Raw genomic sequence first — 72,089 nt, forward strand, 5'->3', positions numbered from 1 at the left:
TTTGGACTTGTCAACCACATCATCAATGTCACATGTACAGTACCAGTCAATGTCACATGTACAGTACCAGTCAATGTCACATGTACAGAACCAGTCAATGTCACATGTACAGAACCAGTCAATGCAATTCAGGGTCAGAGATTATAGTAAGTACAACCCATATGTATCTTTATTTATTTCCCCTTTTGTACTTTCACTATTTCCACATTGCTACAACACTATATATATAGACATAATGACATTTTAAATGCCTATTATTTTGGAACTTCTATGAGAGTAATGTTTACTGTTAATTTGTATTATGTGTATATATATATAATGTGTATATACTTTTTCTCAGCTGGTACAATTTGTTTGGCTGCTGTCAGATTCCAACTGTAATCCGTTAAATGAAGAGTTGATGCGCAGCATACTTTTTTAATAGCATCATTTTTAATGCTTGGGGAGGGTATCAAGTCATTTCGAGTATCAAGTCATTTCGAGTCAAAAGGCGCAAGTCCAAGTTAAGTCACGAGTCATTGGTGTTAAAGTCAAGGTCGAGTTGCAAGTCATCATATTTGTGACTCAAGTCCACACCTCTGCAACATACACTTAGTGTTACTTTCTTAGCTACAGTATACATATCTCCCTGGCATATTACATAATGAAGTAGCATTCAATACATTTTTGGGCTCACTGTTGTTGTGCTGTGCTCACTTGAACAGGAAGGTGGTGCGGTGGTCGTTCTTGTGGGCAAATTCTGTCATGAAACTTTGACATCTAAGTCTGACATTCTCTGGATTTATGGCGCTTTCAAGACAACTGGGAACAGTGAAAAAAAGATGGTTGAATCATGACGTCAGAGATCTTCAGGTCAGAGTTCTAGACACTGGGCCGACAGGTAGCCTAGTGGTTAGAGTGTTGAACCGAAAGGTTGCAAGATTGAATCCGAGCTGACAAGGTAAAAATCTGTCTTTCTGCCCCTGAACAAGGCAGTTAACCCACTGTTCCTAGGCCCTCATTGAAAATAAGAATTTGTTCTTAACTGACATGACAAGTTAAATAAAAGGAAGAGGTCTGAGTTCCCGAGTTGGATGACCATTCAAAACTTATTTTCCAAATTGGAGCTCGGTTTGCCATTTCCAAATTGCTGTGTATTATTTATGTTGAATGGCCGATGAGTACTGATACCTTTAATCTATAATTTCTCTTCATATGACAAGGACTGAAAAGGATTTCCCAGTAGATTGTCGAATTGATTCATGATGATGACAGCTTGTCTAGCTTGCTAGTCACGCATTAGTATTTTGTGTTTTCTTTATTTTTTTGGTCAGGCCAGGGTGAATTATGTGTGTTTCTTGTCTAGGGGTTTTGTAGATTGATGGGGTTGTGTTTAGTATAGTAGTCTAGGTAAGTCTATGGTTGCCTAGAGTGGTTCTCAATCAGAGGCATTACAGATGTTTAATAATAACCATGCTGCATTTTGGTCCTCCTCTCTTTCGACAGAAGATAACTGTAACAGCTAGCTAAGAATCTTAAAGTATTATGTCAGTCCAATCAAATTGTCACGCCCTGGTCGAAGTATATTGTGTTTGTCTTTATTTATTTGGTCAGGCCAGGGTGTGACATGGGTTTATTGTGGTGTGTTTTGTCTTGGGGTTTTGTTAGGTATTGGGTGTGTGGCTTAGTGGGGATATCTAGCATAGTCTATGGCTGTCTGGAGTGGTTCTCAATCAGAGGCAGGTGTTTATCGTTGTCTCTGATTGGGAACCATATTTAGGCATTCATATTCTTTGAGTATTTCGTGGGTGATTGTTCCTGTCTCTGTGTTTGTTGCACCAGAAAGGCCTGTTTCGGTTTTTCACGGTGTTTTGTATATTGTTTGTATTTTTCATCTTTCATTAAAGATGTTTAATAACCATGCTGCATTTTGGTCCTCCTCTCTTTCGACAGAAGATAACTGTAACAGCTCGCTAAGTATCTTAAAGTATTATGTCAGTCCAATCAAAGCTACTGTAGATATAACGTGATTTGACCTGTGGCCAATGACCTTGAGCCTTCCTGGATGGGCACTTCTAATGTAAATCTATGACAGCACCTAAGGGGGCTTGAACTGCCTAGCTCATAGTTTCCCCATGAGTGACAGTACACTGAGCCAATCACTGCGCAACAAGAGAAGATTACCAATGCCTACACTGTATTTTCCGCTGGCTGCCGCTCCACCACAGAAAGCTAGGCTGAAACACTTGCATTTTGGAGCTGCCTTACTCAAGCTAGAAAAAAAGAGACCATGTTTGTATGCGGCTCAATAAAACATTTTTTTTTACACTGTTTGCAAACTGATATGTGACACGTATTAATACCCCAAAAAGTTGGAAGTTTACATACACCTTACCAAATACATTTAAACTCAACATTCCTGACATTTAATCCTAGTAAAAATTCCCTGTCTTAGGTCAGTTAGGATCACCACTTTTATTTTAAGAATGTGAAATGTCAGAATAATACTAGAGAGAAATATTTCTTTCAGCTTTTATTTCTTTCATCACATTCCCAGTGGGTCAGAAGTTTACATACGCTCAATTAGTATTTGGTAGCATTGCTTTTAAATTGTTTAACTTGGGTCAAACATTTCGGGTCACCTTCCACAAGCTTCCCATAATGGCCAAGTTAAATTTTGGCCCAATTCCTCCTGACAGAGCTGGTGTAACTGAGTCAGGTTTGTAGGCCTCCTTGCTTGTGTAGCCGATGCGAAATTGCTAGCTAGTTAGCGGTGGTGCGCGCTGGTAGCATTTAAATCAGTGATGTCACTCGCTCTGACACCTTGAAGTAGTGGTTCCCCTAACGATGCTTCGAGGGTGACTGTTGACATGTGCAGAGCGTCGCTGGTTCGCGCCCAGGTCGGGGCGAGGGGATCTGCCCACAAATGTTCTATGGGATTGAGGTCAGGGCTTTGTGATGGCCACTCCAGTGACTTTGTTGTCCTTAAGCCATTTTGCCACAACTTTGGAAGTATGCTTGGGGTCATTGTCCATTTGGAAGACCCATTTGCGACCAAGCTTTAACTTCCTGACTGATGTCTTGAGATGTTGCTTCAATATATCCATATCATTTTCCTGCCTCAACTTAGTGTATGTAAACTTCTGACCCACTGGAATTGTGATACAGTGAATTATACGTGAAATAATCTGTCTGTAAACAATTGTTGGAAAAATGACTTGTGTCATGCACAAAGTAGATGTCCTAACCGACTTGCCAAAACAAGAAATTTAACCGACTTTAACCGACTTGTAAACAAGAAATTTGTGGAAAAAGGTTCTTCAGCTGCACCATCGAGAGCATCCTGACCGGTTGCATCACCGCCTGGTATGGCAACTGCTCGGCATTTGACCGTAATGCGCTACAGAGGGTACGGTCAGATGCTGACCAGTTGCCATACCAGGCGGTGATGCAACCGGTCAGGATGCTCTCGATGGTGCAGCTGTAGAACTTTTTGAGGATCTGGAGACCCATGCCAAATCTTTTCAGTCTCCTGAAATTGTCTTATTGGACAAGTTCAGGTGGTCCCTCCACATTTTGGTCAATCTGCTATCATTTCGTTCCTTGTGAATACAACCCTGGTATGATTGAATGCAAGTCAGAGATGCGACACTGAACAGAAGACAACATGTCCATTAGAACAGGGTTCCCCAACTGGCAGCCCATGGGGCGGTGGTGTGAACAGTCCAGTACATCACTGGGGCCAAGCTTCCTGCCATCCAGTACCTATAAAATTGGTGGTGTCAGAGGAAACCACCTAACATTGTCAGAGACTCCAGTCACCCAAGTTATAGACTAACTGCACTGTTAGTTAAGGGCTTGTAAGTAAGCGTTTCACAGTAAAGTCTACACTTGTTGTATTCGGCGCATATGGCAAATAAAGTTTGATTTGATATTTGTTTTCCGTTGCAAATAGTTTTGCTACGGTGTGCATTAAAGAATGCAACCCTGTACTGTTGCTGGGCACACCAAAAAATTCTTCAGGTACTGTTAAGTACTTATATAATACATAATGATGGATAAAAAATATGTATTTGTGCAGTAGTAACATACATTTTCCTCACAATGGGTTTACCGCTTTTGGTTCCTTAAAACTAATTAAAACAGTTTAGATCTTAGATCTTATAAAAAAATTCAGATTCGCCACCCCATCAATTATGCTTTTTATTTGTTTATAGATTGCAGTCATTAAAAACAACAATTCAAATCTTCATCCTGTTTACAAAACCCGAACAGTGTTAAGGTGTGGGATTTGAAAAGGAATTTGTGTGTGAAATATACAAAAAAACATCATACAAAAGATGATTCACATTTTGGGGGGGACAAAGGAGAAACGCTTTCATCTCAAATATCGCATTAATAACAAACAAAGTCAAATATAAAAACGTACAAAAAGTAGCAACAAAAAAGTCTGTTATACAGGGTAAAGTGCGGAGTAGGCATATTCGTGCAGAAAACAGGAAGTTGCTTCATTTTTTCCAACAAATCACTTGATATACACTTCATACAGAGAAGAAATAACACATTTTGTTGAACTGCGAAATAAACAAAACTTTACACATGAACAACTCGAACCCCCATAGTAGCCAAAAGTCTTAAGTTGGAAGAGCCCTGACTCGTCCCAAGCAGGCTGGCATATAAATAGATGAATCATTCTATCTGTATAAAGAGTGCCAACTGCCAATCATGTACGGAAGTAAGAAGGAACTGATACAAGATTTGGCAGGAATTACGGGAGGTGGAGTTTTGTTGTGGACGCCATTCACCTCAAGCTGTCACAGAACAACAACAGATTTCTCAGTCTATATGACAGCAGTAAAACATCATGGAAACTGAAACAGTCATAAAACTGTTGTGGCATTTTCAAAAGTATTATAAACAACCACCAGGTAAACTTGAAACTGATACCAATTCTCTCCCATGAATAATTGACTCTTGTTTTTCAGGTTTACAGTTGCGTTCCATTGCACTGCCTTCATGGAGGCGAGCCCTGGGCAAGATATAAATATAGACATGAATTTTCCACCAGCAGGTGGCGCAAGACAAGAAGAAATGAGTAAGAGGAAGGCCACAAACAAATCCTCTGTGGAAGGAGCAACAGGCTGGCTTTTGGTTATAAGGGTGGTTGTTGTACAGTCTTGCGAAACCCTCTTTCAGAAGGGAAACCTGTTTTACTACATGTTTTCAGAAAAGTGCTGTGTTCAAATTGAATGTTCGCACAACCTTAGTATAGAACCGTGTGTTAAGTTATAGTGATTAGATGGTCTGGTGTTACAATATAGTAATAACAACCACTATGGTAAAATCTACAGTATAGGAAACATGGAATGTTAAACCATGCACCATGTAGTACAGTGTGTACATTGATTAGATTACCTGGTATTACAGTATACCAATGTTCTGTAGTGGTAGAATCTAGAGCATTGTGACACCATGGCAACCCTGTATAGAAACATTGACATATAGGGCAGTTACATATAATTTGTAATCAACCACAGACCTTAAAGGCTGCCATCATCAGTAGATTATGAAGAAACAGTTGCCTCAATCAGAATGACTTGAGTGCCAAAGTGACTGTCATCGGACACTTAACAGGAAACAGTCCATCAAAAGACAGTGATGGTGACAAGCCCCTTATTGATCGGAAGGGACTGTTTCCTTATTGAAGGAAACAGTCCCTTCCAGTGACTGTCAGTTAACAAATAATTTACTAGAAACTGTCACACTGGTCCTGTGGACTGTCACTGTTTACACCTGGACAGAAGGAGAGGGAGTCACTGTTTACACCTGGACAGAGGGAGAGGGAGGGAGGGAGGGAGGGAGGGAGGGAGGGAGGGAGGGAGGGAGGGAGGGAGGGAGGGAGGGAGAAAGAGAGTGAATCATTTACTAAAGACTGGAATGCTGTCACTGTTTAGACCTGGAGAGGGAGGGAGGGAGGGGGAGGGAGGGAGGGAGGGAGGGAGGGAGGGAGGGAGGGAGGGAGGGAGGGAGGGAGGGAGGGAGGGAGGGAGGGAGGGAGGGAGGGAGGGAGGGAGGGAGGGAGGGAGGGAGGGAGGGAAGAGAAAGAGAGTGAATCATTTACTAAAGACTGGAATGCTGTCACTGTTTAGACCTGGAGAGGGGGAGTGAGAGAGAGAAAGAGAGAGAGAAAGAGAAAGAGAGGGAGAAAGAGAGAGAGAAAGAGAGGGAGAGGGAAAGAGAGAAAGAGAGTAAGAGAGAAAGAGAGAGAGAGAGAAAGAGAGAAAGAAAGAAAAATAGAGAGAAAGAGAGAGAGAGAGAGAGAGAGAGAGAGAGAGAGAGAGAGAGAGAGAGAGAGAGAGAGAGAAAAAGAGAGAGAGAGAGAGAGAGAGAGAGAGAGAGAGAGAGAGAGAAAGAGAGAGAAAAAGAGAGAGAGAGAGAAAAAGAGAAAGAGAGAGAGAGAAAAATAGAAAAAAAGAGAGAGAGAGAGAAAGAGAAAGAGAGAAAAAAAGCATAATGTTACACAATAATAGAAAGTAAAAACAGGAGAGACTTTTCACTAATCATTACAAGGAGCACAGGCAGCATGTAAACTACAAGATAACCACAAGGTTAACTACAGGACAATCAATCATTTAAAAAATCATGTCCCCTATGAAGATATGATACTGAATTGAAAGAGAGCTATTATAAATACAGTAGATGTAGATACAATATGTTTCATATAGATATATTCATTATAGATGTACAATAGAGATATAGACATGTTAGATGTAGATACAACATACAGTGAGGATAACTTTTCCTTCTGCCTCATCATCGTGATGCCTGTCTGTTAGGTGGCCACTGTGACCTATAACCAGCAAGGACAGGTCAGAGTGTGGAGGAATGTCATCTAACATTTAAATCTCCAGAGGAACATTGCCTCCTTCAAAGTTCCGTGACATTAAGAGTCGGGCGGAAAAAGAAAAATGTTAGTCAAGATCGCAAATCTTCCCTCACAGTGCAGATAGGCCCATATTTCACCCAGCATTACATACTAGTATGATACATAATCTCCCTTCACCACAGACATGCAGCTAAACTAACAAAATGAGTACAGGGGACTGTGTGTACAGCATATCAGATATTACACAGGGACAGATACCGGGACGGACTGGGACAAGAAACCAGGCCCATTTCTGGACAGATACTGTATGTACAGCATATCAGATATTACACAGGGACAGATACCGGGACAAGAAACCAGGCCCATTTCTGGACAGATACTGTATGTACAGCATATCAGATATTACACAGGGACAGATAACGGGACAAGAAACCAGGCCCATTTCTGGACAGATACTGTATGTACAGCATATCAGATATTACACAGGGACAGATACCGGGACAAGAAACCAGGCCCATTTCTGGACAGATACTGTATGTACAGCATATCAGATATTACACAGGGACAGATAACGGGACAGACTGGGACAAGAAACCAGGCCCATTTTTACCCCTGGAGGTTCCCATACCTGCCCTGTTCTGATAGGACAGATACTGTATGTACAGAATATCAGACATAAGGGCCCAATGTAAACAAAGTATCTCCCTCTGAATCAACACTAAAGAGGAACTTAAAATCAAATGTTTTAATAAATACTGAATATTGAAGGACTGCCTTTGAGCCCCTGTGAAAAAATTACACAAAACCTACTATTACAATAAATCTTAAAACAAACTATACTGAACAAAAATATGAACGCAACATGTAAAGTGTTGGTCCCATGTTTCATGAGCGTGAAAAAAAAGATCCCAGAAATGTTCCATATGCACAAAAAGCTTATTTCTCTCAAATTTTGCGCACAAATTTGTTTGCCTCCCTGTTACTGAGCATTTCTCCTTTGCAAAAATAATCCATCCACCTGACAGGTGTGGCATATCAAGAAGCTGATTAGACAATATCATCAATACACAGGTGCATCTTGTGCTGGGGATAATAAAAGGCCAGTCTAAAATGCGCAGTTTTGTCACACATCACAATGCCATAGACGTCTCTAGTTTTGAGTGAGTGTGCATTTGGCATGTTGACTGCAGGAATTTCCATTAGAGCTGTTTCCAGATAATTTAATGTTCACTTCTCTACCATAACCCGCCTCCAACGTTGTTTTAGAGAATTTGGCAGTACGTCCAACCGGCCTCACAACCGCAGACCACATGTAACCACGCCAGCCCAGGACCTCCACTTCCGGCTTCTTCACCTGCAGGATCATCTGAGACCAACCAACCAGACAGCTGATGAAAGTGAAGAGTATTTCTGTCTGTTATAAACCCCTTTTGTGGGGAAAAACTCATTCTGATAAGCTGGTCCTGGCTCCCAAGTGGGTGGGCCTATGCCCTCCCAGGCTCACCCATTGCTGCACCCCTGCCCAGTCAAGTGAAATCCATAGATTAGGATTTATTTATTTATTTCAGTTGACTGATTTACTTATATGAACTGTAACTCAGTAAAATAGTTGAAATTGTTGCATGTTGCATTTATACTTTTGTACAGTATACATAAAAAAGCTAATAAGTAAACCAAATGCAAATTTGATGAACAATAAATAGCCTACTAGTGCATTTCATGCTTAATCCATTAATATTGACTTGGATTAAGCATCAAATGCACTGTTTTTCATGGTTAATATAAGCCTATACCACACATGGCTGAAAGCCACTGATCATATAGTAAAGATGTTTATCTACCGTACTTGACGACTGGCTGAGCCTGGGGTATTTTCACTAGGTTGTTTGACTACTGGGGTACTTGGCAGTGCGTCTTTAAGGTAAGCATCCCCATTCAGAGCCAAAATGGCTGGCTGCCAACTGCCAAAGCACCCAGTCCCACTGCACAGGTTCATTTAGCACAAACTAGCATGCCAAGCAGAGATCCATGATACTCAATAAAGCTTCATACAATGATATCCGTTCATGAAGGAGTTACTGTCATCGGAATTTCATAATTCCTATCATTAAATTCACTCAGTCTATTTTATAAGAATTTGTAAGATTCCCATTTGCATAAAATAGACAGAGACCAGTCTTATCAAAATTAGATAATAGTATTTATTCTTGGAGCTCGCTGCCATGGAACCACAAACAACAGTTTATATACAAAATATGACATCATAGTTTATAAAATATCCTTCCTCTAATCGACCAAGACCAAACAGCTCACTCACTCCAGACACAAAGCATATCAAGATTAACTTCTGAAATCTTCTGAAATCTCACCACCATCTATCACTATTCAGCAGACAGCTCCAGATAATGAAAAACCTAGGGAGGCACTCACTGCCTTATCTAAACATCCCAGAACTAAATTGAGTCGGTTCAACCATAGGTTAACGACCCTCTTTGCTTACTTAAAAACCCACAATCTATTCCTCCCCAACCCAGCTGGAATGGTGTTTATTATGTTCATGCTACACAATCCCTTCCTTATGAATGAACATTATTCATCAGATACAATGAAACAGGGTAGAGTTTTTTATTTTTTACCTTTATTTTACTAGGCAAGTCAGTTAAGAACAAGTTCTTATTTTCAATGACGGCCTAGGAACAGTGGGTTAACTGCCTGTTCAGGGGCAGAACGACAGATTTGTACCTTGTCAGCTCGGGGATTTGAACTTGCAACCTTTCGGTTACTAATTCAACGCTATAACCACTAGGCTACCCTGCCGCCCCAGTTTAACTAGTTATAGTTCTATTTAAATGTAGATATTGTTTAGTCATTATTCATAAAATTCCTAACAGTTACACACACACACACACACACACACACAGAGAGAGAGATCACACACTTCAGCCAGGCCCACGTAGCACACAGTCTACGAGAGCTGTCATCAGTCTCTACTGTATGAGTATGACAATTCATGTACTTACGTTGGGCGGAGCGCCTCTTAAATATCAGCAGTGCAGCAAGGAGTCCAATGACCAGAGATCCTATGACCCCAACTGGGGCTAGCCACTGGGTGGTGGAATCAGAAGCAAAATCATATTTTGAACCTTCAAATGCGGGGGGGGAAAAGAAACAATTGACAAATTAAATAGGAAATTCACGTGTTTTTGAATTAAATACATGAGGTGCTACTCTATCTGTGACCAGATATAGATGCACAAAGTCCATAATTGAGAACAGATCAAATCAAAATCAAATCAAATGTATTTGTCACATACACATGGTTAGCAGATGTTAATGCGAGTGTAACGAAATGCTTGTGCTTCTCGTTCCGACAATGCAGTAATAACCAACTAGTAATCTAACCTAATAATTCCACAACTACTACCTTATACACACAAGTGTAAAGGGATAAAGAATATGTACATAAAGATATATGAATGAGTGATGGTACAGAACGGCATAGGCAAGATGCAGTAGATGGTATCGAGTACAGTATATACATATGAGATCAGTAATGTAGGGTATGTAAACATTATATTAAGTAGCATTGTTTAAAGTGGCTAGTGATATATTTTACATAAATTTCCATCAATTCCCATTATTAAAGTGGCTGGAGTTGAGTCAGTGTGTTGGCAGCAGCCACTCAATGTTAGTGGTGGCTGTTTAACAGTCTAATGGCCTTGAGATAGAAGCTGAACAAATTAAATCAGATTGATTATTTTTACAAATATATTCCAGTAGACCTGGATTCAGTCAACCAAAATTCTATGTAATTTCTACTAAAAAGACGTTTTAGTAGAGTAAAAGGTTAGCTATGATTGGTCAAAGTCAGTATCAGGTCATTTCACTTGTTCCAACTTAATTTTCAGCGGACTAATTTTTCGGATTATTTTGATGTCTTAAAATAAACACAGACTAGAGCTCTTTTCTAATCTAAATATAATCTTAATTGACTTCCTATTGCTAAGAACAATTTGTTTTCGCATCAGATGGATAATTTTTATTTGGAAATTCCCAGCCAGGCAGGTTAGAAAAAAGCATTCAAAATGGCTGCCACAGGAAAGAAACACAACTGCAGAGACAGAATGGTCTGGTAAGAAGGTACTATGATGACTGCACTGAACCGTGATAAGAGGGAGCCTTAGAGACAGATTGGAGACTATGAGCTCTAATTTGCAACTAGTGCAGGTAGTTACAACTCCACTATCATTATTTCATTATTTTTTTTATTAAAAAAAATAACAATAATTTTGCATTTTCCAATTAAGAACATTCAAAACAAAAGTGAATAGATATTAGACAACGATAGGACAAAGTGACAGTAACAGACGAACGTAACAAATAATAAATTTTCTCCAAAGGGATACAACTATTAACTTCCGAAAGCCAGTGAGGAATCCAATTTCCATTTCAAGGCAATACATTATTGGCAATCGCTAGCAATATTTCTGTTAGCTTTATAGTATGGCTTTGCCTAAGATTGGTGTTAGTAAAGTTACCCAGTAGACAGACCTCCGGGTCTAAAGGGAATGCAACCCCGTGAATTGAGGATATGGTATCGCATACCCCCTGCCAGAAACCGTGTAGTTTTGAACACTGCCAAGTGGAATGGAGGAATGTTCCTTCATCTGAGCCACATCTAAAACATAGGGAGGAGATATCTGGGTTGAACCTGTGCAGTCTAGATGGGGTGATATAGAGCTGATGGAGGAAATTAAACTGGATCAGTCTGTATCTGGAGTTCAATGTGGATGTAACCCCATCCCTGCATAGGTCACTCCATAGATCCTCATCAAGATCAATACCCAGATCTTTCTCCCATCTAAGTCGGGGTTTATCTAGCCCAGGCAGTGTTAGTCCTGACATAAGAGCATTGTAAACACGGGAAATGGTCTTGAACAGTGGTTGGTCTGCGTGGCAGAGTTGTTCAATAGGTGACATCTTAGGTAGGTTCCATTGTCCCTTGAGAGTCACCCTAATAAAGTTTTGTAGTTGTAGGTAGCTAAAGAAGTCCCTGTTAGGCAAGTGGTATTTCTGTTTTTAGCTGATCAAAAGACATAAGAACTCCCTCCTCGTAACAATGTTCCAGAAGAGTGATCCCCTTAACAGACCATGGTCTAAAGTTACTATTCTAGAAAAACATAGGGATCAATCTATTGTTCCATAAAGGGGTTTTAGGGGAAAGGAATCCCCCTCGTCCAAACAGCTCATGCAGTTTGCACCATGCCAGGACAGAATGTATGATTAAAGGGTTGTCTGTGATGGTTTTTATAGATTTTCTGTCCCATTTGTAAAACAAATCTGCCCCAGTGTCATCATTTACCTCAAGCTTTTCAATGTTCAACCATGAGGGAGAGGGACCCTTGTCAAACCTCTGAGCCACAAACCTAGACTGTGCAGCCCAGTAGTACATTCTAAAATTGGGGAGGTTTAAGCCCCCTTGACTGTAATCAAGGGTCAGTTTATCCAGGCCAACCCTAGGGGTTTTGCCGTGCCAGATAAACCGTCTGGTCAGCTTGTCGAGAGAGGAAAAAATGCTGCGGGAACAGGGATAGGGAGAGATTGAAACAGATATAGAAACCTGGGCAGGACATTCATTTTAATTACATTGATTCTACCCAGTAGAGTGAGAGGTAAATCCATCCATTTACAAAGGTCAACCTCCACCTTTTGCAACAAACTGGTCAGATTGAGTTTATAGAGATTGTTCAGATTACCATCCACCATTATGCCCAAATATGTGAAGCCCATAGGCGACCATCTGAAAGGAAACTTGTGCTTGATGGTATGATGGTCAAAGACAGACAATGGTAGGATTTCACTTTTATCAAGATTGACCTTATATCCAGAGAAAGAACTATAACACTGTAGTAGGATCTGCAAGTGAGAGAGGGAGTGTTCTGGGTTTGTTAGAAATAAGACAAGGTCGTCCGCAAAGAGTGATAATTTATGGGTATGGGGGCCCACCTCAAAGCCATGTATGCCAGGGCACGTTCTAATAGCCTCAGCCAACGTTTCGGGTACTTTAGCGGGTTTTTCCCTTTCTTGTGGATTACAGTAATCACTGCTTGAGAGAAGGACTCTGGAAAGCAGTTGTCTTCTCTGGCTTTTTTAAGTACCTCCATAAGGTAGGGGACCAACAGCTCCCTAAATTCTTTAGAACTCTGGAGGGAAGCCATCCTCCCCAGGAGATTTATTAGAAGGTAGGGATTTAATGGCCCCCAACAATTCAGGAACTGAGAAGTGTTCACTCAGGCGCTCGCTGTCTTCCCCTGACAGGCATGAGAGGTTGAGAGAGGAGAGAAAGGAGTCTATCTCTGATAGATCATCGCTTGATTGGGAAGTGTAGAGGTCTTCATAGTATTTCTTAAAAGTATTATTAATTTCAGTAGGGTCGAAGGATATCTCTTTAGTAAGAGTTTCTATGGCATTAATTGTCCTCTTACTTTCCTCTGCTTTCAGTTGCCATGCCAATACTTTGTGAGCTTTCTCTACAAGCTCATAATAACGCTGTTTTGATTTAGTGATGGCCCTCTCAGCTTGATATGTGTTCAGAATATTATATTTAAGTTTTTTATTTACCAAAAGCCCGTATAGATCTTTAGTCGGGCCTCTTTGGTAGGTTTTCTCTAGCTCGGAGATTTCAGATTCAAGGGCAATCAGTTCCGCACCGTGTTTTCTCTTCAGCCCTTTAGTATAGGAAATAATCTGTCCCCTCAGATAGGCCTTCAATGTGTCCCAAAGAATGAAGCTGTCAGGAGCAGAGGGTTTGTTTGTCAAAGTAAAAATATTGATCTGCTCTTTGATGAATGCACAAAATTCAGGTTGCTTTAGAAGTGTAGGATTTAGTCTCCATCTATATGCTCCATTTACCTTGGTAGGAATGGAGATTGATAATACCAGAGGAGAATGGTCACTAAGCAATCTGGGGAGATACTCGACATCTAACACTCTATGAAACAGTTGTGTCGAAAGTAAAAAGTTATCTATGCGTGTGTGTGTCTTGTGTGGGTGTGAATAGAAAGAGTAGTCCCTATCCTGTGGGTGCAACTGTCTCCAGATGTCTAGTAAATTGAGATCTTTCATGAATGACATGGTGAGCTTGCCGGCTTTGGTAAGAAGTGAGGGTTTATCAGAAGACCTATCAAGAACTGTATCTAAGCAAAAATTAAAATCTCCTACAACCAGTAGCCATCCTGGTGGTGCTTGAGCAACCTGAAGGAAGACATTCTGAAGAAGCATATGGTCATCGAAGTTAGGAGCATAAATATTCAATAGGGTCCAAGACTCTGAAAACATATGCCCCTGCACCAAAACAAACCTGCCAGAGGGATCAGAGATGGTGTTGTTGACGCAGAAGGGGATGTGTCTACTTATCAAAATTGCAGTTCCTCTTGCTTTGGAGTTAAAAGAGGATGCAAAAACTTGTCCTACCCATTCCCTCTTCAATTTCTTGTGTTCACTGGCTGTAAGATGTGTTTCTTGTAAAAACACAATGTCAGCCTTTAATTTCTTAAGGTATGTATAGACTCTTTTCCTTTTAATCGGGCTGTTAAGACCTTTTACGTTGAATGTGACATATTTTAGTGGGTTAAGCATAGGTTGGGTTTCAAATATGTAACTGAATAGAAATCTATCATATGCAGATAATTAGGAAATGTTTCAACTTTGGTTTGAGCACAAAAGTGACCTGTGTGTCTCTTTAGGAAGGAAACAATAAACATAGAAAAAAGGAAGAAAAAATAAATAAAAATCCCACCCACCCCGATTGTCAGACTAGAACAACAATCCCAACAATCAAACATGAATACACTTGTAGAGATACGTTGCTGCTCGCTTTCCATCTTGCTCTTACTAGCTAAACCTTGGGCGTAAACTAAAACCTGCGAGCTCTCTAAATTGAAAACAAACGTTGTGAATAGATATTTATGGCTGAATATTTACTGCCCACGGTAAGGGATGCTTGAGTCTCTTTACGAAAGATGAACATAAATGAGGGGGAAAGCAGTGGGCCTAAGCCCACTTATTGCTTCGCCCAGTAGATATGGACTAAACCAAAATATACTCTCCTGTAAATGTAATAGAACTCACCCCGGGAAGATACGGTTAGTTGAAAATGTACAATCAATTAAAGTGACCGGGAGATACCAGCAGTTCAATCCGGATAAGAGAAAACAAACGAACTGCGTTTTATCCCCCAGAGAGACCGTCCTGGCTCAGACGTTGCTCAGTTCTTTGAGAAAAGTGTGCACTTCTCCCAGTGTGTTGAAGAGATGGCTTCGGCCTTTGTACTGAACTCTCATCCGCGCAGGGTGGATGAGGTAGCTGGTGATGTTCTTCTCCTTCAGTGCTTTGGCGGCAGGTCTGAACTGCTTGCGACGTCTGGCGAGATCCGCGCTCATATCTGGGAAAAGGCTGACCCTCTTTCCATCGATGGTGATGTCCCCTTTGGCTCTTGCGAGTTGCAGTATCTTCTCTCTGTCTTGGAAACGGAGGAACCTGATCAGGACGGCTCGTGGGGGCTCATCTGGCCGGGGTTTCGGCGCTGATGTTCTGTGGGCGCGTACGATTTCCAGCGGTTTGGTGAAGTTGATTATGCCTAGGACCTCCGGGATCCATTGAGTGAAGAAACGGACCGGGTCACGGCCCTCGCTGTCCTCATTCAATCCCACCACACGGATATTACTACGTCTACTCTGGTTTTCCATCTGATCTACTTTGTTTTTGAGGTAGGCATTGTCCTTTTGCAGTTGTGTCAAGACCTGGTCATGTCTAGCGATGGTATCTTCAACTGTGCTAATGCGCAACTCTGCCTCAGTCGTTCTCAAAAGGAGATCATTCATGGAGGATTTCAGGTCGTCGATGGAGGAATGGAGTTCAGCCGATTTCTTATCGATTTTCAGAAAAAGACCTCTGTTACCATCCTGAATTTCCCGGAGGAGAGTAGCCAGCATGTCGGCAGGCTCGCAAGAGCTAATCTACAGCTAATCTTGCTAGCTGTAGCGTTATCGTTATCTTGGGAATCAACAACATTTTGGTCTTCCTTCTTGCTTCTCGGTCTGAGGTCCATGGCTCTTTGGGAAGGTAAGTACTTGACAATTTATCAGCTGATGTTAGAATATTGTTTCAACGTTGTTATTTAGGTAAAAATAGAATAACTTTGAAGAGCTCGGTTTGTCAACGTCTGCTCAGCTCCGCGGCATCACGTGCTCCCCCTCATTATTTCATTATTAACCTAGTAATTTCCTATAGGCTCATCAGATGACAAGTAGACTTGGTGAAGCAAACATCGAAGAGCTTCTGGATTCCTGTTGAAACATGCATGGAATGTTTCTTCCCCAAACCAAGACATTCCTTTTCTTTTTTCCAGTTTCAAGGAAGATGTTCAGTCAGATTGAGGAGCATTTTACGGCCTGACCTACTCCACTCCTCAGTGACATGTTGTTCTCTCATTATAAGGCTGACTTTTATTGTGCTCGCACATGATAAAGACGTCATAAAAAGGCCGATACTAATAAATGTAGACTTGATTGAGGCTGAATTGTTTACAAGTATCAGGGTCAGGATGAGGGAATACGAGAGACTGGCATGTTTTGGACTTGACCCTGCTTTTACAAAGGATGACATCACAAACATCGTTCATGTATACCGACCACGATGGCAACACGTACCTGTGGAACATACAAACAGGATCTCAAATAATGCCTTCCCCTCCTGGACTCCATTGGTGTTGTGCACTGTGCATGAGTAGTTTGTGAAACCACCTGTATGTAGCCTTCAGAACTGTCAGTTTACTGGAGAGGCTAAACAGTGTGTCGTCTGTCTTTTTGGTCAGAAGTTCAGCACTGCCTGCGCAGTTTGCGCCATCCTGGTCAAACCACCAGATCAACCCTTTCTGTTGCCTGTAGAGTTGCAGAAAATGGTCACGTCTGTGTTCCTGGAACTGGAACTCATGGTTGGTGACTTGTACATAACTGGAAGAGAGAGAGAGGAAGATAAAGGATATTACATACATGTGGGTGCAGTTCGCAACAACATCAGCAACAGACTGGCTTTTGGTTATAAGAGTGGTTGTTGTACAGTCTTGCGAAACCCTCTTTCAGAAGGGAAACCTGTTTTACTGCATGTTTTCAGAAGTGCTGTGTTCAAATTGAATGTTCACACAACCTTAGTATAGAACCGTGTGTTAAGTTATAGTGATTAGATGGTCTGGTGTTACAGTATAGTAATAACAACCACTATGGTAAAATCTACAGTATAGGAAACGTGGAATGTTAAACCATGCACCATGTAGTACAGTGTGTACATTGATTAGATTACCTGGTATTACAGTATACCAATGTTCTGTAGTGGTAGAATCTAGAGCATTATGACACCATGGCAACCCTGTATAGAAACATTGACATATAGGGCAGTTACATATCATTTGTAATCAACCACAGACCTTAAAGGCTGCCATCATCAGTAGATTATGAAGAAACAGTTGCCTCAATCAGAATGACCTGAGTGCCAAAGTGACTGTCATCGGACACTTAACAGGAAACAGTCCATCAAAAGACAGTGATGGTGACAAGCCCCTTATTGATCATCAAGGAAACAGTCCATTCTCAGTACTGGAACTCATGGTTGGTGATTTGTACATAACTGGAAGCGAGAGAGGAAGATAAATGATATTACGTACAAGTGGGTGCAGTTCGCAACAACGTCAGCGGGTAAACATCGTTAAGACAGACTTTACACCTTTTCAACGTCCATCCGAGGGTTATAACTTGGAATGAGATTACTGGAGGAATGATTTTTAATAAACTGGAAAGACCTTTCTTCTATCTCTAACACACGTTCTAATGTAGTCTGTGTACACTAGGCCTATTGTGTAAACACTGATTGCATGTCGTGGGTAGAATGACATTATGGAGGCTAGTTGTGGACATTCCCACTGGTACTACTCTGTGCTCCTGCTGTGCTGTCCAATCACAAACACACACACACACACACACACACACACACACACACACACACACACACACACACACACACACACACCACACCCACACCCACACCCACACACACACACACACACACACACACACACACACACACACACACATACACACACACACGAAAATAGATCTGAATTCCCCTTGAACACATTCCAGAATGAACATCCTTACCAACCTTGTATCGTAACTGTGTGTGTGCATGCGACAACAACAGAAGTTGAATAGAACTTTATTTCAACATGTGGGCATCATAACAGCCTGGCTGAGACTTAAAATAATGTAATGTTGTATTCTATTCTTCTTCTATTGACCTCCAAGAGAGGATGAATATCTGATCAGTTTTCTCCTTTCATGAACCTGTACTGAAAGGTGCTTATATTTTTATAACCACACTTGGTTGTACTGTAGACAGTATAGGACTCACCTGTGACACTGAGGCTGGTTGTAGCTGTATCATCACCACGGTCTGTGGTCACCATGCATTCATACACCCCCTTGTCGGCCATCTTGGTCTTTGTCAACAACAAGGACACATTCATATTATTCTTGTTCCAGGATGGCTCAGCAAATTGAAATCCAGGGGTTAGGTTAGATGTATCTTTATGGTATTCCGACAAAATAGTATCAGCTTCCACCCTCTTCCAGGTCACGGTCAAGATGGTCACGTTCTCAACAGCTTTGACATTACACTGCAGCAATAACTGCTGACCATAAACCCCATGGTGTTCTTCATTAGACTCCAGTTTGACAAATGCTGTGAGTAAAATATAATTTCAGTGAAAAAGACGACATAAATACAGAAGATAATTACAGTTATTGGAGTCAGTTTTATCATAATGTGACCAATCTTACTGAACTTTTAGTCAAAAATAATATACAGTTCTCCCGAACCACAAAGTTAACAATCTGCTGAAAACAATACATTTATTTTTGTATTTGTATAGAACATTTCCTAACTATTATTATGGCACAACTTCCTCTCAGAGGAATTTCCAGCTCTGATACAGGCAAAATAGATTGCAAAAAAACAGGAAGGTGGTAGCTGAAGTCATCTTTGGATTCCTGAGTAGGAAGAGAGAAATGTACAATGGCAACACTTGTCACAGCAGTATGAGGTAAGTCTGTAGACTGCGTGAGGTTGGTCTATAGACCGCCTATCACTCACAGAGTGGCTCTGGACTGTTGTATGGGAATAAAGTCATAAAACAGTGGCTAACAGAAACAAATACAGGTCAACTAAAGTAAAGTGCTTAATTATACTGAACAAAAATATAAAACGCAATGTGCAACAATTTCTACGATTTTATTGAGTTACATATGACGAAATAAGTCAATTGAAATAAATTCATTAGGACATGATCTATGGATATCACATGACTGGGAATACAGATGCATCTGTTGGTCAAAGACACCTTTCAAAATAAAAGGGCCTCCCAGTAATTCTGTGCATTCAAATTGCCATCGATAAAATGCAATTGTGTTCATTGTCCACAGCTTATGAATGCCCATACCATAACCCCACCGCCACCATTGGAAACTCTGTTCACAACTTTGACTCAGAAAACCGCTTGACCAAACGACGCAATACACTTGTCTGCGGTTGTGAGGCAGGTTGGACTTACTGCCAAATTCCCTAAAAGGACATTGGAGTTGGCTTATGGTATAGAAATATACATTACATTCTCTGACAACAGCTCTGGTGGACTTTCCTGCAGGCAGCATGCCAATTGCACTCCCCCTCAAAACTTGAGACATCTGTGGCATTGTGTGGTGTATAGTGAATGAGGGCCTAACACAGGCCATCAGGCAACTGACCCTTATTAAACTATCTATTTGTCACCTCCCATCTGAATTGTCAACATGCCTGTTTCAACTATTTGTTTGGCAGGCAAATACAATCAAATGTGAACATTATACAAATAGACAAAAGAGCAGAACATTTTACATTTTAGTCAGACATTCTTATTCAAAGCGAATTAAGTGTTCATCTTAAGATACACTATGTATATACCAAAGTATGTGAACACCCCTTCAAATTAGTGGATTCGGCTATTTTAGCCACATCCGTTCATGACTGGTGTATAAAATTGAACACAAATCTATGCAATCTCCATAGACAAACATTGGCAGTAGAATGGCCTTACTGAAGAAGCCAGTGACTTTCATCATGGCACCGTCATAGAATGCCACCTTTCCAACAAGTCAGTTCATCAAATTTCTGCCCTGCTAGAGCTGCCCCGGTCAACTGTGCTGTTATTGTGCTGTTATGTGCTGTGACTGGCGAGTGCTGAAGCGCGTAAAAATCGTCTGTCCTCGGTTGCAACACCCACTACCGAGTTCCAAACTGCCTCTGGAAGCAATGTCAGCGCAAGAACTGTTCGTCGGGAGCTTCATGAAATGGGTTTCCATGGCAGATCAGCCGCACACAAGCCTAAGATCACTATGCGCAATGCCAAGTGTCAGCTGGAGTGGTGTGAAGCTTGCCGCCATTGGACTCTGTGGAAACGCATTCTCTGGGGTGATGAATCACGCTTCACCATCTGTCAGTCTGACGGACTAATATGGGTTTGTCAGATGCCAGGAGAATGCTTCCTGCCTGAATGCATAGAGCACTCTATAAAGTTTGGTGGAGGAGGAATAACGATCTGGGGCTGTTTATCATGGTTCGGACGAGGCCTCTTAGTTCCAGTGAAGGGAAATCTTAATGCCACAGCATACAATGACCTTCTAGACGATTCTATACTTTCAGCATGACAATGCCCCCGTGCACAAAGCGAGGTCCATACAGAAATGGTATGTTGAGATCGGTGTGGAAGAACTTGACTGGCCTGCACAGAGCCCTGACCTCAACCCCATTGAACGCCTTTGGGATGAATTGGAACGCCGACTGCAAGCCAGGCCTAATCGCCCAACATCAGTGCCTGACCTCACTAATGCTCTTCTGGCTGAATGGAAGCAAGTCCTTCCCAGAAGAGTGGATGCTGTTATAGCAGCAAAGTGGGGACCAACTCCATATTAATGTCCATGATTTTGGAACGAGATGTTTGACGAGCAGGTGTCCACAAACGTTTGGTAATTATAGTCTAGATAGATGGATCAACCACATATCACAGTCATTGTGAATACATTTTTCCTCAGTGAAGTAGCAATCAGCAAAGTCAGAGCTAGTAAGGGAGGGAAACGTCAGTTTTCACACTGAAGGAAACACATTTTATTATTAAGGAAACAATGTGTGGGAGATGACAGTACTGTTAAATGCATTCAAATGGCCACCTAAACTGTTGGAATTATTCTCCCCCACAATATCCTCCTTGCTTCTGGAGCCAATGCAGCTGAACAATGCCCAAAGGAAGAAACTGCTGCAATGAGAGAATAAGGGATTTTTTCACTCCCTTGTGAGGGCTACTGGAAGGACATTTTACAGAAAGATGCATGAAATAGGCCTATAGATGCAAAAATGCAGGCAATGATCAAGGGACAAAAGGACGTAGGACCCCGCTAACATGGTTGTGGTTTGAGAGAAAAAAAACATCCAAATAGTATACTTGACATGTGGAGAAATGTTGGATACACAAAATGAAACATTTGCAAGACTCAGAACCTTCACTTTAATGATTGAACATGATTGAACACAGAATCAACCTTGATTGGCTGGGAATAAACAGCTTGCCTTACCTGCTGCTGTGGTCAATTCATTGAATGAGAAGAAGAACAGCAGCAAACACTTCAGCAGTGACATCACCATCACCACAGCTGCCTGTATACTGCTGTCTGTCTCTGTCTGACATCTACTTAGAAAGACAGGAAATAGGATACATCTGACATCACAGTCCCTCATAGTCAACCACACCTTCATGTATTACTGCAATCTAATTTAGAATTCTTAATTTAATCAAATTCTATATATGTTATTATAATTTCAATGGTTTATTGTGTTAGTGTGTTGGACATAAAACATGGTGAGTGGAGAGTTCAGATGGATTGCATTGTTATAAAAACACAACAGATCCATCTGTAAGTTAACTTTGTTGCATTCACATATCTACAGGCATGTTAAAGCATATCAAAGTTACATCATGTTGTGTCCATGTTATTTATTTGTCAGATGTCGATTTTTCTCAATGTTAATCAAACTCAGCTCATATCTCTTCTCACGCTTTGCGTCATCATTTTAATGCGAGGAGAGAAATTCCTCTAGTGGACATGTTGCCTTCTGTTCAGTGTCACATGTCTAACTTCAGTTCAATCAATCCAGGGTTGTATTCACAAGGGACAAAATGAAAGCCTAGAGGGAGAGGGACGACCTGAATATACGATACGTTTCCCGTTGCAAATTGTTTTGCTACATTTTGCTACTGTGTACTAATGTACTGTCGCTGGGCTAAAAAAATACAGTCTTCAGGTTTTGTAACTACTTACAGTGCCATGCGAAAATATTCACCCCCTTGGCATTTTTCCTATTTTGTTGCCTTATAACATGAAATTAAAATATATTTTTTTTTTGGGGGGGGGGGAGAAATACGTTGTTTTTTTTAACTGAAAACTTGAGCGTGCATAACTATTCACCCCCCACAAAGTCAATACTTTGTAGAGCCACCTTTTGCAGCAATTACAGCTGCAAGTCTCTTGGGATATGTCTCTATAAGCTTGGCACATCTGGCCACTGGGATTTTTGCCCATTCTTCAAGGCAAAACTGCTCCAGCTTTTTCAAGTTGGATGGGTTCCTGCTGGTGTACAGCAATCTTTAAGTCATACCACAGATTCTCAATTGGATTGAGGTCTGGGCTTTGATTAGGCCATTCCAAGACATTTAAATGTTTCCCCTTAAACCACTCAAGTGTTGCTTTAGCAGTATGCTAAGGGTCATTGTCCTGCTGGAATGTGAACCTCCATCCCAGTCTCAAATCTCTGGAAGACTGAAACAGGTTTCCATCAAGAATTTCCCTGTAATTTAGCTCCATCCTTCATTCCTTTAATTCTGACCAGTTTCACAGTCACTGCCGATTTTTTTATTTTACCTTTATTTTACTAGGCAAGTCAGTTAAGAACAAATTCTTATTTTCGATAAAAAACATCTCCACAGCATGATGCTGCCACAACCATGCTACACTGTGGGTATGGTGTTCTCGGGGTGATGAGAGGTGTTGGGTTTGTGCCAGACATAGCCTTTCCTTGATGGCCAAAAGCTCAATTTCAGTCTCATCTGACCAGAGTACCTTCTTCCATATGTTTGGGGAGTCTCCCACATGCCTTTCGACAAACACCAAATGTGTTTGCTTATTTTGTTTTCTTTAAGCAATGGCTTTTTTTCTGGCCACTCTTCTTTAAAGCCCAGCTCTGTGGAGTGTATGGCTTAGTGGTCCTATGGACAGATACGCCAATCTCCGCTGTGGAGCTTTGCAGCTCCTTCAGGGTTATCTTTGGTATCTTTGTTGCCTCTCTGATGAATTCCCTACTTGCCTGGTCTGTGGGTTTTGGTGGGGGGCGGCTCTCTCTTGGCAGGTTTGTTGTGGTGCCATAGTCTTTCCATTTTTTAATAATGGATTTAATGGAGCTCTGTGGGATGTTCAAAGTTTGATATTTTTCTATAACCCAACCCTGATCTATACTTCCCCACAACTTTGCCCCTGACCTGTTTGGAGAGCTCCTTGGTCTTCATGATGCCACTTGCTTAGTGGTGTTGCAGACTCTGGGACCTTTCAGAACAGGTGTATATATACTGAGATCATGTGACAGATCATATGATGCTTAGATTGCACACAGGTGGACTTAATTTAATTAATTTAATTAATTATGTGACTTCTGAAGGTAATTGGTTGCACCAGATCATATTTTGGGGCTTCATAGCAAAGGGAGGAATACATGCACGCACTACTTCCCCCCCCAAAAAAAAATCTTTATTTTTTTAAACAAGTTATTTTTTAAATTTCACTTCACCAATTTGGACTATTTTGTGTATGTAAATGACATGAAATCCAAATAAAATCCATTTAAATTATAGGTTGTAATGTAACAAAATAGGAAAAACGCCAAAGGGGGAACATTTTGCAAGGTACTGTATATAAAACATAATTCTGAAGAAGAAAAAAACATTTCCTTTGTGCAGTAATTATATCAATTTTCCTCACAATGTGTTTACTGCTTTTGGTTCCTTAAAACGTATTAAAACAGTTTAGATCTTAGAACATAAAAGAATGCAACTCTCCGAGTTGGGCATCTCCGGCGCGGCCCACGCTTGGATTGCGTCCTACCTGACAGGTCGCTCCTACCAGGTGGCGTGGCAAGAATCTGTCTCCTCGCCACGCGCTCTCACCACTGGTGTCCCCCAGGGCTCTGTTCTAGGCCCTCTCCTATTCTCGCTATACACCAAGTCACTTGGCTCTGTCATAACCTCACATGGTCTCTCCTATCATTGCTATGCAGACGACACACAATTAATCTTCTCCTTTGACCAGGTGGCGAATCGCATCTCTGCATGTCTGGCAGACATATCAGTGTGGATGACGGATCACCACCTCAAGCTGAACCTCGACAAGACGGAGCTGCTGCTCCTTTTCCATGATCTCGCCATCACAGTTGACAACTCCATTGTGTCTTCCTCCCAGAGCGCTAAGAACCTTGGAGTGATCCTGGACAACACCCTGTCGTTCTCAACTAACATCAAGGCGGTGGCCCGTTCCTGTAGGTTCATGCTCTACAACATCCGCAGAGTACGACCCTGCCTCACACAGGAAGCGGCACAGGTCCTAATCCAGGCACTTGTCATCTCCCGTCTGGATTACTGCAACTCGCTGTTGGCTGGGCTCCCTGCCTGTGCCATTAAACCCCTACAACTCATCCAGAACGCCGCAGCCCGTCTGGTGTTCAACCTTCCCAAGTTCTCTCACGTCTCCCCGCTCCTCCGCTCTCTCCACTGGCTTCCAGTTGAAGCTCGCATCCGCTACAAGACCATGGTGCTTGCCTACGGAGCTGTGAGGGGAACGGCACCCCAGTACCTCCAGGCTCTGATCAGGCCCTACACCCAAACAAGGGCACTGCGTTCATCCACCTCTGGCCTGCTCGCCTCCCTACCACTGAGGAAGTACAGTTCCCGCTCAGCCCAGTCAAAACTGTTCGCTGCTCTGGCCCCCCAATGGTGGAACAAACTCCCTCACGACGCCAGGACAGCGGAGTCAATCACCACCTTCCGGAGACACCTGAAACCCCACCTCTTCAAGGAATACCTAGGATAGGATAAAGTAATCCTTCTCACCCCCCCTTAAATGATTTAGATGCACTATTGTAAAGTGGCTGTTCCACTGGATGTCAGAAGGTGAATTCACCAATTTGTAAGTCGCTCTGGATAAGAGCGTCTGCTAAATGACTTAAATGTTAAATGTAAATGTAATGCAGATTAGCCACCCCATCAATTCTGATTTTTTATTTGTTTAAAGATGGTAGTATTTAAAAACAACAAGTGAAAGTATTTACAAAACGTTCAGTGTAACACATTTCTCACTGTCCTATATTTAATGAACAGTATCAAGGTGCAGGATCTGAACAGGAATTTCAGTGCAAAATATACCCAGACATAATATACAACAGATTATTTACATGTTATATCTGGACAAAGTAAAAAAGCTTTAATCTCAATGATTTATTCATAACAAACAAAGTCACATATAAAAACATACCAAATGTAGCAATAACAAAGTCTGTTATATGGGGTTAGATGCAGAGCAGGCCTCAAGCAGGCATATCTACGTGCTGAAAACAGGAAGTTGTCTTTTTTTTAAACGTATTAACAAATCACTTGATAATCACTTCATATATATAGACAGGATTCCTCTCTCATCTTGACCTCTTACACTACAAAATAACATGTCTTATTTTTTGTTTGAATTGGGAAATAATCATAACTTGACGGACAAACATCTCAAGCCACCGTAGTAGATCGGAGCCAAAATCAACAACAAAAAAGATCAAAGTCCGGCCTTCTGTGGAAGAACCCTGACTAGTTCCATGCTGACTGGCATAGAAATACAAGGACAAGTGGAGAAACAAGTTCATGTCAAGCCTGGCATGTTTTCTTCAAAAGTCTCATTGAATGCAGCCCTACATTGAACACCACACATTGGCTGCTACTGTAGGCTGAATGATAGAACAGCTATTTCCGTGTTCAAATGTTATAGGAGGCATTTGTTCCATTGTTTTTGATGGTAGGCCTACATTATGATCAAATAGCCACAGTAGCCAACTTGACCACTATTAAAACTAACTTAAAAGTGGGTACAGCCTCAGTGTTCGGAAGTGGGACAGAATTTTCACAACGTTCAAGTTTGCGCTCAGCGGAACTGAAGTTTGCTCAGTGATGAAAAAAATCGGAGGAAACATTGCTCATGAACCTTCTAGTGTAGTGTGAAATGTTACAAGGATTAGATGGCTTGGTGTTAAGAGTACAGTTTTAACAATCATACTGGTAGAATCTACAGTATACTGACACTATGGCAAACCCATACCGCAGGGATCATCAACTAGATTCAGCTGTGGGCCAATTTGTTTTTCCTGAATCGGGGTGGGGGGGGGGGGGGGGGGGACATAATTACAAAAAATGTGTAGACTGCAAATTAAACGCAAGAAGCCCAAAAATATATCATGTTTGACTAGAACAGAATCATTTCAAACCTGGCTTACATTTCTATATGGTCACGTGTCTCTCTATTCTGCATAGGAATACTTGGGAACAGACTTCTTAAATTAAAATAACTTGGAGCTGATTTCCTAGTGGGGGGGTAAAACCGGGGGGGGGGGGGGGGGTAAAACCAATTTGGCCCGTGGACCGCCAGTTGGGGAACCCTGCTGTACAGAACTAATCATGTTAGGCTTTTAAACATAGACTGTTAAAGTCATCAACCACAGTGTTTAAAGGCTAGCATCTATAAATATAGACCTGAATTTTACACCAGCAGGTGGCGCAAGACAAGAAGAAAGGAGTAAGAGGAAGGCCACAAACAAAATCCTCTGTGGTAGGAGCAACAGGCTGGCTTTTGGTTTTGGTTATAAGAATAGTTGTTGTACAGTCTTGCGAAACCCTCTTTCAGAAGGGAAACCTGTTTTACTGCATGTTTTCAGAAGTGCTGTGTTCAAATTGAATGTTCGCACAACCTTAGTATAGAACCGTGTGTTAAGTTATAGTGATTAGATGGTCTGGTGTTACAGTATAGTAATAACAACCACTATGGTAAAATCTACAGTATAGGAAACGTGGAATGTTAAACCATGCACCATGTAGTACAGTGTGTACATTGATTAGATTACCTGGTATTACAGTATACCAATGTTCTGTAGTGGTGGAATCTAGAGCATTATGACACCATGGCAACCCTGTATAAAAACATTGACATATAGGGCAGTTACATATCATTTGTAATCAACCACAGACCTTAAAGGCTGCCATCAGTAGATTATGAAGAAACAGTTGCCTCAATCAGAATGACCTGAGTGCCAAAGTGACTGTCATCGGACACTTAACAGGAAACAGTCCATCAAAAGACAGTGATGGTGACAAGCCCCTTATTGATCATCAAGGAAACAGTCCCGTCCAGTGACTGCCCGTTAACGAATCATTTTCTAGAGACTGTCACGCTGGTCCTGTGGACTGTCACTGTTCAGACCTGGACAGAGGGAGAGGAAGACAGAGAGAGAGTGAAAAAAAAAGAGAACCGATAGACAGACAGAGAAGGTGAGAGAGCGAGAGAGAGAGAGAGAGCATAATGTTACACAATAGAAAGTAAAAACAGGAGAGACTTTTCACTAATCATTACAAGGAGCACGAGCAGCATGTAAACTACAAGATTAACTACAGGACAATCAATCATTTAAAAAATCATGTCCCCTAAGAAACCATGATGCAGAATAGAAAATACAATATATTTTAGACAGATATATTCATTGTACATGCACAATATAAATATAGATATATTATTTGTAGATTGAACACATGGACACAGTACCTTCTGCCTCAACATCTCCATCATGCCTGGTATCTGGTTGGTGGTCACCTAAAAAAGAAAAAGGCTAAGTCAGAATATGATCTGTGACATGTTGTGGAGGAATGTCATCTAACATTTAAATCTCCAGAGGAACATTGCCTCCTTCAAAGTTCCGTGACATTAAGAGTCGGGCGGAAAAAGAAAAATGTTAGTCAAGATCGCAAATCTTCCCTCACAGTGCAGATAGGCCCATATTACACCCAGCATTACATAATAGTATGACCCAAATACATAATCTCCCTTCACCACAGACATGCAGCTAAACTAACAAAATGAGTACAGGGGACTGTGTGTACAGCATATCAGATATTACACAGGGACAGATACCGGGACGGACCGGGACAAGAAACCAGGCCCATTCCTTCTCTGTTCTGATAGGACAGATACTGTATGTACAGCATATCAGACATAAGGGCCCAATGTAAACAAAGTATCTCTCTCTGAAGCTACACTAAAGAGGAACTGATGGAGGATGTGGTTAGTAAGGAGATTTGGAAGGGTGAGAACAGACAGACATGTGTTCTGGGTGAGTGGCCACAGTTCCCCAGTTTTACTATCCAAGGCTGAGTGGCTAGTTTCACAAACCAAAATCATGTGAATGCTAGCCTGGTCAAGTATCTGTTTGGCCAACTCTATAGCTCATTGTCAAGACAAAAATGTTAGGCATGACAATGAGTGACAAGGATTTGGCATGATAGCCCGAACAGACTGGCACTCAGGCTATGTGAATGCCTTATGGAGTGTTGTTATAATTTATAACAGTTATAAAAGTATTATAAAAAGTTCTAATTTATAACAGTTGTAAAAGTATCAAACAAAAATATAAAACATCATTCCAAATATGATGCTGGTCATTATAAAGTATATGTATTGCTTTTACAGGGAATTCTGTGAACTGTCTAGGAAAGATGGGGAAACCATAAATCTAAAGTGACAAATAAATATAAAATATTCAATATTTCAATAAATACTGAATATCGGAGGACATACTCATTAACGGAAAGGTGGACTGCCTTCGAGCTCCTCTCAAAAATGACACAAAACCTAAATGAAATCAAAAAAGATCATCTTTAAACCAAAAGTAATGTTGATGAACAATAAATAGCCTACTAGTGTAGTTAATGCTTAATCCATTAATAGATAATAGTATTATTATAATATTATACACTGTGTATACAAAACATCAAGGACACCTGCTCTTTCCATGACATAGACTGACCAGGTGAATCCAGGTGAAAGCTATGATCCCTTATTGATGTCACCTGTTAAATCCACTTCAACCAGTGTAGATGAAGGGGAGGACACACGTTTTAAGAAGGGTTTAAGCCTTGATACAATTGAGACATGGACTGTGTATGTGTGCCATTCAGAGGGTGAATGGGCAAGACAAAATATTTAAGTGGCTTTGAACGGGGTATGGTAGTAGGTCCCAGGCGCAATTGTAGAACCGCAACACTACTGGGTTTTTCTACACTCAACAGTTTCCTGTGTGTATCAAGAATGGTTCCCCACCCAAAGGACATCCAGCCAACTTGACACAACTGTGGGAAGCATTGGAGTCTATATGGGCCAGCATCCCTGTATAACGCTATCGACACCTTGTAGAGTTCATCCCCTGACAAATTGAGGATGTTCTGAGGGCAAAGGGGGTTTGCAACTTAATAATAGGAAGGTGTTCCTAATGTCAGGTATACTCAGTGTATATTATAATAGTAATATGGATTGGATTAAGTATTAGCTATACTGCTATTCATGGTTAATAGCATGCCAAAACATGCCACTCATTTGACTACTCTAAATGATTGGCTGAGTTACCAGATAACATTACAGGTTGTGTAATACCCCATGCAAAGAAAAACTAGATGGCTGCCAGAGCATGTAGGCTTGGCAGAGGCAGGACCACTGTACAGGGCCACTGTATTATTGACTATGTTTTATTGATTCCATGTGTAACTCTGTGTTGTTGTATGTGTCTAATTGCTACGCTTTATCTTAGCCAGGTCGCAGTTGTAAATGAGAACTTGTTCTCAACTAGCCTACCTGGTTAAATAAAGGTTCAATAAATCAACAGGTTAATCCAGCACTAAGCTAGCATGAAAAACATATACATGATCAAATACATGATCAAAACTCCATGTAATGATATTTGTTAATGGAGTTATACACAGACAACAAGTCTCTACTGTATGAGTATGACAATCCATGTACTTACGTCGGGCGGAGCGCCTCTTAAATAACAGCAGTGCAGCAAGGAGTCCAATGACCAGAGATCCTATGACTACAACCGGGGCTAGCCAATGGGTGGTGGAATCAGAATCCAAATGTTCAGCGTTTATTTCTGGACATACAAAATGGACATAAATTGGGAGTTACAAAATAAATAGGTAATTCATATGAAGTCAAGAGAAAAAGGTTAGTTTTCCTTGGGTGAAAGTCAGTGTCAGGGCGTTTCACACACACAGACTTGAGCTCTGTTCAAATCTGCATGTGTCTTAATAACCTTTTACTGCAGTGGGCTAAATCAAGGTCACACAGATAGATTGTTAGTCTAAAACAAATCTTGAAGACTGAAATACAACAAAACCTTTTGACATAGAAACCACGGATTTGTTTAAAAAAAAATATATATCTTTATTGGTTTTAAAATTCTGAAAAATATTCATAATTATTTCACCCATGAGGCCAAAGAGGGCACTTTTGGTCATTGACAGCAAGAAAGGGCTACTTTACTTCTCATTGCTTTGAAAAATTACTTTTGGCATTAGATGGATCCTTTGTCCCCAGCCAGGCTAAGAAACAATAGCTGGAAGACCGCAGAGCAGAAAGAATATTCAAAATGGCTGCCAGAGATGAGTAACACAACTGCAGAGACAGAATGTTCTGGTAAGAAGGTATTATGATGACTGCACTGAATCGTGACAAGAGGGAGCATTAGAGACAGATTGGAGACTATGAGCTCTAATTTGCAACTGGCGCAGGTAGTTACAACTCCACTATCATTACTTCCCTCTCTATAGACCTATTGGATCAGATCCACCTAGTCATTTCCTATAGGCTCATCAGACGACAAGTAGACTGGGTTAAGCAAACATCGAAGAGCTTCTGGATTCCTGTTGAAACACGCATGAATAGAGCTTGCCGGCTTGTAATCCTTAAACCCGCAAATGAGTTATTCTTGGTTCGTTCAGCCATTCCTATGGCGAAAATTCATGGGGGAAAAATATGGTTTTGAGATAAACACCATTAATAAGGTCTGAGGTTAACACAGGTTTAGGAGATCTTATACATTTTGTTCTATGAGATAATATCAGTCAGGTTAACATGACCTTTATGAATTATGAAGCCTTTATGGGCTTTATTAAATGACATAAAGGCTTCAAAATTGTTAACTGACGAAGATTTATCTCGTAGAACTAAACGTATAAAATCTCCTAAGCCTACGTTTACCACAGACCTTATTTTTGGCCTTTATCCAAAAACCCCTCCTGTCTCAGCCTTCAGTATTTATGCTGCAGTAGTTTATGTGTCGGGGGGCTGGGGTCAGTTTGTTATATCTGGAGTACTTCTCCTGTCCAATTCGGTGTCCTGTGTGAATCTAAGTGTGCGTTCTCTAATTCTCTCCTTCTCTCTCTCGGAGGACCTGAGCCCTAGGACCATGCCCCAGGACTACCTGACATGATGACTCCTTGCTGTCCCCAGTCCACCTGGCCGTGCTGCTGCTCCAGTTTCAACTGAACCGCGGCCCTAGGACCATGCCCCAGGACTACTTGACATGATGACTCCTTGCTGTCCCCAGTCCACCTGGCCGTGCTGCTGCTCCAGTTTCAACTGTTCTGCCTTATTATTATTCGACCATGCTGGTCATTTATGAACATTTGAACATCTTGGCCATGTTCTGTTATAATCTCTACCCGGCACAGCCAGAAGAGGACTGGCCACCCCACATAGCCTGGTTCCTCTCTAGGTTTCTTCCTAGGTTTTGGCTTTTCTAGGGAGTTTTTCCTAGCCACCGTGCTTCTACACCTGCATTGCTTGCTGTTTGGGGTTTTAGGCTGGGTTTCTGTACAGCACTTTGAGATATCAGCTGATGTACGAAGGGCTATATAAATAAATTTGATTTGATTTGATTTGAAACTCATTTCCCCCATAGGCTTTGGCCAACAAAGCATTGGGGGAGTTAGTGCCTACAAAAATATGCCATTACTATTGCTATCTGTTGTTTCTTACCCAAACCAACACAAGCATTTTCCTTTTTTCCAGTTTCAAGGAAGATGTTCAGTCAGATTGAGGAGCATTTTACGGCCTGACCTACTCCACTCCTCAGTGACATGTTGTTCTCTCATTATACAGCTGACTTTTATTGTGCTCGCACATGATAAAGACGTCATAAAAAGGCCGATACTAATAAATGTAGACTAGATTGAGGCTGAAATGTCCTACAATTATCAGGGTCAGGATGAGGGAATACGAGAGACTGGCATGTTTTGGACTTGACTCTGCTTTTACAAAGGGTGACATCACAAAGATATTCATACCCACAGGTAGCAGCCATGGCAACATGTACCTGAGACTTGCGGCGCTAACTGGATCTCAAATGATGCCACTCCCTCCTCGGCACCATTGCTATTGAGCACTTTGCACGTGTAGTTTGTGAAACTGGATGTAGCCTTCTGCACTGTGAATTTACTGGAGAGGCTAAACAGTCCATCGTCCGTCTCTTTGGCCACCAGTTCAGCACTGCGCGTCCAATTGTAGCCATCCTGGTCAAACCACCAGATCAACCCTCTCTGTTGCCCGCCTGTAGAGTTGCAGAAAATGGTCACATCTGTGTTCTCTTTGATGTTGGTCTCAGGGATGGAGCTCATGGTTGGAGTTATGTACTTAGCTGGAAGAGAGAGAGAAATCTATCATACATGTGGGTGATATTTGCTACACCAGTAGTTATACAACGTCAATGGGTAAACATCATTAAGACAGACTTTGCACCTTTTCAACGTCCATCCGAGGGTTATAACTTGGAATGAGATTACTGGAGGAGTGATTTTTAATAAACTGGAAAGACATTTCTTCTATCTCTAACACACGTTCTAATTTAGTCTGTGTACACTAGGCCTATTGTGTAAACACTGATTGCATGTCGTGGGTAGAATGACATTATGGAGGCTAGTTGTGGACATTCCCACTGGTACTACTCTGTGCCATTTGAGCACTGTCATTCTGAAACAGAAAGTAACTCTGGTACCTGCTGTGCTGTACTGTCCAATTACACACACAAATATAAATCTGAACTCCCCCAGAACATATTCCAGAATAAACATCCTTTCCAAACATCCTTTCCAAACATCAAACTTATCATAACTGTATGTGTGTGTGTGTGTGTGTGTGTGTGTGTGTGTGTGTGTGTGTGTGTGTGTGTGTGTGTGTGTGTGTGTGTGTGTGTGTGTGTGTGACAACAAAAGAAGTTGAATAGAACTTCATTTCAACACATTTCGGCATGTCGGCATCATAACATCCTGATGAAGGCTATGAGCTGAGACACATTTAAAAAGCTGTTGTATTCTATTCTTATATTGACCTCCAAGAGAGGCTGAATATCTGTTCAGTTTTCTCCTTTCATGAACCTGTGTTGAATGGTGCTTATCTTTTTATAATCACACTTGGTTGAACTGTAGACAGTACAGGACTCACCTGTGACACTGAGGCTGGTTGTAGCTGTATCATCACCACGGTCTGTGGTCACCATGCATTCATACATCCCCTTGTCGGCCATCTTGGTCTTTGTCAACAACAAGGACACATTCATATTATTCTTGTTCCAGGATGGCTCAGCAAATGTAAATCCAGGGGTTGGGTGAAATTCATCTTGATTGTATTCCAACAAAAGAGTATCAGCTTCCACCCTCTTCCAGGTCACAATCACGATGGTCACGTTCTCAACAGCTTTGACATTACACTGCAGCAATGACTGCTGACCATAAACCCCATGGTGTTCTTCTTTACACTCCAGTTTGATAAATTCTGTAAGTAAAATATCATGACAGAGAGAAATTGACAATAATACAAGACAGAATTACTGGTATAGTAGTCAGTTTTATCATAATGTGACCAATCTTATCGAACTTTTAGTTAACAATCAGCTGAAAATAATAAATACATTTTTGTATATAACATTTTATAACCATTATTATGGCATTCATGGCACAACTTACTCTCAGAGGAATTTCCAGCTCTGATACAGGCTAAATGGATCGCAAAAAACAGGAAGGTGGTAGCTAAGGTCATCTTTGAATTCCTGAGTAGGAAGAGAGAAATGTACAATGACAACACTTGTCACAGCAGTATGAGGTGTTAGGTTTGAATTATCAGAGTAACTGAACTCGACCCTCTTCATCACTAATCCACGACTCTCCCCCTTTATTAATGTCTGCCACATATGATTGTTTTCTCGACATTCCAAGCTTCATTGCCTCCACCCTATACCTTCCTCCTACAGGTAACCATTCACTTCTGGTGTAGACCCTCTAAACCTAAGCCTCAATATTTCAATAGGATACCTGATAATTAACCCTATCCCAGGTTTAGGAGTTAGTTCCCAGAATCCATCAGAGGTAAGTCTATAGACCGCCTGTCGCTCACAAAGTGCCTCTGGACTGTTCTCCGAAAATAAAAATAAAACAGTGGCTAACAGAAACAAATCCAATTTGACAAAAAGTAAAGTGCTGGATAGGTCTTAACTAAGTACATTGTGAATGAAGGCCTAACATAGGCAACACCGTCAACTGTCCCCTATTTAGCTATCTACTGGTCACCTCCCATCTGGACTGTCACAACTGTCCCCTATTTAGCTATCTACTGGTCACCTCCCATCTGGACTGTCAACATGTCTGTTTCAACTATTTCTTTGACAGAGAAATGCAACAAAATGTGAACATTATACAAATAATAACACTCACTGAAGGAAACACATTCTATTATTAAGGAAACAATTGTGTGGGAGATGACAGTACTGTTAAATTCATTCAAGTGGCCACTAAAGCTGTTGGTGTTATTCTCCCCCATACAATCCTCAGTGTTTCTAGAGCCAATGCAGCTACACAATGCCCAAAGGACTAAACAGCTGCAATGGGAGAATAAGGGCGTTTTTTTGGGCTCCCTAGTGAGGGCTTCTGGAGGGACCTTTAATTGAAAGATGCATGAAATAGGCCTACAGATGCAAAAATGTATGCAATAATCAAGGGACAAATGTGCAATACCCCCCTCTTCAATTTGGTATTTAGCACACTCGTTGTCGTAGAATCCCATTACACTTCACTTTAGGGGGAAGTAAATGAGAAGAAAGTTCCACCAGTACAATTTTGCCCATGAACTTAGCACTTAACTTGGTTGTGGTTTGAAGCCAAAAACAAACAAACACTTCCATATAGTATACATGTAGAGAAAGCTCCAAAATGTTTGATATATAAAATTAAACATAACCTGCTTGGAAATGCAGCACTCAGACCTTTCACTGGGCAAATATACATAGTTTTGCGATGCAAATAGACACCCACTGGCAGTGGGCACACACTGGTTGAAACAACGTTGTTTCCGTGTCATTTAAATGAAATTATGTTGAACCAACATTGACGTTGAATTGACGTCTGTACTATAATGGGCATTCTGTGTCTTTTCGGGGTGCCGGTTCATTTGGCTCTGTTCACTTAAAAGAGAAGGCTCATTGGGTTCCCAAACGGTTCTTCTCTCAAAATGTTTAAAAATGTACATAGAAACATGAAAGAAAATGCTAATCTTCAACGTAAAGCTCAAATGAAGGCTATCATTTTTTCAGATCGTGAAATGCGCGTTCAGAAAAAATGGTACCTGGTCAAATATGAAATATTACGTTTGTTTTAACACACAGCAAACATGAGCATGGACCAGATTCACAATCTCCCCTTTATTTATTGTTTCTGCAGTGAGGATTCACCCTCTTTCGATAATTATTTTATAACCTATCTGCATTAAATTTGAGCTCAAAAATCAATAATAGCAGTATGCAAATCATGGAGCCAATTGGCCGGCTCTTTTTTTAATCGGTAAACGCACACTTGTAAAGCAATATGGTCCACAATTAATCAACTTTAAATAATATAAAGAGAAGCTAGGCTAGAGACACGGAAAACGTTAAAATCTTACCGCACAAATGCTTCAGGTTGTTACAGTGTGGAAGGTGAGAGTGAATCTGATTTAAAGATTACACTGACAGGCTGTCTAAACTTTCGGTTTCGATTTGACGCATTGGTCGTTTTATGGTCATTGCAGTACGCAAGCCTCTCAACAGTGGCACGGTGACCGTTCAGGAGAGGGTTGGTCCTTATACCTTAGTGAATTTATATAAAATATCCAAAATAACAAATGATTAAACATTCAAACAAAGGTCTGTTTTAGACATTTTAATAATTTGTCATATGTACAGGACCACAGCAAGTGCCTTGCTCAAGAGATGTTTCACCTAGTTGGCTCAGGATTTCGAACCAGCAACCTTTCGGTTACTGGCACAACGCGCTAAACCACTTGGCTACCTGCCTAGACCCAGTTCCTTTGCTTTTCTCATGTGAAAATAAATGTCCCCCACATGTTATCGTTTGTTTGTGCATATATGCCTCCGCACATGCAGGACTTCTACTTTTGACACGAAGAAAGCAGAGAGGAGGTAGGTCTATCAGGCAAGGGGATAGCATCGTCACGTCGGGACTAGGGGACCTCATGGACTAGCAGAACTCATGGACGGGGGGGCCTTCAATTATTTAATTGAACAAATGGCGGATGGACAGCATTAAATTAACTTTGTCATCATTGGACCGATGGGTGATTGTGTAGCCCTACAGTTGGAAAATACTGTTCTGGAGCCAATTCATCCAAACACTGGTTGACTTTTGAATTTTCTGTGAAGGTCAGAAATGTAGTGTGTTAACATTGGTGTTTCAAGTGCAGGAGCTGCATGAACTTGGTTATAAAACCCATCCTCCTCATTGGGAAGGAGACCAGGAAGGGTATTGAGCAGCCTTGGGTCCAGATCAAGTGGGCCTACACAAATACGTTTTTTTACGCAAATCATGCTTGTAAAAAAAGTACTATTATTTGTAAAGGACTATAGGTTGATGATTTACTGGTATGTGGATAAGTCATTTAAACTACATTTTATTCAACCATTTTTTTTTATGAAAGTGGTTGCCTTAGTCACTCAGTCATGTATTGTAATTAATGTATCTGTTTCTGTGATGAAATTAACATTTCTTCAACATTGAATATCACTGTCACAGCTTGTCACATGTCTGAGAGAGACTTACATGGTTATCAAAATGTCACGCCAGGGTAAACCTACACGAAACACAGCCCTTATTTTAAGTGTTTCTAAAAATCCACTGTGGGAAAAATGATTTGTGGAAAACGATTGGAACCATTTTCCTTCTTGACCGCTAGGTTTTATGGACACCTCCACTGTTGAGCTCTATGGGGCTGAATGGCACAACAAAAAAACAAAACGCCACGCTCTCCAACGTATCCATCATAGAGCGGGCTCCAGAAGAAACATCAAAGAAGATCGATAATCTGTCATAAACTGTCAATCAACTACACAAAACTGTGAGCGAGAACAAGGAAAAGATAACGTTCCTAGAGAATGAGCTGAAGAAAATGCAATCCAAAAATAATGAGTTGTGTGAGAATCTAGCTGAACTTCAAAGGAACTCTCGCAGGTGGAATCTGAAAATCCAAGGTGTAAAAGGAGTAGAGGGAGAGGGAGAGGATATTAGATAAGTAGTCCTTAATATCCTGGGAAAAGTGGCTCCGTGCATCAAAGACAGGCTAAGAGACGTGATTGATGTGGTACATCGACTTGGGAAACGAAGATCTGATGGACCCCCTCGCAATATCATATTGCGCTTAACTATGCACCATTACAGGGACATCATATGGAAAATGGCCTAGGGGAACACGTTTCTGGACGAGAAGAAGCTCCGCATCAAAGAAGCTCTGATATCGCAGGATCAGGCTGCCAGAGAGAAACTGCTTTACCATGGGAGTCAGGCGCAACCCAAGTTGAATAGAACTCTGCCCGTGAACCAAAGTATCTCGGTGAGCGAAGCCCAAATCTATCCGAACGCCCCCACTCTTTCCGAATACCGGGCTCTGCAAAGACACTTTTGTGAGTCAACACATACTCGTCCGCCAAAACCGCAGCTTCAGCAACATTCTTTACTTTCTGTTCGTTAATATACGTGGCAATACAATCAGGAATTGTGTCCTTAAATTGCTCTGACATAATCAGATCAGAGAAAGGCCCCAAAAAAGGATCAAAAAACTTTACGCAACAAATACTCAGAGGCCTTTATAATAATTTCAAGGGATTTGAACGAAACCCCTGATGCATCTGCTGATCGTTTTCTTCCTAGAACGAGTCAAAACCCTCAAAATAGTAACATTATCATTACATTATGCAGGGATCTCTGTGTTGAGGATGCCTGGCGTTATTTCAATACGGATGCTAAGGGTTATATCTGGACCAACAAAACTATGTCACATAAATATAGAATAGATTTATTCCTAATTTCCCCTTTTTTGTTACAATTTGTTATAGATGTAGATCATCAGTTGACTCGCTTTTCTGATCATCACTTGATTTCCCTGAATTTACAAGCTACTAAAAAATCAAAAGGTACTCGAGGATATTGGAAATGAAACAACACACTTCTTAAAGATACTACTCTCACTGAAAACATCAAATCATTAGCTAAATGTAGTTTTGCAAGAAAAGACTTGGGTCATGGAAGTAGATGGGAATTTTTCAAATATAAAGTCAGAGTGGTGGCCATTAAACGCTCCAACGAGCTGATGCGATTAAAGAACCTTAGAGAAAAGGAGATGATGAGCAATCTTGACAGTTTTCTCAAGAAATATAATCTATCCGAAGAAGAGGAGTCTGTGTTCAGGTCTTTACAAATATAATTAAAACAGACCTTTGTAAGGTCAAGAGCCAAATGGATTGAAGAGGGGGAAAGAAACACTAGTTACTTTTTTTCACTTGAAAAGAGAAACTACAAAAGAAAATCTATAACTGCACTCCAAATTAACGAGGTTGTATGCAAAGATCCCATGACAATATCATCAGGATTAATGCTGAATGTTTCTAAATGTGAAATCTTATGTTTATTTGACTCTGATGATAAAGAAATAGAACACATTCCTGTAAAGGACTGTGCTAAATATTGAGGAATACATCTGTCAAAAAACCACTTAGTCAGACAACATTTGAATTTCTCTCCTAAAATTAAGAGAACTAAAAATATATTTAATAATTGGCTACAAAGAGATCTTTCTATACTTGGGAGAGTACTTCTGTCCAGGGCAGAGGAACTGTAGTTTCGTGTACCCCTCACTATCTTTATGTGTAAATCCAGCTACTTGTAAAGAGATCAATAAGACCTTTCTTGACTTCATCTGGAAAAATAAGTCTCACAAACTAAAAACATATGTCCTTTCTAACAAAAGAGCTGAAGGTGGTCTAGAAGTGTTGGATTCTGTTGACATAAATAACACTTTCAAGATAAACTGGTTGAGAAATGTTTGATCAATACTGATTCAATATGGTATTTCATTCCAAATAATCTGTTTAATAAATTGGGAGGTCTTCAATTTTTACTGAAATGTAATTATATTCCTGAAAGATTACCTGCTAAATTGGCTTGGTTTCCCCAACAAGCTTTAATGGCCTGGAAAAGATGTTTCCTGAACAATTTTTCCCCTCATAAAGCTCTTTTGTGGAATAATTCAGACATGACTGTAAGGAATAAGTCATTGTTCTACCCCAGCTGGCATGAGAGGAATATTGACTTTGTTCTTGATATTTTCGACAACAAGGGTAATATTCTCACATATGAACAATTTATAACATTGAAATAGTTTCCAATACCTTTCAGAGAGTTTATTTCTGTGATCAAAGCCAGTGGTCTAACTACACTAATGAAAACTCATCTTCATTTTGTGAATAATCACAAAGTTTATCCAGAACTCAGATTGGAAGGCGTGGGCTTACTTGAGAAATCTTGTTGTAATAAATATATAAGACAAATTCTTCATTCACAACTCCCAACTTACACCGAGAGGAAAGTTTTTCTGGTACCTGCTTATTCCTGACATTGTCTGGAAAAATGCCTGGTTAAGGCCTGACAAATACTGTACACCAAACAAAGTTAAGGAAGTGCACTTCAACATTTTACATAAGATATATCCATGTAATTCTATGATTTCCAAATTTGTGGCTATTGATGATATCTGTGTTTTCTGTGACAAAGAAGGTGAGAATCTGTCTCACTTGTTCTTTGAATGTAAATTTGTTATTTACCATTATGAACACTGCCTATCTTTTTGACATGAAAGATATATGTTATTATTGCAATGATAACAAAACCACTGAAATTATTGTTAATGTTTTTATTCTTGTTGCCAAATAATTTATACACAAACAAAAAATTCTAAATTCTATACCAAAATGACACATTGTTCTGATTAAATGTAATTATCTTATTAAAACACTAACCCGAGTAAATAACAACAAGAATAACATCTTCATGAATCATTATAATATCATTAATATATCTTTTCAGAGTGAATATATTTGCGCTTAAATTGCATATTTTTTGAATTATTTTATTGATATTTTTGTATGTTTGAGTATTCTTAATACCTGTGTTTGGTTTGTTAGACATGTTTGATGTAGCAATGTAAGTTGATTTTTGCATTATGAATCAAATCAAATAATATATTTTTTAAAATGTTAAAAACATTTAAAGCTTTTGGAGAGGAGAAAATGGTGACTGCTCTTGAATCTGAAAGTGCAGCAAGTGAAGTCAAATCAAATCAAATTGTATTTGTCACATGTGCCGAATACAACCTTACCTTTAAATGCTTACTTACAAGCCCTTAACCAACAATGCAGTTCAAGAAATAGAGTTAATAAAATATTTACTAAATAAACTAAAGTTTAAAAAATCTAATTAATCAAAAGGTAACACAAGAAATGTACATAACAATAACGAGGCTATATAAAGGGTACCGGTACCAAGTCAATGTGTGGGGGTACAGGTTAGTCAAGGTCATTTGTAAAGTGACTATGCATAGATAATAAGCAGCGCGTAGCATTCAATTAGTTGTTCAGCAGTCTTATGGCTTGGGGGAAGAAGCTTTTTGGTCCTTGACTTGGTGCTCTAGTACCGCTTGCTGTGCGGTAGCAGAGAGAACACTCTATGACTGGAGTCTTTGATACTTTTTTGGGCCTTTCTCTGACACTGCCTGGTATAGAAGTACTGGATGGCAGGAAGCTTGGCCCCAGTGATCTCCTGGGCCGTACGCACTACCCTCTGTAGCGCCTTACAGTCAGATGCCAAACAGTTGCCATACCAGGCGGTGATGCAACCGGTCATGATGCTCTGCAACCGGTCAGGATCCTCTCGATGGTGCAGTTGCAGAACTTTTGAGGATTTGGGGACCCATGCCAAATCTTTTCAGTCTCCTGGTGATGTGAACACCAAGGAACTTGAAACTCTCGACCCGCTCCACTTCAGTCCCGTCGATGTTAATATGGGCCTGTTTCGGCCCTCCTTTTCCTATAATTTACAATCAGCTCCTTTGTCTTGCTGACAATGAGAGAGAGGTTGTTGTCCTGGCACCACACTGCCAGGTCTCTGACCTCCTCCCTATAGGCTGTCTCATCGTTATCAGTGATCAGGCAAACCACTTTTGTGTCGTCAGGAAACTTAACGATGGTGTTGGAGTCATACTTGGCCACACAGTCGTGGATGAATAGCGAGTACAGGAGGGGACTAAGCACGCACCCCTGAGATGTGATAATGAATGGAAATGAGTGAAATAAAGACTAGAATAAAACGAGAAAAAGTTTTAGTGGAAGGACTGGTCCAATAATGCCTTTCTTATTGGACTGATCTTTTTGGACAAGGAAATCAATTTGGGAAATCAAGAAGTGTGAAGAAAAACAGTGGGAAAGATGGATTCAGTCAAGGTGACGAGAAGCGGCCTTGTTTTGGTTAATTGTGTTGATGAAGAACAGAAGAAGCGTACACTAGATCTGACTAAATTGTCCACGTCAGAAGGAACCTGTATTGATCGTCGGAGCAGGGCTCCTGCCAAAGGAGTTATAGCTGGGGTCTCGTTGGATATAGATGATGAGTACCACTCTCAGTGCACGTCGCCTTACCTGTATGGTAAATGGAAGGAGAAAAGCCTGTCGATATTGTTGTTTGAGGGGACTCTACCTGAATATGTGAAGCTTGCATATTTGAGGTATGCGGTGAGAGCATTCGTGTCCAAACCATTACACTGCGAGAATTGTACAGGATATGGTCACGTGTCAAATGTTTGCAGACGGGAGAAGTATGATATTGAAGAATCTGTGAATAGAAAACGTTGCAACTGTGATGGGGATCATACTCCGGACTTCCTTGAGTGCCATGTAAAGGTGAAGGAGGTTGAGGTGTCAAGGATCAGAGCTGTGCAGCAGATCTTCTATGTGGAGACGGTGAAGAGGGTCGAAGGGGCAATAGACAACAGTGTTGAAGATATGGCGGTGAAGGCATTGCAACCAGCTGCTAGTAGTGTTTTAAGTCAATCGGGTGATCTGGATACACTCATTGTGAAGGTGTATTTTGTGGCATTTATAGAAACAGTTATTCATTGTACAGCACTAGTGTCTAAGAAGTCCAAGAAGCTGGATCTCATTATATCTGCAGCTGAGAAGTGTTTGGGGCTCCAAGACTTCATGGCATAAGCACTAGAAGGACTATTGTTGTGAGGAAATGTTCCACCAGCACAGAAGGCTTCTGAGCCTGTGTTGGGACCTGATTACAATTTTTAATTTTTTATTACAGAACAGCAGGTTGATTTTGTTTAGTTCATTTCTTTGTTTTGATAGTTTGTATGATATTTTATTTATTTATTAACCAAATATTTTTTTTCCTTATAATCCACCCACACAGTAGGTGGCGGAATGCACATTTAACAGTTTCGAACGGCATGAAACTATAGAAGAAGAACATCCCCATTTAATTAGCTCGAAACTGAGGTTTTGTTTGAAACTGCTAGTGAGTCGGGTGAAGCTAATATGTACAGGAAGTGAGAATGAGTGGGTTACCATGGCGAAGAAAAAGGGAAACAAGATAAGTAAAAAGGAAAACACTAGACTGTTTTTTAGTCAGGAGTGAGAGTTTTGGATCAACACTACTTGGGAAGTCCATTTAACATCACAAGGAAAATCTGGATTGTTTTGAAGGAAAGTGTGGAGGTGGTGAGAGTCACAAGAAGTGGTCTATATTTAGATTTGGTTGTGTGTCTGCGGAGCAGAAGATTTGGTTGTAACATTCCTTTCCAATTACTGTCAGGCTGTGCTTCAAAGTTTTGAACACCAGCCATTCATCTGTGAGTCACATATTGGAGCTTTTGCCAATGACACCAGATGGAGTGAGGGACAACTTAAACCTCATGCCCTTTACCCAGCAGGCCTGTGACTACAGCACTATAGATGCCAGGGGCTTGGATCATGTACATAAAGTGCTTCTGTCAAAGAACTCTTACAAATCTTAAAGAGAGTGTATGAAAACAATGGACTCAGGGAGGGAGGAAGAGGAGGACAGGACTCACAGATGAATGGGGGGTATTCAAAACTTTGATGCACAGCCTGACAGAAATTGGAAAGGAATGTTACAGTGAAATGTCACAGCTTTCACTTGGCCACAGCCAGGGCATTTTGCAGTTAATATGTACAGTAATATTATTGAACTGAATCTAAATGTATTTAGGTAATTGAATGACTACACAGCCAACTGCCCTATTCCCATCAGAAATAATGATATAGCAGTGTATGGTCAAAAGTGACTTTCATGTTCATTTTATTTTCCTCTGTGCTAATATTAATTGAGACTTTTACAGCGATAAACCTGCAAGAATTTGGATGAACAAGTAATGTGGTGATGTAGCCCAGCTTGACCCTTCAACATCTACAGAGCAGCACTTGTGTGAATTCACTAAAGCCATGTGTGCAATTTCATTCAAATTATATTTGAACAAAATTGACCTGTGGGTGTAAATACCTACCTGTACATTGATTGAACCACAGGTTTTCCTGTACAAGGCAGACAGTAAAATAGGCATCAGACCTGTAAGCGAGACCATGACAGAAGTTTGAACTAGAACTCTGGATACTTTGCTTAACGTACCAAATTGTTGGCTCCAACATCGAGAATTAAAAGATTATAGGCAAAGCGAGAATTAGGCAGAGCTGTCATAAGGTCACTTGTCATTCTATCAGATTTAGACCACACACAAACAGGCATACTTTAACCTGTTGCTGAAAACATTTCCCTTTTAAAGAACACCCAGCACTCATAACTGCCATTAAAGTTATAACTTTGACATGTAAAAAGTACAGATACAATTATTATTTAAAAAAAATCAGATTCTCCATTTCATGACATTAGTATGCCCATTCTCCAGGGTTGTAGTCTCGGTCTAGAGACCACACTGAGTGTCGCGGTCTTGTCTCAAGGTGTCAGATACATTTGTACTCGGTCTTGTCTCGGACAGTGAGGACTTGTACCAACTGACTGAGTAAAAAAAAACGAAATGAGCAGTTTCACATGAATACCTGCAGTCTTTATATCTATTCTAGACATGTTTGCACAGTGGTGAACCTATTGGACCAAGGCCTTCAGTGTGTGGCAGGTCCGTACTGCTAAAAGGACAGTGATACCAGCACTGCAGTCGAGGCTGCTGAGGGGAGGACAGGCTCAGGGTAATGGCTGGAACGGAGAGCATGGGAGTGACATCAAACCGTGTGTTTGATACCATTCCACTGATTCCGCTTCAACCATTACCCTGAGCCTGTCCTCCCCCAGTTAAGGTGCCACCGACCTCCTGAGCAGTGCACTCATGTGGTTGAGTGCACTTTTTGTAAAAACACCAAGGGCCAGTGGTGTAGTGGAGGCAACAGTCTATGCAGGTATACACACTTTTTTCTCTCAATGGGCATTGCCTATACTCACTTCTTTACACTGATGTGCATGAAAGTAGTGTAGTGGAGGTATACGACTTGTCAAGTATGTAGGACAATAGAGAAACAATGCACAAAACAGCCTACACAATCCCAAAGCATGTGAAATATATTCACATGCGCGCCGCATACACAGCCTAGTTTCAGAGGAATATCATCTGCAGGCAGTAAGAGTGTGCAGCTCTCAACTGGTTTTGGCATGGAGCAGCTCACAGAAGAATTTCATCGGTAGCGGGTAGGGTAGGTAGGAAAGACGGTTCAACTTATGATTATCTACCGGTAAGTGACAACTAAGGCAACAATGGGTATGCGAACGAGGCATTGAAAAAGATTGGTCCAAATTCTTGGTTAGTTGGCTATATGTGAATTGCAATTCGGTTATCATGTGCTGTTTGCATAAGGGGTGTAGGCATGAGTGGGCTTGGGTGGACACGGGCCAACCCACTGGGGTGCCAGGCTCTGCCCAATCAGTTTGAGCAAAAATGAAAAAATGTAAGATTATTATTACAAAAATACTACTCAGACCTCCAAAATGGTGTCCTGATGTGGTTTAAGCATTGTTGTCATTTGTCTATTCTTAAAAAAGTGATTTTGAGAGTGAAAATGGGAAATAATATATAGAAAAACTAATAAAAAACCATTGGAAAACATAGGATTTTTCACACAGGGCACTTTTCCTTCGCTGGGTGGGCCTTTTTTGCAATTATGTTTTCTTTTTTTTGTTTCTGCTCAATCTGATTGGGCAGAGCCTGGCTTCCAGTTGGCCTGTGTCCAAGCCCACTCATGCATACACCCCTCATTGGCAGAATTAGAGTATACCCACTTCTCCAGGTACCACTACACCACTGCACATGGCTGATGGACAGCAGCATGATATCAAAGGATAAGCAGTTCTTTCACTTGAACATAATAAGCCAGTAGTTCCCAATCCGAAGACAACAAGAACACAACTATTAGTCAAAGCATTTCCCAATCGAAATGTCCCAAATCTAAACTATTACTTCCCATTGCAAAACACATTTCACATTAACCACAACAGTGACCAAACATTTGCCTGATTTAAACATCTGGAAAATACACATTTTCAATGTCTGTAAAATATGTATTTTCAACAACAGGAATATACAGTGGGGCAAAAAAGTATTTAGTCAGCCACCAATTGTGCAAGTTCTCCCACTTAAAAAGATGAGTGAGGCCTGTAGTTTTCATCATAGGTACACTTCAACTATGACAGACAAAATGAGAAGAAAAAAAATCCAGAAAATCACATTGTAGGATTTTTAATGAATTTATTTGCAAATTATGGTGGAAAATAAGTATTTGGTCAATAACAAAAGTTTATCTCAATACTTTGTTATATACCCTTTGTTGGCAATGACAGAGGTCAAACGTTTTCTGTCAGTCTCCACAAGGTTTTCACACACTGTTGCTGGTATTTTGGCCCATTCCTCCAAAAAAGATTTTCTATGGGGTTGAGATCTGGAGACTGGCTAAGCCACTCCAGGACCTTGAAATGCTTCTTACAAAGCCACTCCTTTGTTGCCCGGGCGGTGTGTTTGGGATCATTGTCATGCTGAAAGACCCAGCCACGTTTCATCTTCAATGCCCTTGTTGATGGAAGGAGGTTTTCACTCATGATACATGGCCCTATTCATTCTTTCCTTTACACGGATCAGTCGTCCTGGTCCCTTTGCAGAAAAACTGCCCCAAAGCATGATGTTTCCACCCCCATGCTTCACAGTAGGTATGGTGTTCTTTGGATGCAACTCAGCATTCTTTGTCCTCCAAACACGACGATTTGAGTTTTTACCAAAAAGTTATATTTTGGTTTCATCTGACCATAAGATATTCTCCCAATCTTCTTCTGGATCATCCAAATGCTCTCTAGCAAACTTCAGACGGGCCTGGACATGTACTGGCTTAAGCAGGGGGGCATGTCTGGCACTGCAGGATTTGAGTCCCTGGCGGCGTAGTGTGTTACTAATGGGACCAAAGTAACAAAGGCTACCAGCTCTCTGCAGGTCATTCACTAGGTCCCCCCGTGTGGTTCTGGGATTTTTGCTCACCGTTCTTGTGATAATTTTGAACCCACGGGGTGAGATCTTGCGTGAAGCCTCAGATCGAGGGAGATTATCAGTGGTCTTGTGTCTTCCATTTCCTAATAATTGCTCCCACAGTTGATTTCTTCAAACCAAGCTGCTTACCTATTGCAGATTCAGTCTTCCCAGCCTGGTGCAGGTCTACAATTTTGTTTCTGGTGTCCTTTGACAGCTCTTTGGTCTTGGCCATAGTGGAGTTTGGAGTGTGACTGTTTGAAGTTGTGGACAGGTGTATTTTATACTGATAAGTTCAAACAGGTGCCATTAATACAGGTCACGAGTGGAGGACAGAGGAGCCTCTTAAAGAAGAAGTCACAGGTCTGTGAAAGCCAGAAATCTTGCTTGTTTGTGGGTTACCAAATACTTATTTTCCACCATAATTTGCAAATAAATTCATAAAGGGCAAATCATACAATGTGATTTTCTGAAGAAAAGAAAATCTCATTTTGTCTGTCATAGTTGAAGTGTACCATATGATGAAAATTACAGGCCTCTCATCTTTTTAAGTGGGAGAACTTGGGCACAATTGGTGGCTGACTAAATACTTTTTTGCCCCACTGTAAGTATGTTCAACTTTAATTCAGACCCAAAAATAAACCTGATTTAAACACCTGTTGGCCTTCTGGAAGGCAGAAGTATCCATACGTTTTTTTTGTAAAACCGGTCCCACCCATTTCAAATACAAATGTGATTGGTTGATTCACTCAATTGTTTCACCCCAAAATCTTTCTCTATCTAGGTTCTGATGGCCAAGCTAGCTATATTTATCTCCCCAGAGACCACCAAAGAAAAATCCTGATTGGATATTTTTTTATCTTCAGTGTTAACCCTTTCCTTTCCAACAAAACTGAAGATATTAAATCAGAACAAAGTTGAAAAGAATAATATAACTAGAATTATTATTATTTTATAAATCCTGAGCTCTTGTTTGATTGTTCAAATTGTGTTTGGGTTAGTAACAAGTTGTAGAGTGGCTCTATTTGCCCTTAGCAAGCAGAGGAAGAGGAGGATGGGATGGAGTCTGGAGAAAGAGAGAAGTAGGGATTGAAGGAGAGGGAACTCAACCCAGTTGGATTTATTGTATCATATGTCATCGTATTACTTATCATACGCGATCAATATCATTATCAACGGAAACAAAGAGGAGACAAGCAGCATCAACAGGTTTCCATTGGCACCGGGATGGAGTGAGGGACAACTTAAACCTCATGCCCTTTACCCAGCAGGCCTGTGACTACAGCACTACAGATGCCAGGGGCTTGGATCAGGTACATAAAGTGCTTCTGTCAAAGAACTCTTACAAGTAAATAAAAAAGAGCGGGTATCAAAACAATGGAAAACAATGGACTCGGGAAGGGAGGAAAGGAAGAGGAGGGTGGGACGCAATTCCTGGAGTCAAATGAACGGTTTGTGAAGAGTTTGGAGAAAGAGAGCGATAGGGAAGGAAGGAGACCTCAACCCAGGATGAGGCTGGACATGCCCTCTGGGGAGTTCCTGTGGTCTGATAGCATCCCTTAGGCATGGCCTCTGCACCAGCATCATTATCTAAACATGGGAAAGGAGACAGGATATCATACCAGAGACTCTTAAGCATTTAAGCATGTGGTAATAGCATAGACAGAAACAAGCCTATATGCACTAAATATTCAACGTTTCAACATAGCTGCGGGAAGTAAGGGTGGTGCTGCAGCACTCCATGATAAATAAATACATATTGTTTTTGTAGAAAATGACTGCACTAGGCCTTCATTACTCCTGTATGACAGGAGAAAAAAACTAATCAGCAAGAGCACAAGAAAAACTGTCCTCACCAGCATTCCCCATGTCAAGAGGAGATTTTTGAATTTAGAATTTAATTTAACCTTTATTTAACTAGCCAATCTCAGTTAAAGAACAAATTCTTATTTACAATGACGGCCTACCCCGGCCAAAGCCGGACGACGCCGGGCCAATTGTGCGCAGCCCTATGGGACTCCCAATCACTGCCTGATGTGATACAGAGATGAATGGAAAAATGGTAAGTGGTTAGAAAACATAACAGAAAGGAGTAGGGAGACTACATGAACACAAAGTGAAAGAGAAAATCCTCAACAAGGAACGCCCATTGTTTAACTTTGAGGAAATTGCAACATGGGAAATTCTAGATTGATATCGCACCCACACACGAACACAGTGTTAAGACGTTATCTCACTCCGGCATTGGAGTCTTCGTGGCTGTTGGAGGACTGGGCAGCTCGTCAGTGGGGCAAAGGGCTCTCCACCAGTTTGATTCTCATTTATTGCCAGCGAATTGTCTGGCTAATCAGCCAAGTGATAGAGAGCTACATTCTAATCTACAGACGTCTATTGCCAAAAGTGATAACGTTTTAGATGTTTGATAGCGTTATAAGCGGCCGAACACCTCATCTAATGAAGTAGAATGAAACTAAAACTGCTTAGCTTGGCCATTTCATGGATTGACCCTCACAAGGGGTTGCGAGTTATGATGTAGAAATGAAAGTTTGGAGGAAGTGTGAGAGTTCAATTGGAAAAACTTCAATTCAACATCCTGCCTGCGGGGCAAGCCAAAAAAAACAAACACTCAGTCTCCCCACCTGATCTTTCAGACAGCACGCGGAACTCCCCTACTCAACAGCTGCTAATCAGACAAGTCAGTTGGATTTATTGCATCATACATCCTCGTACAATTTACAAAGCATGAGATCAATATCACTATCAATGTAAACAAAGGAGAGAAGCAGCGTCAATAGGTTTCTGACAAAGAGTCCTCGAGTGAAGGGCTGTCCATGGATGTCTATTAGAGCAGTCAGTGTAATGTAATGAACTGACTTAATGACCCCACCACAACGAGATCCTCTTGAAAGCTCTGTTTTTGAGGACTCAAAGCACCGACTAGGTTAGTCCAGGGGGCTTTGACTACTTTCATTCCACATTTGGCAAACAGAGACAACGTTAAGGCACAAGCAAAACCCTTGACACCGTGACATATAGGCCAGAGACAAGAAGTGGCAGAATAAACTCAACCACATCTTTGTTTCGTCACAAAACCGAGAGAGCAAGACGTGTCCGGTAAAGTCCAGTTAGGAGGGCCGAGTCTCTGCGGGTTTTCGCTCCTTCCTTGTACTTGATTGATGAATTAAGGTCAGTAATTAGTAAAGAACTCCCTTCACCTTGTCTAGATCTTAACTGAAAGGAAAAACCCAAAACCTGCAGACACTAGGCTCTCCATGGAATGAGTTTGACACAACTGATTTACAGCATCAGACTACTGAACAACCATTGGTTTAGAACCAGAGAGTTACTGCAAGTTAAATGAAAACAAGGACTGGCGTGTGTGCGTGTGTGCGAGCGAGCGAGGTAAGATACACAAACACACAGAAGCAACAGGGAAAATTTGCCTCCCCAGAGGGATTCAATTCTTGAACATTGGCTGTCATGAACTTGTTAAACCCACACGCTTTACTGAACCAGAAGGATGTTATAGTCAACCCTGTCTGTGGACCTCACAAATCACTGCTGCATTAAGAAGCCTCAAGACAGATCAAGAGAACAGGAGAAAGTAAGAAGAAAATCCTCAAAAAAAATCATGAATACAGGCTATTGCAAGGCCTGACAGTGACACAGGGGAAGAATGGCGGCCTGACAAAGGAGGATTCACTGGGGACAATGCAGAGATCCTCATCAATATTCCAGCATGGCTCAGACTCAGTCCTGCTGGAATTCAGTGTCGGAAGGAACTGTGTCAATAACAGAAGTGCACACAGCCACTGCATTGTTGGTTAAGGGTTTGAAAGTAGGCATTTCACGGTAAGGTCTACACCAGTTGTATTAGGCGCATGTGAAAAATGAACTTTTGACATGACTGTCAGGTAAAGACTTACTCAAAAGGACTGACAGTTACTCCTTATCAGACCATAGAATATTGTTTCTCATGGTCTGAGTCTTTCGGTGCCCTTTGGCAAACTCCAGGCAGTCACGTGCCTTTTACTGAGGAGTGGCATCCGTCTGACCACTCTACCATATAAAGGCCTGATCGGTGGAGTGCTGCAGAGACGGTTGGCCTTCTGGAAGGTTCTCATCTCTACAGAGGCACTCTAGAGCTGTCAGTGACCATCGGATTCTTGGTCACCTCCCTGACTAAGGCCCTTCTCCCCAGTTTGACCAGCTCTACGAAGAGTCTTGGTTGTTACAAACTTCTTCCATTTAAGAATGGAGGCCACTGTGTTCTTGGGGGCATTCCATGTTGCAGAAATGTGGTACCCTTCCCCAGATCTGTGCCAAGACACAATTCCGTCGACCTCATGGCTTTGTTCTTGCTCAGGCATACACTGTCAACTTTGGGACTTTATGTAGACAGGTGTGTGCCTTTTCAAATCATGTCCAATCAATTGAATTTACCACAGGTTTCTACAATCAAGTTGTAGAAACATCAAGGATGCTCAATGGAAACAGGATGCACCGGAGCTAAATTTCAAGTCTCCTAGTAAAGTGTCTGAATACTTACGTAAATAAGGTATTTCAAGATTAATACATTAAACCCGTTTTTACTTTGTCATTGTGTATAGAGTGCTGAGGATTTGTATTTATCCATTTTAGAATAAGGCTGTAACAAACAATTTTAGAAAATATCAAAGGGTCTGAATACTTTCCAAAGGCACTGTACAACAAACGCCGAGGTACCTTATTGCCATTACTGTATAAACTGGGAAATGTAATTAGAGCAGTAAACAAAACAAAAAAAGCATGTTTTGTTATATCCATGGAATAGGGTCTGATATACCATGGCTATCAGCCGATCAGCATTCAGGGCTCAAACCACCCAGTACATAAATGTATTTAAGACATTGAAAAACTACAGCCAACTGCACCATTGCCATCAGAAATAAAGACATAGCCATGTATGGTCAAAAACGACTTTTAATTTGTGCCAATATTCATTGCGACTTTTACAGTGATAAACAAACCTGCATGAATTTGGATGAACAAGTAACGGTCATGTAGCCCAGCTGACCATTCAACATCTTCAGAAAAGCACTTCAACATGAATTCACTAAAGCCATGTGTGCAATTTCATTCAAATTACGTTTGAGCAAAATTGAACCGTGTGTGGGTAAATACATACATTGAACCACAGGTTTTCCTGTGCAAGGCAGACAGTAAAATAGGCATCAGACCTGTAAGAGACAGTGACAGAAGTTTGAACAAGAACTCTGGACAATTTGCTTAAAGTACCAAATTGTGTCCAACATCGAGAACTAAAGAAATAATAAATATGCAAAACGAGAACTAGGCAGAGCTGTCATAAGGTCACTTGTCATTCTATCAGATGGAGTACCACACACAAACAGGCATACTTTAACCTGTTGAGAAAGTTTCCCCCCTTTAAAAAAAGATCATAAAAACCACTCAAACCTGGCACTGAAGTTAAAACTGACATGTAAGGACCACAAACACAATACAAAAATTCAATCTTATTTTTCCATTTCATGACATAAGCCCATTTTCTGGACATATTCACTGAATTTAGCCTTCAGAAATAACACCAGGGTTTGATTTGACAGCTTGGATCCCGTGTGGATTTTAGTTTCCATAGAAATGTTTAGGTCCCGTACTTCATGCAACACTAGATCATGTACCCCTCCAATTAATTAATTATGACTCAATTTAGTCCAGCAGAACCTTAAAATAAAAAACATTCACAGTATAACTTACCTCCCCCTCCCTTTTTTTTATTTATTTATTATTATATATTTTTTTAACAAAGGCTTCACCAAAATGTTTTGGATGAGTCGGACTTGGAACAAACCAGGCTTGCATGCAATTTGCCATTCAATAAACACGGTGCAAAAGCAACAACTTCATATGTATCCATTTGTGTTTTTCGAAACCTTATTGATTGCGCATCAGAACTTTTGCCAATGACACCAGATGGAGTGAGGGACAACTTAAACCTCATGCCCTTTACCCAGCAGGCCTGTGACTACAGCACTACAGATGCCAGGGGCTTGGATCAGGTACATAAAGTGCTTCTGTCAACAAAAAACATAACAAAAAAAAAAAACGTATCAAAACAATAGACTCGGGGAGGGAGAAGAGGACGGGACAAAATTCCTGGACTCAGATGAACAGGTGGAGATTCTTCTTTTAAAAAAAGAGAAAAGGATGGCGGAGTTCTGAGAAAGAGAAGGACCTCAACCCAGGATGAGGCTGGACTTGCCCCCTGGGGGGTTCCTGCGGCCTGACGTCATCCCTGCGGCGGGCTGGGGAGCCCCTGCGGCGGGCTGGGGAGCCCCTGCGGCGGGCTGGGGAGCCTCATCCCTCTGCTCTGGGGTGGGAACGACCTCAACAGCGTTATCTAAACATGGGAAAGCAGCCATGTGAACATGCTTGAGACTCAAGCATTTAAAAGGTAATACTGCTGCTTGAAGCTTTTAAACATCTGGTAACAGCAAAGTCAAGTCAATATACAAACACTATAAATGGTAAACATTAAACACTACAAATCATGTCCCCCCCCCCCCCAATCTCTTAGCTATAATTTAACTAGCATTATTGTGAGTAAAATTAACCTAGGAAGTTACAATACATATTTATGTTGCCTTAAATCTGGACAACTTGTTTATAACAGTGGAAGTAAGGAAGCAAAACATTAAAAATGGTCCTCACCAGCATTTCCCATGTCATTGTCTCCATTCTAAGAGGAGATGAAGGGGAAAAAGGGTACATTACTAGAACAGAAATGAGTAGGCCAACGACATGAAAGCAAAGTGAAAGTCCTCAACAAAGAATGACTATTGTTTAACTTTGAGGAAACGTCAACATGGGAAATTCTAGATTGTGTGTGTGTGTGTGTGTGTGTGTGTGATCAGCGTTGAGCCATCTCACCCCGGCGTTGGAGTCTTCGTGGTTGTTGGAGGACGACTGGGCAGCACATCTCCTCAGTGGGGCCGAGGGTTCTCCACACAGCACTCCAGTGGGCTTCCCACCTGGAGATACACAGAAATTACACTTAACATGGTTTGACTCATTCCCTGGCTAAATCACCAAGCGATCGAGGGCTTACATTGAAATTTACAGACATGCCAGTGATAACATTTTAAATGTTTGATAAGAGTTCAAAGTAGCCAAACACCTCAAATCCAAAGAATGAAACAAACGGCTTAGCTCTGCCATTTCATGAATTGAGCCTACTGCTCATGATATATATATATATAAACCAGTCAGTATCTGGTGTGACCAACATTTGCCTCAAGGCAGCGCGACGTCCCATAGCATTGATCAGGCTGTTGATTGTGGCTTGTCAATTGTTGTCCCGGCCAAACACGGTGACCGCTTTTATAATATCTGTGAAGCGAACATTATCATAAATGAATATGATCTGCCCTCTTGTGGAGGAAGTTGCAACTTGCATCCCACATGCAGAGTAACTCCAGGGTCGAAGAAGTTCAATTTAAGACTTAATACCATTTGTGAAGTCTGCGCACACCTGCTGATATCCCCTTCCAGAAATGAGCCTGTTGGCAAAAAGTAGTATATTGAGGGCTGGCTCTAAAAGTGGAACTGACAGTGTCAACCAATTTGCAAAATTCCTAGTTTATGCTGCAAAACTAAACTTGGTTTTAAAAATAGGTTATTTTTCAGTCGATGACAAAGTGCTATACAGAAACCCAGCCGAAAACCCCAAAGAGCAAGCAATGCAGATGTAGAAGCACAGTGGCTAAGAAAAACTCAAGGCAGGAACCGAGGATGAAACCAGGCTGAGGGGTGGCCAGTCCTCTTCTAGCTGCACAGGGTGGAGATTATAACTGTTCGAATGTTCATAGATGGCCAGCAGGGTCAAATAATGAGTCACAGTGGTTGTAGAGGGTGCAACAGGTGGCTAACATGCTGACCAGACAGCACACGTTTCGTCAGTGAGTGTTGCAAAATAAAAATGTCAATGTTATTCAAAAATGTCAAACAAAACAGCTCACGTGAATTCAGACTTCATAGCCAGGCGCTACAATAGAACTTGATTCCATTTTAGCCATTTGACACACTACATGTCCCACCTCTTCAAGCTACTCATTGGTCATTACGAGCCTTTACCCACGTGGGTTATTGAAAGATGGGAGGCCCCTACTCCAGTCGGTGACGGTAATGCACCTTAAAAGTTAAACCACCATCAGAATTCTATAAAGGAGCCACAAAATATATATAAAAGCATTTCAGGTAAAAACCCATGTTGATCTCCCAGGACCAATTAGCTAGCAAGTCCAGGGATGCAAACTGCTGAAAGCCCAAAAATAACACTTTTTTTTGCACTGATTTTTTTATTTATTTTTATCCCTGCTAGGGGGAAATAGGTGTTAACTAATTAAACAAAGAATATGATCAGTCTAAAATGAAAGTTGTTAATGTGAACCTAACTCACAGCTAAAAAAAATGTAAAGAAAGCAATCCAAATGTTATTTGTTGGCTTGACTTTACTGCAAATGACACTCAAGTATTGGGAGAAAACCACTCTTGCGAGAGAAAAAAAAAAAAACCCATCTTAAGTTGAAATAGAGCTAAAATAGAATGCCTGTTTCATTCTATTATAGTGGGCACTATAGTAGACATTGATCAAGTACACAAGGCTACATGTGTGCAAAAATAACATTCACTGAGTGTATTATTTTTTTAAAGTGTAATAATCACCACTCACAAGTGTTACTGTCAAGTTCAACAAAAGCATTATTTTAGGGCTACACATTACATTGTACACCTTCTGCCTTTGGACATCTGTTCTATAATGTACCAGCAGAGCAGGATATCAATTATGCCAACAAAGGGTCTCTTTCAGGCAGACTACACCTGGCATACCCCTTTTTATTTCCTGTATTGAATGATGGAAGGAACACCATCCTTTCCCACCTCTATACAGTGGTGACATCCATCTTAAGCCAGGCCCAGCTCCACTTGTTTATAACAAGCAATGCCTCATTTTCACTCAATTCTCTCAATCTGAAAATTAACCACATACTGTAGAGGGAAAGCAACGAACAATTCAGATTGCCAGGGTCCGGGTAAGCAACTAACACATTATAACTTGAGGAATGGCAAGGAGTCGTATACCAGTTAATACTATAGTGAATGGTTAGGTTACTAACGTTCATCTGATGTTGTAGCCGTCTGACCTTACTAGCCACATTTTTCACACCATAAACTCAATTTGATCAGTTAAGTAGGCAAATGTTGCCCAACATTGCTCTGGCTGGCTAACAGAGAATTAAATCCAGCTGGCGAGATACTTAATGCTAACAATACTTGTACCATACTTTCACCCCCACCTGAAGCTTTCCAAATGCCAGTGTTTTTAAGTACGCATCATCACCTTCTCACCTACCTCTTCGTTGTTCAGGGGACGTGCTGCTGTAAATTAACTGGTCAACTGCCTTTTAATGAGCGCGTGCTGATGATGTAACTAGCAAATTGGTTGTTCCGCTCTTCGATCGCGTGCTGCATTCCGTTATGTGAACGATTGGATTAATTCTGGCTGTATCCAAGGCTCAGCCAAACGCGCATCACACGTTCACAGCAGTAGTCATCCAAAGCCCCCCGCCTAAACTTCTCATGTCTACACAAAATCACCCATTTTGGATTCAAACTGCAAAAGGTGACTAGTTTGCGTCCCTGAGCAACAGCTAGCCATCTTAATGCTACAGCAGACAATGACATTCCAGACAATTCTGTGCTGCCAAATTTGTGGCAACAGTTTGGGGAAAGCCCTTTACTGTTTCAGCATGACACCGCCCCCTTGCACAAAGCAAGGTCCATACAGAACGAGATCGGCGTGGAAGAACTTGACTGGCTTGAACAGAGCCCTGACCTCAACCCTATCGAACACTTTTGGAATAAATTGGAACGCCGACTGAGAGACATTCCTAATCGGCCAACTTCAGTAATCGACCTCTAATGCTTGTGGCTGAATGGAAGCAAGTCCCCGAAGCAATGTTCCAAACATCTAGTGGAAAGCCTTCCCAGCAAAAAAAAAAAAAAAAAAAGGACTTGCCCACCCACCCCCTATTTTTAAAAGGTTAATTGATCATTAGAAAACACTTTTGCAATTATGTTAACGGAGATTAACTACTGTTCTGATTAAAGAAGCAATACAACTGGCCTTCTTTAGACTAGAGTATCTGGAGCATCAGCATTTGTGGGTTCGATTACAGGCTCAAAGGCCAGAAATAAAGCACTTCTGAAACTTGTCAGTCTATTCTTGTTCTGAGAAATGAAGGCTATTCCATGCAACAAAGTGCCAAGAACCTGAAGATCTCATACAACGCTGTGTACTACTCCCTTCACAGAACAGCCCAAACTGGCCCAGAATCAGAATAGAGTGGGAGGACCTGGTGCACAACTGAGCAAGAGGACAAGTACATTAGTGTCCAGTTTGAGAAACAGACGCACAGAAGTCCTCAATTGGCAGCTTCATTAAATAGTACCCGCATAACACCAGTCTCAACGTCAACAGTGAAGAGGTGACTCCAGGATGCTGGCCTTCTAGGCAGAGTTGCAAAGAAAAAGCCATCTCAGACTGGCCAATAAAAGAAGGGCAAAAGAACAGACACTGTACAGAGGAACTCTGCCAATTTCTCACATGGAATAGTTGCTGATAATGGGCCTCTGTACACCTATGTAGATATTCCATAAAACAAATACAAATAAGCCATTTCAAGCTACAATAGTTTTACATCTACACTATTTCTGATCAATTGTATGTTATTTTAAATGGACATTTTTTTTTCCATTGTTAACTTCTTCGATATAGGGGGCGCTCTTTTAATTTTTGGATAAAAAAAAACGTTCCCGTTTTAAACAAGATATTTGTCACGAAAAGATGCTCGACTATGCATATAATTGACAGCTTTGGAAGGAACACACTGACGTTTCCAAAACTGCAAAGATATTATCTGTGAGTGCCACAGAACTGATGCTACAGGAGAAACCAAGATGAAATTTCAAACAGGAAATGGCCCAGATTTTGAAGGCGCTGTGTTCCAATGTCTCCTTATATGGCTGTGAATGCGCCAGGAATGAGCCTACACTTTCTGCCGTTTCCCCAAGGTGTCTGCAGCATTGTGACATTTGTAGGCATATCATTGGAAGATTGACCATAAAAGACTACATTTACCAGGTGCCCGCTTGGTGTCCGTCAAAATTATTGCGTTCTCCAGCTGCGTGCATTTTTCCATTTGCTTCAGAGGAGAAACCCAACTGCCTCGAATGATTTATCATCAAATAGATGTGAAAAACACCTTGAGGATTGATTCTAAACAACGTTTGCATGTTTGTCGATATTATGGAGTTCATTTGGAAAAAAGTTTGGCGTTGTAATGACTGAATTCAGGGTTTTTTCTTAGCCAAACGTGATGAACAAAACGGAGCAATTTCTCCCACACAAATAATCTTTTTGGAAAAACTGAACATTTGCTATCTGAGAGACTCCTCATTGAAAACATCCGAAGTTCTTCAAAGGCAAATTATTTTATTTTAATGCTTTTGTTTTTTTGTGAAAATATTGCCTGTTGAATGCTAGGCTTAATGCTATGCTAGCTATCAATACAAATTCTTGTGGAGCTCTGGTTGAAAAGCATATTTTGAAAAACTGAGATGACAGTGTTGTTAACAAAAGGCTAAGCTTGTGAGTGAATATATTCCTTTCATTTCATTTGCGATTTTCATGAATAGTTAACGTTGCGTTATGGTAATGAGCTTGAGGCTATAATTACGCTCCCGGATACGGGATTGCTCGACGCAAGAAGTTAAGTGTCCTCAAACTTTTGAATGATAGTGTATGCGTTATGGCTTTTCAACCTCTGCCATATTGTGATTGAGCCATCTAATAGAACTCAGTGTTTTCTTTAATGGAAGCTTCTCTAAAATGTCAAACAAGTAAAATGCGGTGTACTGCAGGGCAGCTCTTTAGGCCCGCTTTTCTATTTTTTCCAATGACCTTTTTTCCAAAACAAAGAATGCGTGTCCATGTATGCTGATGATTCAACCATATACGTGTCAGAAACCACAGCGAATGAAATACTGAAACCCTTAAGAGTTGTAACAGTTTTGGAATGGGTGGCCAGTAATAAACTGGCCCAGAACATAAAAACTAAGAGCACTGTATTTGGTACAAATCATTCCCTAAGTTCTAGACCTCAGCTGAATCTGGTAATGAATGGTGTGGCTGTTGAACAAGTTGGAGACTAAATTACTTGGTGTTACTTTTCATTGTAAACTGTCATGGTCAAAACAGATTCAAATGGTTGTAAAGATGGGGAGAGGTCGGTCCATAATAATGGAGATGCTCTGCTTTTTTGAAAGCGCACTCCAAAAAGCAAGTCCTGCAGGCTCATTTTGTCTTATCTTGATTATTGTCCAGTCGAGTGATGCAAGGAAAGACCTAGTTAGGCGGCACGTCTTGCTCTTCATTGTAGTCAAAGGGCTAATTCTTCTAAGAAACATTGTGTTGAAAATCCCAAATTGTTTGCAGTCAATTTACACATAGCTCTGACACACACTTACCCCATCAGGCATGCCACCAGGGGTATTTTCACAGTCCCCAAAACCAGAACAAATGCAAGAAAGTGTACAGTATTATATATAGCCATTAGTGCATGGAACTCTGTTCCATCTCATATCACTCAAATGAACAGCAAACCTGGTTTTACAAAACAAATAAAGCAACACCTCAAGACACATCGCCTCATCCCTATTTTCCCTAGATAGTTTGTGTGAAGGTATTGATATGTAGGCTGTGTGCCTTTATTTTTTTATTAATAAAGTTCGGTCCATGAGCTGTTCTTGTCTATTAATGTTCTGTATGTCATGTTTCATGTGGCCCCAACAGCTAATGTGGATCCTAATAATATACATACATTAAAAAAAAATGTATAGGCAACCATTCGCTCTCCTCTGACAACGGCCCGACTCACATGACGTGCACACATATGGTTGCATAGTGCAAACATTTTGAAGTGTGTCTCTAGTATTATTTGAAGTTAAAATTTGTAATAATTGCCGCAATGGCAACAATTGAGCAGCGGCACTATAACGGAAACACTGTAGTCGTCTCAGTTGCATTTTTTAAGACCTTTGAAAACTGAATAAGACATTAAACTGAGAAATTAATTTAAGATTTAAAGACTAAGGACACGCACAGAGAAGTATTGATAAATTACATAGGCTACATACAGCTATAGGTATTATACAGGCTGTGGAGGGTGATGGTTACCAGGTGGGTTGTTCCTCCGATGAGCGTGTGGGTCATCTGGTTCAGCAAAGATGTTGGAGGCCATCTTGTTTTTGCGATTGGGGGGCTTTTCCTCATCATTGCCAAAAGAGATGTTGGAGGCTCCTCCAGGTGGGCGCAGGACCCTAAGCGACAAAGCAATTAGAAAAGTATTGAGTAAAATAAATAACTAGCCTAACTTGTATCTTTCTTACTGGTATAGCCTTAAACTAGGATTTGTACCCTCTAAGAGTTCCTGCTCAAGAAACAATGAGAAGGAAATAAGTGCACACACCTGTCTGAAATTTTGCACAGGACAAAGGGAATCATCACCAGGCTATTTGGGGATGAAGTCAGTGTCTGGTGCGCAACACTACATTAAGACCAATTCCTTTCAAAGCCTTCCTGATACCTGTCATTATTATACACCTTTATTTACCTAGGCAAGTCAGTTAAGAACACATTCTTATTTTCAATGACGGCCTAGGAACGGCGGGTTAACTGCCTCGTTCAGGGGCAGAACGACAGATTTTTACCTTGTCAGCTCGGGGATTCAATCTTGCAACCTTACAGTTAATTAGTCCACTGCTCGAACCACCTGATTACATTGCACTCCAAAAGGAGCGTGCCTGTTACACCAATGCAGTAAGCTAAGGTAAGTTGCTAGCTAGCATTAAACTTATCTTATAAAAAACAATGAATCAATCATAATCACTAGTTAACTACACATGGTTGATGATATTACTAGTTTATCTAGTGATTATGATTGTTTTTTTATAAGACAAGTTTATTGCTAGCTAGTAACAATCTAATAAAAAACAATTATAATCACTAGTTAAACAAGTAATATCATCAACCATGTGTAGTTATCTAGTGTGTCCTGTGTTGCATATAATCGATGCAGTGCGTATTTGCAAAAAAAGGACTGTCCTTGTTCCAATGTGTACCTGACCATAAACATCAATGCCTTTCTTAAAAATCAATACACAGAAGTATGTATTTTTAAACCTGCATATTTAGCTAAAAGAAATCCAGGTTAGCAGGCAATATTAACCAGGTGAAATTGCACGCGTTCATTGCACGCAGTCATTGTATATTGCAACAGTTTGGGCCGCCTAATTTGCCAGGATTTTACGTAATTATGACATAACATTGAAGGTTGAGCAATGTAACAGGAATATTTAGACTTAGGGATGCCACCCGTTAGAAAAAAAACGGAACGGTTCCGTATTTCACTGAAAGAACAGCTTGTTTGAGATGATAGTTTCCGGATTTGACCATATTAATGACCTAAGGCTCGTATTTCTGTGTGTTATTATGTTGTAACTAAGTCTATGATTTGATAGAGCAGTCTGACTGAGCGGTGGTGGTCACCAGCAGGCTCATAAGCATTCATTCGAACAGCACTTTCGTGCGTTTTGCCTGCAGCTCTTTGTTGCGCTTCAAGCATTGCGCTGTTTATGACTTCAAGCCTATTAACTCCCGAGAGTAGGCTGGTGTAACCGATGTGAAATGGCTAGCTAGTTAGCAGGGTGTGCGCTAATAGTGTTTCAAACATCACTCGCTCTGAGACTGTGGTTGTTCCCCATGCTCTGCATGGGTAACGCTGCTTCGAGGGTGGCTGTTGTCGATCTGTTCCTTGGTTCGAGTCCAGGTAGGAGCGAGGAAAGGGACGGAAGCTGTACTGTTACACTGGCAATACTAAAGTACCTATAAGAACATCCAATAGTCAAGGGTTAATGAAATACAAATGGTAGAGAGAGAAATAGTCCTATAATTCCTACAACTTAAAACTATTTACCTGGGAATATTGAAGACTCATGTTAAAAGGAACCACCAGCTTTCATATGTTCTGAGCAAGGAACTTAAACGTTAGCTTTCTTACATGGCACATATTGCACTTTTACTTTCTCCTCCAACACTGTTTTTGCATTATTTAAACCAAATTGAACATGTTTCATTATTTATTTGAAGCCAAATTGATTTTATTGATGAATTATATTAAGTTAAAATAAGTGTTCATTCAGTATTGTTGTAATTGTCATTATTACAAATAAATCGGCAGCGGTTTTTTTTGGTCCTCCAATAATCGGTATCGAACAATCATAATCGGTCGACCTCTAATGCAGACACACTAAATGCTTTAAATTCATGTTAGAGACAGGCTCCTGCTGGCTCCACTCTCTTCCTGCAGTGAGTGAACCCACCTTTACGCTGAGGTCTTAGAAGAGGATGAAAAACGGGTGTGACATAAACCCATGGAGACCAAACTTGAGGATTTTTAAAGCATGAAATAATCTTTGAAATGGCAGTTTCTCTGCATTCAGAGATAATGATAGAAAGCAATACCTTCTGCTAAGATTATCAATTAAAACTATATATTTGATTTACATGCCTTGTGTTTGCATAAATGTAAACCAGGTGCAAGTCCACATGCTCGATGTTCACCATAAAATACATTTTAGGTTCCCCCAGCCCACACTACAACCAGTGGGTCATAAAATATCCAGATGTCATTGTATGTGGGTCTGCTGCTTCGGCCTGATATTAACCTTAATCAAGCCACAAACCAGATGCAAAATAATTTGTATCTGAATAGCATAGTTGGTTTTGTAAGTCAGTAACATGCCAAATATAGGTTTAGTGATTAATTTGAGCAAATCTAGTTATGGACGAGGTCTGCATGATCGTGGTTGGCAACCTGGATACTGGTAACGTTAGTCGGCTAGAAAAAGCATCTTCCACATGGGGCCCCACCCAACCATAAAATTAACTAATTGATTTGGTAGCAAACGACAGGTTTCATGTTAGCAGTCTGTCTCTAGTGTCATACACCCTGCATTGGATAAAAGAACAAGCAAATATTGATTCCTTTGAAGGCAATCAGTTAGAACCATTAGCTTGCTTTTACACACCTACGAGCACGTCGTTAGCTAGCGACATTCATTAGCTAAATGCTAGCAAGCTAACGTTAGCCTGGTCCACATACAAAAGAGGCAAATATCAACGGTGGTTGTGGCCACAGTTGCATTTATCGTAAAATACATCCTCTCACAAATCAAGTACAATGTCATTAATACGAATATGTTAAGAAAGGTGTATTGTTTGACAGTTAGCTATTGTTCACCAGATAGTTAAAGGTTAGCTAGCTAACTTAGCTGTCTAGATGAGGGGTGCATCATTTGACATTTGGCTGAAAATGCAAGGCTCTTGACATGTCATGATGCTTACCTGGAGCTGCTTTTTGCTCCGGCTTCCATGCCTGAATATATAGTTGTCGTCGTCATTTTGTGAGAGACAGGTAAGAATTGATAAGCTATCGCAAATAACACGACGATTTTGGCGTTTTTAGACCAATATTTCACCACCTCAGACTCGTTTTACTCCACCCGGTACAAGCAAAATGATCAATCGGCCTTTAAAACGAAAACGTGAAGAGGGCGTTTCCATGGTTGAACTACCACCCACAAAATGACGATTCGTTCTATTGATTGGTTCCTGACTCATTAATCATGCATTTGATTGGAGAATCGGTGTACGACCTGCGCGCCCAAGGAAAAGCGCACTGTCCTCAGCAACCAAAAAATTATCCATATGTTGTCTGAATCTAGAGATTGTTATAACCCTCCTTTCTGTACAATCAAACAATTTGAGATAAATCTTTTCCTGACAAATACTTCTGTTTTTCCACCCCATACAGATCCAATCAGTTGATACAATAGAGAACAATCATGAAAAATCAGACTATATGAATCAGACAGAAGGTCACCTGGACTGCATTTTACACAGGCAGCCCAATTCTGATCTTTAATTTAACTAATTGCACTTTTGACCAATCATATCAGATCTTATTCATCAAACATCCCCCTTTTCTTTTTATGTCTGATGGTCCAGCACCATCCTCAAGACAATTGCTTTAATTTTCGGGAAAAGGCTAAGTTAAGTGACATTATTAACCAAAACACAGGGACTATCAATATCAATAAAATTGCACTTTTCCTAACAAAATGTATTGAGACATCAGATGCCCATCATCAAGAGTACATGGCAGGATAAATTCAATAAGCCTAGTGTACATACATATTTGAATGGCAGGATTGCTGTAAATGATGGCATCATCAATCTCCTCTCTACCATCTGAACATGCAGAGGTCTACAGTGCATTCGGAAAGTATTCAGACCCCTCGACTTTTTCCACATTTTGTTACGTTACAGCCTTATTCTAAAATGTATTAAATAAAACAATTTCCTCACAATACCCCATAATGACAAACAAAATCAGGTAAAGACATTTTTGCACATTTATTAAAAATAAAAAACAGAAAATCCTTATTTACATAAGTATTCAGACCCTTAAGTATGAGACTCGAAATTGAGCTCAGGTGCATCCTGTTTCCATTGATCCTCCTTGAGCTGTTTCTACAACTTGATTGGAGTCCACCTGTGATAAATTCAATTTATTGTTTGAGTTGGGAAAGCACACACCTGTCGATATATGGTCCCACAGTTGACAGTGCATGTCAGACCAAAAGCCAAGCCATGAGGTCGAAGGAATTGTCTGTAGTGCTCCAAGACAGAATTGCATCGAGGCACAGATCTGGGGAAGGGTACCAAAATATTTCTGCAGCATTGGATGTCCACAAGAACACTGTGGCTTTCATCATTCTTAAATGGAAAAAGTTTGGAACCACCAAGACTCTTCCTAGAGCTGGTTGCCCAGCCAAACTGAGCAATAGGTGAAGGGCCTTGGTCAGGGAGGTGACCAAGAATCTAATAGTCACTCTGATAGAGCTCTAGAGTACCTCTGTGGAGATGGGAGAACGTTCTAGGACAACCTTCTCTGCAGCACTCCACCAATCAGGCCTTTATGGTAGAGTGGCCAGGCGGAAGCCTCTCCTCAGTAAAAGGCACATGACAGCCTGCTTGGAGTTTGCTAAAAGGCGCCTGAAGACTTTGACCATGAGAAAAATGATTATTTGGCACTATCCCTACAGGGAAGCATGGTGGTGGCAGCATCATGCTGTGGTGATGGTTTTTCAGAGGCAGGGACTGGGAGACTAGTCAGGATTGAGGAAAAGATGAACGGAGTAAAGTGCAGAGAGAGAACCTGCTCAGGACCGCAGACTGGGGCGAAGGTTCACCTTCCAACAGGAAAACCCTAAGTACAGAGCCAAGACAACACAGAAGTGGCTTCAGGACAAGTCTCTGAATGTCCTTGAGTGGCTCAACTAAAGCCCGGACTTGAACATCTCTGGAGACCTGAAAATAGCTGTGCAGCAACGCTCCCCATCCAACCTGACAGAGCTTAGGAGGATCTACAGCTAAGGAGAGAAACTCCCCAAATAGCATCATACCCAAGAAGACTCAAGGCTGTAATTGCTGCCGAAGGTTCTTCAACAAAGTACAGAGTAAAAGGTCTGAATACTTATGTAAATAATCAGTTTATTTATTTTTTTATAAATTTGCAAAAACGTTACTTTTTTCTTTGTCATTATGGGTTATTGTGTGTAGATTGTATACATTATTTGAAATAAGGCTGTAACCTAACAATGTGGAAAACGTTAAGGGGTCTGAACTTTCCGAAGGCACTGTATATATCTATGACCGAGACAAATATAAAAAAAGATGACATTTATTTCAACAATAACAGATGAGTCAATTTAAATGCTTATTGGAGAACATCAATACAAGTTGCATCACAAACAACTTCTACAACATAAGTATATAAAAAAAGAAGAATCCATCTCTGAAAACAAAAACAGAAAAGTCTGACCAGCAATCGTCAAAACGGATGATATAGATGTAAAGAACTTACACACACCTTCCAAAAGACATTGTCCAGAATTGTAGGATTTGATTGCTGGATTAGTTCAGCACATGAAACAGGATCTGACAATATGTATCCTCAGTTGTTTATGTACAGAATAAATGCAAGGATGATATAATATACAACAGTATGTTATGTGCATTTTGTGAATATCAGAGTGAATGGTATTGACACTTGTAGAACTAGGTATGCTGAATCCCAAATTGACAAAACTCCTACTCCTGTAGAACTGAAAGGATTGGAAGTATCCAATATGGCGATAAACACAGAAAGTCAGATATTACCATATTGGTCCAATCTTTTCAGATCTGCATGAAGTGCCAGGGATAGGAGTTAGAGGTTGATTTGGAATTCAAAAGCAGAGTTTCAGAAAATACATTATTAGGGGAGGTAGGGGTGTTGGTGGGGAACATTGGACCCTAGTGAAGAAAACCTCCCGTTTGCTGCTGGAACACATCGATTGTGTCTTCATCTTCCATTTCCAACTGAAAAAACAAAAGTCATAGTCAAGATCAGTTATAGCATCATAGCAATTTATAAGCATTTTTCTACCAGAGTAAACCAGCTTCAATGGGCAGGATAAAACATGTTTAAATATTTTGGGGTGGTATTTTGAAGTTTTATTGACAGGTTCAGATCAGAATGTTAAAGATTGACTGTATGTTTTGTTTATTCCATGTGTAACTCTGTGTTGTTGTATGTGTCGAATTGCTATGCTTTATCTTGGCCAGGTCGCAGTTGCAAATGAGAACTTGTTCTCAACTAGCCTACCTGGTTAAATAAAGGTGAAATAAATATAAAGATGAGAGGATTACAGGAGAGAAAGTAAGTGGAGGAACAGGGATTGAACCTCTGCCTCCAGGGAACTATGTGGTCCTTGAGGCAGCCCCCGGCAAAGGATAAAAACGTTTGCCAATGAACAGTCAACTCAACCATATGATGAGGAACAATAACAAACCTTATCCACCAACTTACTTGTGCTGGCGTGTCTGTCTCGTTGATTGGTTGACCATCGAACCGGAACCGGATTTGCCTAATCGTCAGGCCCTGTGGAAAGGCATCACAAGACACTTAAATATTAACTTCAAATACTATAAAATATGCAATACTTCAATCAAGGGAACTTGTGCATTGTAATAAAGCCCTCAGTCTGGGCGCATGTATATAGGATGTCATGTTGCTTGCTTAGTGAGTACAACTTCCCCCGATTTGGCTCATACCTTGCATGAACTTGGGACCTCTGCCTTGTAGCACACGTGACCGCCCACCTGAAGCGTCTTACCAGTCAGCACCACGCGACCACACATCCCCATGTGCTACACATGCATGTTTGTCAGTCAATGGATGTTGATGTTGCCTTACCTGTCTTTCACAATAGGCCTTCATGAGTTTGCTGAGGGGTGTGTGCCTTTTGATCTTGAACTGCACCACTGAGCCGTCTTGTCCTGCCACCTTCAAGTTGATGTGGTCATTGTTCTCCGTCTTTACTCCTTCCTAAAAACAAATAAAACAGATTCCATGATTAGAGAAGGGAGTGGATATTTGGAACATTCTCTAGTAACTAAACTAACATTCACATCAAAACTAACTTTCAAATCACGGATGATATTGGATAGAGACATTATTGTGAAGTGCAATGGTTTGCAAGGAATACTCCAATTCCTAACAATGCAATGTTTACAACAAGCTAATTGATCATGTTAGCATGCTAACTACTGTATGGAGCTAGCTAGCTGCCATACTGTTATTCGGGCACGGGCCCTCAATGTTAGCTAGCTAGTCATCTAGGTTGCATGACAAGAAAACACATGAACAATATGAAGATTACATTTAAATTAGAAAATTAAACTGCTTATATTGACTGACACGGTGAATAAATCCCATAAGGCACATTACTACTGACATTATTCGCTAGCTAGCTACACGCTAGCAGTTAGCCTAGCTGTCCAGACCGATTCTGAAATATTTCCTAGTAAATCAACCGGTTTAGTAAATTAGCTGCTCTAAACCTCAAACCTTTTCAGAATATCATACAGACCAACATAACGAGAATACAACTTCACTGTAAATATTGCGAATAAAATACGTTTCATTGCTCACCTTGGGTTTTTCGTCTGCCATGGCTGCTACACTTCAGCGACTGTGCGCTTTCTCCACAAAGCTTCGGCAGGAGCGCCACTTCCATCGGCGCCAGTTTGGAGAGCAGTCTGTGCTGCGCTTTTTCCATGACGATACATTGCTGAGCACTCAGTGTGTGTGCAGTGTTACAGTTCTGAGCACCTACAGTGTGTGCGCCCAGTGTTGCTTGTTGGTGTGAAACTAAACTTAAAAATACAAAGTAAAATTACATTTTCTAAGAGGGTTGATTATTTAAAGGTGTTTCATCGCAGGTAATCAGACTGTATGGGCGTACGTAGGTTCGGGCAGCCATGGCAGGCATATGAACATGCCACATACAGAATGTGGCAATTCTTTAAAATGAAGACTTTAATTTTTCATGCGGTGAAACAGCTGTTTGAAAATACATTTACAGTGCATACTTCTGTTCAATCTCATTAAAGAACCACACATTAATGCACATGAATTAATTTGCCAGTCTCTGAAATGGATGATAAATACAGCAACAATTTATATTGAAGTTTGGAAGAGTCCTCTCATTGTAACATTGGTACTGATAACAGAAAATGGCTTCAGAACGCAGACAGACTGAATACAGACATAGATAGTCAGACACTCCTGTTACATACAAGTACATTGCAAGGGACACCCATTAACCCTATTTTGAGTGACTGATTCATGTCATATTGTACCACTGCAGGCAAAGCACCTTCACCCATGCTCTGTTTGATTGGGGATACAAGGTTTACAACGTCGCAGATAGAAATGTAATGTCTGACAAACTTCCCTATTCAAACTACTTTGTTCTACTCAATACAGGTCTATCTGAAAGTGCTGTGGTATTTCACCCTCCTGGATAAGCCCCAGGATTCTACAAACTAATATTAAATTGCTACCAAGCCATTCAAAGTCAAGTATGCAGGGAAGAGTTCAGTATGCAAGGAAGAATTCAGCAGTAAACTGATCTCAAAACAGTAGACAGAGCTTGCTTTGCTAACAACATCTCTGGAAACCAATACTTTCATGACAAGCACCTAAAAACAAATAAATACTTACGGATTCACAGTCACACACCTTGGCAGGCCCCCACCTCCCATAACTGAAACATGTCAAAATAGCACTAATAGAAATATATAGGTAGAAATAGAAAAATCCGACCTGACCAGATAAATAGCGCTCTGCTCCCAAAAATACAAATAATTCAATTGAATATATTCACAAAGTTCTTCTCAACAACATTATGCTAGTGTTCAGCATTTAGCTATCTGTACTGTCATTTATCTGCACCGTTATTTTCTACTGAGGTATTGTATTGGAATAAAGTGAAAGGGGGCAGGTGGAAAAGATACATGTATGCTACTAGTCTAGGGCTTCTTTCCCATTAACTGTGACAAATCGGAAGATTGTCCCTGTCCAATTACTGGTAGTTCATTGTAACATTCTTGTGTAACTGCCCGATATATATCATGTGATAGCTTCCACTCTTATCACATGCTAGGCTGGCTCTTATTGACCGTTGAAAGTTACATTTCCAAGTGTATATGGCTGCTCTAAAACCAAACATTGTAAGTCTGTACGGCATTTCTAAAGTGCAACAACTCTGTACCAATTCCATTCAGAGAAGATTGGGCTTGAAGTCAAATTTTGTTTTAAAATGACACCAAACAGAAGAACAATGTAACAAATGGCACAATGATAATAGCGCTTAATAACTTACTAGTATATGAAACGTTCACAAATACATTGATTCTCCCCCAAATTGTCTTTGTAGTGTCAACTGAGCTCAAGCTGTCCCCACCATGTGTTACTGTATTGTCCTTGGCACCATTTTGCGTTTAGGGGGGCTATAGAGCCCCCCATATCTCCGCTGGGGGGAACTGGTCCACCTCCCCAGTCTCTGTGCACTGCTGCTCTCCCAGTGTGAACGTCAGCTTGTATCTCATCCGGACCTTCTCCTGCGAGAGAGACACACACACAGGAGTTAGCATGCCAGCTTAGCCTGCAGGTTAGCATTGTAGCATCCTTTCTATTTCAAACTAGAGCACACAAATGATCTAGGGGATATGAGACATGGGTTGGTTATGTCAGGAATCAAAAAGACCAAGTAACAAGTAAAGGATGGATTAATGGATCCTGAATCTTAGCAGGGATCACACAGACAAAATGTATGCACTCACTGTACCATAACATCTACTAAGTGGAATATATTATTACATTATAATAACCACATTTTCAACTCATGCAAATATCAGATGAATAACTCTCATTGACTACACTAGGAGGACTCTCACCATCAGTGGGTTGGCCAGAAGCATGACTTGAGTGATGGCGGCGGGGGGAAAGATGGGGTTAAAGGGCGCCAGGTCAGTTCCCGAGGGCGGTTGTAGTCTCACCTTCATCGACTGGCAAGGGGGAAGGAATAAACAGGGAGGTGGTGGTGGGGGGGGGGGGGGGGTTATCAGTGACAGTTTGAAGACAGACTTTGATTTATATATATATATATATTTATTAACTCACAAATATTATAGTTTGAGCAAACTTCACTGCCTGTCTAAAGCAGTACCTCACTGAACATCTCACTTGTGAGGATTCAAGTATGCTAAAATAATGATGCTCATGAGTTCTTTTCCTCAACTACAGCAGGGTTGCCCAACTGGCAGCATTGGTTATAATTGGCCCCCCAGGTTGAGCAAACTTTTTTCTCTCCATTGTTGGGACATAAAATACTGTCAAAACACCAGGAAATCAGCTCCAAGTGATTTTAATGTTGGGGATCTGTTGCTAAGTATTCCCACACATATGTGGTCATATAAAAATGTAAGCAAGGTTTTAAATTCTGATATCTTCTTGCAGTCTACAATTGATCTGTAATTATGTTCTGGCTCCAACCATCCACTCAAGAAAAATAATTAGCCCACGGCTGAATCTAGTTGATTATTCCTGTACTACAGTGTAAGTACAGACCACAGTGGAATTGAATAGGTTGTAACAGTGCGAGTGTCCACTGTCCAAGTCAGCCTTACTTTGGGTACAGAAGCCTGTAGGACTATGTTCCTGACGGGAAGAGGTGCCGTGTTCAGCATGGACACCACCATCACCAGCACGTCCGGCCGGCCCGGCGGACAGTCGGTGGCAAAGTGCAGGAGAACGCGGACCCCGTCTTTATCATAGGCCGTCACAGGACACAGCTTGCCTTACACATCACAGAATGGCAGAGAGAAGAAGAAAATACTCAGTATCTGCACTTCCAGCCACTGTACTGAGCCATCTATGTTGACCAAACTACTATACCCAGAAACCCCTGAAGGCAGGCTAAGGTCTTCCTGGGACTCACTTGGCTTGATGACTTCCAGGGGCACGTGGACGTTACTTAGGGAGATCTCAGGGAACTTGGCTGGGCTGGCCTGCCCCAGCGGGAGAATCAGGATGGGGGACAGGGAGCGGAGAAGGGGGCTGTCATCAGCCTGGGTCTTAGGGGACAAGGTAGGGGCTGCAGCAGCAGCAGCAGCCGGTAGGATACCCAGAGGAAGAGGGCTGGATCTGGAGGCGGGGATCCCAATTCTCGGGGAGGTAGTGGCACCCATAGCCTCACCCATACCAAACAGGTCGCCAGTGTTGATCACACCAGACATGCTATAGTAGATGATGACAGATGGATGTACATTAAAACTGTACTCTCTACCGCCCATCCCTACTGCATACACTCAAAATAACAGATCAAGCAATAATATAACGGCTCAAAAAAATAAAGGGAACACTTAA

The 72,089-nt window shown here is 40.9% G+C and overlaps 4 protein-coding genes across 6 annotated transcripts in view; all 4 read right to left on the reverse strand.

Annotated features, from left to right (window-relative positions):
* Positions 1-25,310: 25,310 nt before the first annotated feature.
* Positions 25,311-36,211, reverse strand: LOC135523871 (uncharacterized). Of its 3 annotated transcripts, none has more exons than XM_064950855.1 (8): positions 36,112-36,211; positions 34,146-34,228; positions 33,625-33,954; positions 32,501-32,821; positions 30,149-30,274; positions 28,927-28,980; positions 27,898-27,945; positions 25,311-27,558 (listed from the first exon to the last, which is right to left on the reverse strand). In XM_064950855.1, exons 2-8 carry the CDS (start codon positions 34,216-34,218, stop codon positions 27,515-27,517), a joined length of 996 nt encoding a protein of 331 aa, XP_064806927.1. In that variant the 5' UTR covers positions 34,219-34,228; positions 36,112-36,211; the 3' UTR covers positions 25,311-27,514. The 3 variants fall into 3 exon arrangements, with proteins under 3 accessions (XP_064806927.1, XP_064806937.1, XP_064806947.1); XM_064950865.1 differs by lacking the exon at positions 36,112-36,211 and adding an exon at positions 34,491-34,693; XM_064950875.1 differs by lacking the exon at positions 28,927-28,980.
* A 15,821-nt stretch (positions 36,212-52,032) lies between these two features.
* LOC135523883 (jupiter microtubule associated homolog 1-like) lies at positions 52,033-63,807 on the reverse strand. The gene is made up of 5 exons (XM_064950887.1): positions 63,614-63,807; positions 60,386-60,528; positions 54,019-54,119; positions 53,800-53,827; positions 52,033-53,488 (listed from the first exon to the last, which is right to left on the reverse strand). Exons 1-5 carry the CDS (start codon positions 63,667-63,669, stop codon positions 53,325-53,327), a joined length of 492 nt encoding a protein of 163 aa, XP_064806959.1. The 5' UTR covers positions 63,670-63,807; the 3' UTR covers positions 52,033-53,324.
* Positions 63,808-65,998: 2,191 nt separating this feature from the next.
* LOC135523887 (small ubiquitin-related modifier 2-like) lies at positions 65,999-68,453 on the reverse strand. The gene is made up of 4 exons (XM_064950894.1): positions 68,310-68,453; positions 67,572-67,703; positions 67,185-67,256; positions 65,999-66,694 (listed from the first exon to the last, which is right to left on the reverse strand). Exons 1-4 carry the CDS (start codon positions 68,328-68,330, stop codon positions 66,629-66,631), a joined length of 291 nt encoding a protein of 96 aa, XP_064806966.1. The 5' UTR covers positions 68,331-68,453; the 3' UTR covers positions 65,999-66,628.
* Positions 68,454-68,687: 234 nt separating this feature from the next.
* Positions 68,688-72,089, reverse strand: part of LOC135523897 (ADP-ribosylation factor-binding protein GGA3-like) — a 9,037-nt gene continuing 5,635 nt past the window's right edge. The window contains exons 14-17 of the mRNA XM_064950905.1: positions 71,662-71,960; positions 71,351-71,520; positions 70,619-70,729; positions 68,688-70,282 (exon numbers count right to left, since the gene is read on the reverse strand). Coding sequence (XP_064806977.1) covers positions 70,172-70,282; positions 70,619-70,729; positions 71,351-71,520; positions 71,662-71,960 — 691 coding nt within the window. The 3' untranslated portion in view covers positions 68,688-70,171. The remainder of the gene's footprint in view (positions 70,283-70,618; positions 70,730-71,350; positions 71,521-71,661; positions 71,961-72,089) is intronic.

The sequence above is a fragment of the Oncorhynchus masou genome, chromosome 4, assembly GCF_036934945.1.
Source record: "Oncorhynchus masou masou isolate Uvic2021 chromosome 4, UVic_Omas_1.1, whole genome shotgun sequence".
Lineage (NCBI taxonomy): Eukaryota > Metazoa > Chordata > Actinopteri > Salmoniformes > Salmonidae > Oncorhynchus > Oncorhynchus masou.

Coding starts and splice junctions, on each gene's coding strand:
- LOC135523871 (XM_064950855.1), bottom strand. CDS start 34,218: ATGACCTTAGCTACCACCTTCCTGTTTTTTGCGATCCATTTAGCCTGT. Junction 28,981..30,148: donor TAAGAGGCGCTCCGCCCGAC/GTAAGTACATGG, acceptor GATTTCATTTAG/GTTTTGTGTCATTTTTGAGA. Junction 27,559..27,897: donor TGGAGATGTTGAGGCAGAAG/GTACTGTGTCCA, acceptor CCCTCTGTCCAG/GTCTGAACAGTGACAGTCCA.
- LOC135523883 (XM_064950887.1), bottom strand. CDS start 63,669: ATGACGACGACAACTATATATTCAGGCATGGAAGCCGGAGCAAAAAGC. Junction 53,828..54,018: donor ACGAAGACTCCAACGCCGGG/GTGAGATGGCTC, acceptor ATCTCCTCTTAG/AATGGAGACAATGACATGGG. Junction 53,489..53,799: donor CAATGACATGGGAAATGCTG/GTGAGGACCATT, acceptor TCCCATGTTTAG/ATAACGCTGTTGAGGTCGTT.
- LOC135523887 (XM_064950894.1), bottom strand. CDS start 68,330: ATGGCAGACGAAAAACCCAAG. Junction 67,257..67,571: donor AGGCCTATTGTGAAAGACAG/GTAAGGCAACAT, acceptor GCCTTTCCACAG/GGCCTGACGATTAGGCAAAT. Junction 66,695..67,184: donor AGACAGACACGCCAGCACAA/GTAAGTTGGTGG, acceptor TTGTTTTTTCAG/TTGGAAATGGAAGATGAAGA.